The sequence below is a fragment of the Cryptomeria japonica genome, chromosome 3, assembly GCF_030272615.1.
Source record: "Cryptomeria japonica chromosome 3, Sugi_1.0, whole genome shotgun sequence".
Classification (NCBI taxonomy): Eukaryota; Viridiplantae; Streptophyta; class Pinopsida; order Cupressales; family Cupressaceae; genus Cryptomeria; species Cryptomeria japonica.
In genome coordinates this window covers 347,895,378-347,967,466 of record NC_081407.1, presented here as the reverse complement: position 1 = coordinate 347,967,466, position 72,089 = coordinate 347,895,378, and positions in this window count along the sequence as shown.

The following is a 72,089-nucleotide window of genomic DNA, read 5'->3' as shown; positions in this document are numbered from 1 at the left end:
AATATAATTCCACTTCAATAAGCATTGACACATATCATAAAGGAACTGATAAAAACATCCCATACATAGGATTACATTACTCTTCCAATACATAGCTTTTCAATATACATATAAAGATACAACTTAACCAATAACAAGGTTACAAAAGATCATGATACAATGACCACAAGGGTCCAAAGAATAATAATCTCCAACATGAGATTATGCATGAGCCACAAACCACAAAAGCACCTACGAAGCCAATCCTTGCATGAAGAGTATGAACAAGAACATTCGATGGGAAGTGGCACTACCACCTGACCATGTAATTCCCAAACTCGAATCACCCCACCATGCTAGGATATAGCTGAGGACCCCCAAGCAAGCAAATGCATGACATGGTCGACAAACAAAATGACTCCATGACAACACACAAAGACTCCACAATAATTTTGGTGACTCAACATCACAAATACACAAGTGACTCAATAACACAAACACAAGTGAACCTAAAGAGAGAGTGTCATCGCATAGCTTGATGGTTACCTCGGTAGGCCCTCATAGGTCCCAGCTCTCTATCCTGGTAACCTCTCCCGAACCTCCGGCTCCAACTAAGTCTCATGCGGACCCTTCCAGCCTTTCATGAAGACAAGGTGGTCAGTTTGCCAATTCCAGACCTTCTCACTACATTATGAGCCTCAATACAAGCACTCACCTATGCGTGAGGTACAATATCTTTATTAATGTTATGAACTACCCACCTAATCAATTAATTAAATTATCACTTATTATCTGACTTTCGTTGGGTCGTACTGCCTACCACTTTGGGTGCAACCCCCAAGTGAAAGCCACTCTCTCAAAGGTTACTAAACAAACATGGTCACTCCACGAGGACCCTATGGCGAAGCAGACAACCATAACACCACTTTCAGAAACAAGTGGTCAAACAAGGACATATTGACTCTTGTCTAACCATAAGAAAAAGGCACTACATGGTTAAGACAACAAAGCCAACATATATCACTTGGTCAAAGGTACCAAATACACCACCACAGGACGAATGAACCATAGACCAAAAATAACACAATATACACTTGCAAGGACAACTAATTTACTAAGTCCACACTCAGACAATCTTTGAGAAAATCAGCATCATACGCACTTGCAACATCATTGATTGAAAATGTAATGTTGGTTTTTGGATGCCAGTTTCTCGCTAGCTTTGTGCTGTCCTTTTGTCCTAGCTGCTGGTTTTTATGTTGGTTTTTTTGCAGCTTTTTTGTCTAGGTCTTGTCTTCTCTAGTTTCTTTCATGCTCATCCTTCATAATGTAAGCGGGTTTCGGGTCCCTTAAAACCTGATTTTCCTTGGTCAAAAATATCATTGATTGAAAATAAAACCTTCTCTTACCATTCACATCCATTCAATTTCCAAACAATATTCCATCCAGGATAAAATTCACATCATATACTCAACCGAATAACAACATGAATTCTCATAAGGCATTTAATTTATTTCCAGAATACATCCAAATTAACCAATTTGAATTCCTAATTTATGCCTTGATTTCCATAGATAAATTTATTAAACCACATAATAAAAATCACATAAAAAATCACCATTTTCATTTAACACTAAAACCACTTAAAATATATTTCATTTTATTAAATTTAACTTCATTGCATAAACCGGTTTGTATCGGTAAGGGTACAAGATCAAGCGGGGGTCAAGCCAACCTGCGGTAGGTAGTACTGCTACCGCTGGTAGCAGGCCTACCGATCGGTAGTGCTGCTACCACCGGTAGCATTGCTACCAATCGGTAGTGGTACTGTCGACCGGTAGTACCACTACCGGTGGTAGCAGTTGCTACTGATTGGTAGCACTGCTACCAACCGGTAGCGGTACTGTCGACCAATCGTACTGCTACCTGCTAGTAGCAGACACTACCAACCCACGTGGTGGGACTAGCCCGCCATGGGGTAAGGTAAGGTCAACGATAAGAAAATAAAATACATGCCATCTAAAACGTTAAAAATTCATACGCCCAAAATCGTTTAAACACAAGAAATGATTCATTCTCGGATCATTTCACAGGCACACACATACACAGTGCCAAATCCAAATTTCAAATGGATATTTACCAATAAGGCAAATAGTGAAATAAAACCCCACAAGAACTCGAAATCTTGGACAACTAGATACTAGAAAGCACACATCAAGCTAAATCTAGTTCATTCTTTCCAAATAAAAGAGGTATTTTCAGAAGTTGATTTCCATGAACACATAACAAACAACAAATAGAGAAATGAACCATTTCTTTCTTTTATGCAAATACATGATAAGAGCTTCACAAAATCAACAATATCAGGCATTCTTTCTTTCAATCCATACATTCCACAAGAATCTACAAGCAAATTTGCATTTTTAAACACACAGGAAGGAACTATAATATTCAAAAATCAAATTTCAAAACAAGAAGAGATCCTCCAACCTTGAAGCAATAGCAAGCAAAGAGATGAAGAATTTCCAGTCTTGCAAACTAGGTCGAATTTCCAGCTCCTCCAGGAAGTTTTCCAGAATTTCTCTCCAAAAATTCTCCTCTTCTCCTTCCTGTGAATTCTTAGGAATAGAATGAAAATTATGTTTTAACCTAAATTTTCTAGGTTAAAAGTTATTCCATCCAATCAAATTTAAATATTTTAAAAAGTAAAAAGCAATCATATTTTCTCTTTTTCCAAAACAATTCTTTTCCAACAATTAAAATGAAAAAAGTTAAATGGAAAGATTAAAAAAAGAAAAGCTTTTTATTTTATTTTCTATTTTCCAAAACAATTTCTTTCAACATAAGCATATATCATTTAAATGGATAGGCAATTATTTATTTCCTTCCACAAAATATATTAATGCAACTTTACACAATAAAATAAGCCATTTAACCATTTAATCTAGCAAATCATTAATTAATAAATCAATAATCATAGAGCATAATAATTAAATAATTACGCCAACATAAGATAGCATCATCCATTTAAATAAACGGAAGCACGCAAAACAAAGGATGACCAAATGACGACTCACAAATGACCAAACCAAAGCACTATGACTCGCATACCAGCCAGACGGGAAAAGACAACCGACTGACAAAACTCACACAAGTGTAACTGCGGGTCAAGGTAGGGTACAACAACTATCTCCTCCACTCCCATCAGATATATAAGGCATGCTCAGACCTGTGAAACCAGGTGGAGTGGATACCCCGTACCTACCCAGTACTAGTACCTGCAATGTCCTACACCAAAAGAATCCATACATGTATATAGACAAACATTCATATATATACAGACACGACACACACACCAATGAAGGAGACTCATGACGTTCCCTATCTCACCAGAGTGAGTGAAGGAAAATCATCCCCTCGCATCCCAATAAACTTGCAAACACGCAATATATAAATAACACATCACAATATAAGGTAAAAGTGTCAGTCCATGATAATGATCCATAAAATAACATTAAACATAAGCACTGAGATACTGCATAAAAGCATATGCCATACATCCAGATAAAGCATGAAATAACATCGCATAAAATTTGAATCAATATAAAATAATGTTCCACTGAACAGTCACTGAAGTAAATCAAAACATACAAAAAGAGGCTGATCGAGGAGGGGTACTACACTTATAATATCCTTTACAAACCAATCTACCTTTGTTCCTTATAACTTGACCATCCTCATTCAATTTATTCCTAAAAACCCATTTAGTTCCAATGACATTTTATTTTAGGTCGAGGAACCAAAGTCCATGTGTTATTTTTCTCAATCTGATCTAACTCCTTTTCCATAGCTTTTAACCAAAATTCATCTTTACATGCTTCAATTATTGATACCGGTTCAATTTGTGAAATTAAACTTACCTCATTAGTTTCTAGTCCTCTTCTTGTCATCACTCCATTTCTCTTATCCCCAATGATTTGAACTTCAAAATGATTCAATCTCACATACCTAGGAGTCTTCTAACTCTCTTCTCCTCTTCCCTTTTCTTCAGTTACTGTAGAATTCTTTGATGTTGTCAGAGTAACTGGTTCAACTCTCTGTTCTGGTAAAGGTGCTACCGGTTGAGATATAATCATTTCCACTGCCAGTTCCTTCTCATAAATTTTGATTTGACATTTGCTCAACTCATCTACTTTGACATTATCACTCTCCACTATATTCTGCAATCTCTTGTTATAACATCTATATGCTTTGCTTTCATTATAATAACCAAGAAATATGCCTTCATCACTTCTAGGATCAAATTTCTCAATAGTATCATCTCTCCTGATATAACATTTACTACCAAAAATTCTGAAATACTTAACTGTAGGTGTATTGTCAAACCATTATTCATAAGGTGTCTTACCGGTTTATCCTTTGATATGTACTTTGTTGAATGTGTAAATCATTGTACTAATTGCTTCTCTCTAGTAGATATGAGGTAGATTAGCTTCCATCATCATTGTTCCAACAACATCCAAGATAGTTATGTTTTTCCTTTCCACAACTCCATTCTGTTGAGGTGTCCGGGGAGCAGAAAATTGTCTTCTAATACCATGCTTGTCACAAAAGTTATTAAACTCACCGGATGTGAATTCTCCACCATGATCTGATCTCAAACATTTAATCTTCAATCTTATCTTAGTTTCCACTTTAGCCTTAAAGATTTTAAACTTTTCAAATGCTTCAGATTTTTCTCTCAAAAAAGTAACCCACATCATTCTAGAACAATCATCAATGATTAGCATGAAATATATATCACCATGAAAACTTTTAACTCTAGCAGGGCCACACAAATCAGTATGAATAAGATCAAGAACATCATTTGATTTATCTTGTATACTCCTAAAAGAGGTTCTCACCTATTTACCCATTTGATATTATTTACATACCAGATTATATGGCTTCATAATCTTAGGTATATCTCTAACAACCTTAGTTGAACTAATCTTCACAATGCAATCAAAATTCACATGACATGGCCTTTTATGCCATAACCAACTCTCATCAATCTGTGTAATCAAACATGTCTTCTCACCAGAGTTCAAATGAAATATGTTACCCTTTTTTTGCATACCGGTTGTAATCTCCAAGCCAGATCTGTTAATGATTTTGTATTTTTCATCCTTGAACTGTAATTGAAATCCCTTATCTACCAATTGTCCTACACTCAAAAGATTATGCTTCAAACCTTAAACATAATAAACATTGTCAGTATTATTCTTACCATCCAATGATATAGTTCCTTTTCCTTAATCATACATGCCTTGTCATCTCCAAATCTAACTAGTCCACCATCAATTTCTTGCAAATACAAAAACTTCCCTTTATCTCCAGTCATATGATGTGAACAACCACTGTCAATTACCCATTCATACTTATCCTCAATTTTAGCAGCAAGTGCCTTCTCCTCAGGTATATTCTCTTCCAGTGCCAAGTCATCTTCCTTGATAGCCAAGAATACCCATTCTTTCCCATTCCTAGATCCACTCCTTATGTCGGCTCATCATCTGGATCAGTAATGCCTTCCTCATCTGCTGTGTAGCATGATTTGTCTCTATTTTTCTTGAATCTATACTTGTTCTGATATCCAGGGTTAGGCTTAAATGTTCTCTTAACTCTTTCTTCAAATCTTGAATTCCTTTCAGGATATGTAGATGCAAAATGACCAATCTTATTACATGCAAAACATTTACTCGAAACCCTAAAGGATAAAACCCTAAAGAATTATAAGATTCCTAAGTTTAGCTTAAGCATAGAGTATAATAGACTAATAATTAAATAAATAATTATTAGCTAATAAAATATTACTCTAACACCCCCCCTTAAGATGAACTTAGAGAGTAGCTAAAAAACAACTAAGGACTAAAAAAACATGTAAAAAATGTAGGAAAGCAACAATGGATCCCGACAACTAGGCCTGATGAGCTACCCAAGTACAATAAAATCTCTATAAAGTGGAGAAAAAGGAAAAAACCCCGTGGGAACAAAACTCCTCTCCAAGAAGAGATGAAAGGTCAAGTGAAGGACTAAGAAGCTTCCAAACAAGAGTATTCCAGAAGATAGGAACAAAAAAGGAGCATGAAGAACACCACTGAAGCATGAAATAGCTGCAAACATTGTCTAAGAGTAACTACTAATCTGAAGAATCTCCACTGAAATAGAACATGACCAGGTAGAGAAGACTGTAATCTGCATGAGTGCCCTCAAATGACACTACCCGAATCAGATGGCAAACAAAGGCAAACAACTGAACTCGAAGATATAGATGGCATGAAAACACCAAAGCCTAAAGAGTTGATCAATTGAACCAAGGAAGCATTAGAACCAATCAGGCAAACCTCCCCATAATGTTGAAAAGGGAGAGGGAGAAGTACACTGAAAAGAACGACCAAAAAGAACTGCATGACGAAGAACCAAGAACATCGAAGGTGTGTGGAAAGTACATAGTGTCGTGGAAGGAACACTCACTTGACACACATCATGAGGCTAATGTCATGAAAGGAACACTCACGTGACAAAGGTAGATGGAAAACAAATGCCAACATCAACCCCCCATGACACTTTATAAGTAGTGCATGTACAATAAGGCACAAGATGTGCAAGATCCCAAGTATACAATGCATGGTGGCACTTTATCTCAGTGCGTTTGCATTAATAAAATGCTACAATGATTAGAAGAGACAAAAGACTGGAAATAGAAAGAACAACCAAAGATGAGACATCCTACTCAAAGAAAGAGATCCCAACACCTGAAACATCCAAGATATTCACCAGAGTGCTGAAAAACAAAAAATTGAATAAAATATACCCAGATAAGAATCTAGAAAAAAAACTCATATGAATGGAAGGAACACAAAACAAGTTTTGCAACGATATAAAGTTTTCAAAAAATGGAGATCTGATGGTCAAGTTATGTCTCTTGGAGTGCAAAAATGAACCTTTGGCTTTGACAGCAAAAAAATTCCATCAAAAAAGAAAAATCAAAAGTTCAAACCTCCAAATTTGGATAGAGCTCGGAAAGAGCTTTCTGATGATATAAGGTTTTGCAAAAAATGACTCTGCTTGCCCAAGTTATGGCAAAAAAAACAATAGCAGGGGAGGTGGGGCCAGTCGACCAGGCTGGACTGTGGGGCAGGCGGGGGGCAGTGGGGTTGGGCAAGCGGGGGCGGGGCAGAGCAGACGACGGGCAGCAACTCCTGGATGAAAGCGGTGGCAGGACCCGAGCGGTGGCGATAGCAACTCCCGACAGGCGGTGTAAAGACCATCAGGTGAGATCACCGGGCGGTGACTGCCAACGCAGCCCCAATGATTAACAGACTGCCGATGGTTAGTGTTGACCCCATCGGCCTGGGCAAGCTGTTAAACTGCACCTAATTTTTTTTTCTGGAACTGTGTGCCTGAGGCCATACAACCCGGACTTAAAATTGTTTTTGCCTCCAAAACACCTGACACCAAAATATGTTGAATTTTATATCAAAATTCATGGAAACAACCTCCTGGATCCAACCGTGAGGTCCTTTTGGCACCAAAATGTACCAAAATTCAGCTACCCCTAGAAATGAAAAAAATTAACTGCACAAACCCCCAAATACATAGATCTGAAGAAAAAGGGTCAAAATCTCTCATGAAGAGAATAAGGGCATGCAAATTTGAAGCTTTGATACCATATTGGAGTTGAGGAAAAATCAACTCTACAACTCCCAAAGATCACCTGCATGCAAACCTGTCACAGAAGGAGAGAAGCAAAAAAACTATGGAGGCTAGAATTCAGAGATCCATAAAAGAGGAGTCATATTGATTGTGCAACAAGAATGCAATTGAAAAATTACATTTTTTATGAAATTATAAAGAGAGAATCCTTATAAAAAGATACTCGAAACCCTAAAGAATTATAAGATTCCTAAGTTTAGCTTAAGCATAGAGTATAATAGACTAATAATTAAATAAATAATTATTAACTAATAAAAGATTATTCTAACATTTCTAAAAATTGGTAGATGTATAGTTGGATGATCCCACTATAGCATGACCCACTTTTTGATTTAAGTGAGACACTTAAAATTAACTTTTTCTAATATTTTTAATTTGTGCCAATTATATCGAGCAAACTGGCAATCATTTAAGGATTTTGCAAAGTAATTAGCTATGATTTTTTCTATGAAGATTCAAGTTATAGTTTTTTGAAGATTTTAATGAATTATTTCTATTATTTTTATTTTTCAATCAAGTTTATTTTTTTAGCATTTATTTTATTGGACTTAATTTTTTTTTCCATATTGCACAACTTTTATTACAAATAAATTGGATAATGTCTTGGAATATGATAATTGATTCTAATGTATAATACATGGATAATTTTTGGTAGTTTTTTATTAAATATGTTTTATATATTTCTAATAGTGTTTGTTGCTTTTCTTTATGTCTTGTATATAGGTCATTATTTTTCTTAATGGGCATTCATCTTGTAGACATCTAAAAATGGTCAACGCTTGCGGAATCGTACTTTAACATTTGCGCATTGCCTTATTTTAGGGTTTTTGCGTCACATTAACATTTCTCCTATGTCACGCACTTGGTCTTTATCATTTGCGAGCATCGAGTCTCTCTTCTGCATTCTTCATTTATCTCACTCTCGAATTTGGTCTTGTCGATAACAATCTTTAATCATGATTTTGGTCAATCTTATCTTGTCGCATCAATGTGCGTATTCATTTGTCATCATTTTGGACATCGTCAATCCTAATTAGGGTTTTGTCCTCTTATCAATCTTGTCATCATGTGATCGATTTGTCATCGATTGTTGTCGTTTTCAATCTTATTATCTTGCGATCAATTTGTAAGCGATTCTCATCTTTTGATCAATTTGTCATCAATCTTATTGTCTTGTGATCGATTTGTCATCGATCGTTGACATTTTCAATCTTGTCGTTTTGCAATCTATTTTGTCATCGATCTTTGTCCTTGTCAGTTTTGTCATTTTTGCGATCAATTTGTCATCAATCGTCGTCTTTCTCAATTGTGTCAATTTGGATCAATTAGTCATTGTTCCTCATCAATTGGTGCATTTATTAATCAAATCGTTTGTCAGCATTGGTCTTTTGTCAATTTAGAATCATGATCAAATCGAATCGATATCAATTATCCTTTGTCAAGACCTAATTGTCATCCTTGCATTTCTAATTCATCTTTTAGGGTTTCATGATTTTATTCATTTAACCCTGTTTGTCATTTCTCCCTCTAGGTTAAATAATTTATTTATTTATCCTAGGTCTTCATGTCACGATTAAATGTTTAATTTAATTGGCTAACTAATTATTCCTCTTTTTGTGAATTAATTAATAAATGATAAATTATTAATTGATTTACCTAATTTCTCCTAATTCCTAATTTCCTAATTTTTCATCAATTCCTAAATTCCCTCTTTGTGAATTAATTAATAAATGAAAAATTATTAATTAATTCACTAAATTACTATTTTCCTCATTTTCTAATTTCCTAATTCCTATTTTCCAATTTTCTAATTTTCCTAATTTCTAATTCAATTTCCTCCTATTTTTCTCCTAATTTCATGGGAATGACATTTCAATTTGTCATAATTTGTCATAATTGACAATCAATCAATTTTGACATAGAAATTTGCCATAATTTTGTCATGAATTATCAATCAATCAATCTTGCATAGAAAGTGCAAATTTGTCATAAATTGTCATAATTGACATTCTTGATTTGCAATTTCCATTTGAATCTAATTCATGCTAATCTTGTCATCTCTCCAATTTGTCTATAAATTGGATGATTTTCTTCAATCCCAACTAATCACTTTTTCGAATCACTTTGTTGAATCGATCACGCTTCGAGTATTCTTGCGCTACTATCTTGTCTACTTGCTTTCATCTCATGTGTTTGCACTTGTAGGTGAGATCCACAAACAAAGCTATTTGAAGAAGAAAGAAGGACAATGGAGTCACATGAAGGAGGCATTCAAGTCTGCATTTGGTTTGCTTAAGTTTTTAATCTTGAATGTCTTGTTTTCATGTCTTTATTGGATGTAATTAGGATTGATCATGGTGTTTGAGCTTTTGTGGTTGAGCTATGACTAATATTGATATTTGCTTTGATGATTTCCGATTTCCTAGCTACACATCTATTATAAAATTAAAAAGTATTGAATTAAAATAGTCTAACACTTGATATTTTTTCACCTAAACTTGGTTCAAATGGCCTAAGTAGTTTTCTAGAGGAGTGATAGGTAGTTTTCACAAAGTCATTTTTTAGGTTTTAAGTCTTAGGGGTTTTAAGTGATGATTTTTGAGGTTTAAATGATCTTTGGAAAGGTCCTAAGTGCCATAGAACAAAGAGGCAAAAAATAAATGTTTATTTATTGCCAAGTTTAATTCCAAAGAGAGGAAAATGTTTTTGATTAAGGTAAAAACAGGTTTTGAAGGGACCCAAAACCCTTTAACAATAAAGTAGAGAGTAGTCCAGACATAACAAGGCATTAAGACAAAAAGAGGGAAATGCTAGGTTTTTTTGTTTGTATGCTTTTCACCTACATAGCGTAAGCGTAAGAAATGTTAGGGTTTTTAGTTTGTTGTATTAAAGATGCTCCATTCTTGTTGTGAAACTAGCACTATGTTTCTATAGCTTGACCCATAATGCAAAGATTCAAAAATATTTTGGGCGCATAGCTGGATCAAACAAGAGGCTTGACATGATGCATGGAGGTTGATTTTTTTCAAGGAGTTATTTACTTCACCCATGTTGTGGTCCATACATATTTTTCTTCACATCTTGATATATATGCTCGATAACTCCCAAGATCCCTATATACCAACTTACATTTTCGTTTAATATCATGTGAACATGGAGATACCTATATATATGTTTATTTGATGAAGTATTTTAAAGAAGAGACATTTGTATTATGATGAATATGGAGTATGAACAAATATATAGAGATTGGGTGTGTGTTAACCATAATTCTTAGATGCATATCATGTGTAAAGAAACAAGAGTCTATAGAGCCAATAATGTATTACATATCAAGTGAGTTTATACACCTTCATGTCTTATAAAAATCTTGAATGTATGTCTATTTTTTAAGATCAAAACCCTAACAAGAATATTGCTATTGTGTCTCAATGTCAAGAATTTGTACAAAGTAAGCTATAATGAGATATATGTAGATGACAATTCATGTATTAGGTTCAAAGAACCTGTATAAGGGATAGGTCTTATAAGGACAATCATAGTCACACAAGAACATTCATTCCATTACATGATTTTTTTGGAAGTATTTGTAAATTTATCCAAAGATTATAAAAAATACTTCAAGATATAATGAATAATGTGAGAAATTAAATAATGAAAAAGTACCAAAATCTTGTTGAACCCTAATGAATAGCCTATATAATTAGATAATAGTAAAAATCTTCTGCTATGGATGTGATAATTTTGGAAAGCTTGATGCCAATGATATCCTAAATAAAGTTACAAAGATCAAACAAGCAAATGGCATTCTACAACCAAGATTGTAGTCATCAAAAGAAGTCTCCAAATCAGAAAAGACTACCCAAATTGTCAAAGTCCTATCAAAATCTAAGAATTCTTAAGCTGTATAATAATTTTGCATGTACTTCATCAGCTAAAGAGAAGTTATCTTGAGGAGCTATATTAGAGAGCTGCAATATATTAGGGCCCAAAAGAAAAAAATGAGGTACAATTTTTAATCCATATAATTTTGTGTTTATTGACTCTGCTGTGGTCTTTTTGTTTTAGTCACCCAATTGTAAACAAGTCTTGAGAATCTCAAATATCATGTACTGGTTTCTAATCATTGAAGTTGTGTGGCAATTCTTTATTGGTGTGGCTTCCACATTACTTGGGTGGTATATCAAACATGAAAGGCCACCATTTTCACAACTATCCATTTTGTGCAGAGAGAATATTCAAACTACCCAAATCCAGTTCAGATTCTTCTGTCGCCTTCACCATCAACATTTACGTTGTGAATATATGTAATACCTATTTTCTTTTGTGTCAGATAAAATGGCAGCAACTTTAGAATCACATCAACAAAGAATGTATTTATTGCATGCAAATAGGAAGAAGAAGCATGCAAATTATAGGAGGATGACACAACTCATAAATAGGAGGATGACACCCATACAATTTTTCGTTGTAATTTTTTTGTCGCTTTTTTGACAAAATTTATATATGTCAAAATTCTGACAAAATATCGTCGGACAGTGGCACTGTCATTGGAGCTGATTTTCGTTGGTAAATCGACAAAAAGTTCATAAAAAATAATCACAAAACATTGTACAATGTCTCTTTAGTCATTGATTGTTATTAACTAGTCATTTATTTAGTCATTGATTGTTGTTAACTGGTCATTTATTTAGTCATGGTAGTCATTTATTTAGTTTAAATAAATTCAAACTTAAACTATTGAAATTTAATATAAAAAATTAGATTGTAATTTTGTATTGATTGAAACAACGCAATTACAAGAATAAAGCTACCATCAGGTAGCTGAAATAAGAAAATATTAAAAAATTGCATATATATATATATATGTGTGTGTGTGTGTGTGTGTGTGTGTGTGTGTGTGTGTCTTTAGTCATTGATTGTTATTAACTAGTCATTTATTTAGTCATTGATTGTTGTTAACTGGTCATTTATTTAGTCATGGTAGTCATTTATTTAGTTTAAATAAATTCAAACTTAAACTATTGAAATTTAATATAAAAAATTAGACTGTAATTTTGTATTGATTGAAACAACGCAATTACAAGAATAAAGCTACCATCAGGTAGCTGAAATAAGAAAATATTAAAAAATTGCATATATATATATATATAATATTATTATATATATATATATAATATTATTATATATATATATAATATTATTATTATATATATATATATATATAATATTATTATTATATATATATATATAATATTATTATATATAATATACATTTTTATTTAATTAATTTTTATTTTTTTAAAATATAAAAAAAATTCGAGTTGCAACCTCCATGGAGGTCATAGATTCCATCACCATGGGGGTTGCGACCTCCATGGAGGCCACAGAACCCACGATGGAGGCTGCGACCTCCATGGAGGCCACAAGTCCTCATGGCAAGGTTGAAAGGGAGGGAAATTTCAAACCCCTTCTTGTAAAAAAAATATAAATCATACAAATTGAAAGGAAACAAAAACCCTATAATATTTTCATGGCCGCCACTATTTTCAAGTCCACACTTGTGAGATATCTGCAAAAACAAAGAAAAGATGCAAAAAATTAGATCTAGGGTTTCATTAAGAAAACAAGAGGGAAAGAAAAAAAATCTCAAAATAAAATTGGTGTGAACCCGAAACAAATAGAATGGAGAATTTGATCTCCCACAAATGCCTATGGCCACCACTCCTTCCCAACTTGGAAATTTGCAAACTTTATAAGAGAAAAATTACATTAAATCTAGGGTTTTAAAAATACTATAAGAGTTGATTGGGTGAAATCTTTGATCTCCATAGCTTATTTGATGAAGCCAAAACACTTTTGAAAAACCTACAATAATGATTTCCATGGATGAGGCTAGGGTTAGAAAGCTTTAGAAAATGTTCAAATGAGAGAATTGTTGGCCATTTGGAGGAATTGATTATGTGTTGCATTGATGTTTTGTCATTGATGTCAACACTATCTGTTTTGGTTGCTCTACCAGTATCCTTCTAGTCCCGGTAGGCTGTTTGCTTTCTGGTTGGTTTAGATCTAGCATGATCTGGTATGCTCTGGTATGTTTGGGTTATGGAATTCGCTTATTCATGTTCATATTCAGTCAGTTGGTTTTGATCTGGTGATCAGATGCTATCCTGTTTACTAGTAAGCTTGGTTTGTTGTTCCGATGAGGGTTTCATCGACAAAGCTTTGTTGAAGATCTTTGATGTTATGCATAAGTGGTGTTGGTGCAGCTTTCGGTGGAGTTTTGGGATGCTGATGGTGATCATGTTCGAGACTTGGTTGATTGGGATTATTGTTTTGGCGTGTATGGACCTATACCGAGTCCCGATATTTTCTAGGTTATGGACCGACTTAATGTAACATGTGGATTGGACCTCTCGATGTGTTTCTGGGATGTCTTATGGGTTGGATATTATTTGTTTGGTCTTTGGCTGACATGTTTTGTAATTATGTAATTGTTTTATTGTTTGGTGGCGGACCTGATTGTTTAAGGTTGAGGGTTTGTATATATATGATGTAAGATCTCATTGTAGATTATAGGCGAAGATGTGTATGTGCGAATAATGTAATAATCATTCAGGAAAAGGATTTGGTTGATCATTGGTGATCGAGTTGGGCTTATGTAAAAGGATTTAGTCCTCCGGTATTGAGCTTAACCGGAACTGTACTCAGGCATAGGAGATGCTATCTTTGCAATTCATTCCTTCTTCCGGATTGTAGTATGGATTTCTATGTAGTCAGTGAGACTCCTTTTGTGATGAGAAGTGTGCTCTAGATTGTTGGCCTTCCTGCAAGTGCAGGCCCCTCAATTGTAATTCACATACTTACTGTGGAAGTATTATCTGACTATGGGTAGGCTTCCCACCGTGGTTTTTCCCTTTACCGGGTTTTCCACGTATAAATCTTGGTGTCATGTGGATGGTATTTACTCTCTAATTGTTGTTTATGCTTAAGTGGTTTATCTGCTATTCAAGTATTTGGTTTATGCATTTTGGTATTAACCTTTTGGGTTCCAGTATTAAAGTTTTAATTGCTTATGGTTCTGGTAATCTGAGACAACTGATTCACCTCCCCACTCAATTGTCTTCCAGTTATTTGAACTGTCTAATAAGAATATGGTTACTTTCCATCATAATAGATGTTAGGGTTTTCCATTCAAGCCCTAAGATCCAATGGTAGAGATTAAAACAATCTAACGGATGAGATTGTTTGCACAACCCATTAGGATTGTGGCTGGAAGTTTTTTTATGGAAATTAAAATAATTAATTATGACTAGCATCATGGAGTGGGACCATGATGTTAGGTACCCATAACTTGGTATAACTTAAATATATATTATATTAAAGATATATATTTATATATACACACATATACATATGTATACACATATAAAAATATGTATTTATTTATATTAAATATATATATATATATATATATGTACATGTACATGTACATATACATATACATATACATATGTATACACATATAAAAATATGTATTTATTTATATTAAAAAATATAAATAAATAAATATACATACATATACATACATATACATATACATATACATACATACATACATACATACATATAACTGTTGTTCGAGCATAGATCTAATGTTTAGTTGTGTATTTTATCTAATGATCAAATTAGTCCTTTATAAATCGTCGAGCTCACTTTTATTTATTAAAAAAACATTCATACAAATTCTGACGAACTTTCGTCCGAAATTTTTCTTTGGAACTCTGATGAACGTCGAGCATGAATTTTAATTATCCAACGAAACATCTAATTATGCATCTTTCATCAAAAAATTTGTCAAATTTTCTAGTCAAATGGGTTAGTGTAAGATGTTTACTTTGAGCATTTTACTTTATATATTTGGCTATACTAGATTACCACATTTCATGCTTATATGATGTGTGTATATCGGTAGCATGTGGCATTGTGTGTTTCTTTCTTATATGGTGTATGATGATCATACCCCATTGGGAAGTTATATCGTGCTTTGAATATCTGTACATTTAGCAAGTACACCTAATGTGGGAATTGAGGATGAGGGTAGAGAGAATTTCATCACCTAAATGGATAGGTCCGAGTTATTCTCAATGGTAGCTATATTGGAGATGTCAGAGTAGGTTGTCCCTCCTTGCCCAAACCTTATTGTACCTGATTCAAGAGTGTGGTTATTTGACCAATTTTGAAACAGATCCAAGTTAGGAATAATTTTGGAATCCCTATATGGTATGATTACAAATATTTTTAAGTACAAAGTTGTGTCACACTTTAGACCAACTTATTAGCACACGTTAATTTAATAATTTCTAACTAAAAATCAAATTTGGTCAAACCTATAAGCTAGCTAGATTCATTTAAGCTAAATAAGATTTGTCTACCACTTTTCTAACCAAAATTGTTCACTAAATGCATATGTAGCTTTAGGTTGAGGCCAATTTACCTATAAAAAAATATATACTAAAATTTAAAAAAAAAATTATTTTTCTAATAAAATGCACTAAAAAATACACATTTATTGGTTTACATGATTTTAGAATTCAATACATATATGTCATTTTTTATTGATAGAAGTTAAAAAGTTGGATCAGTGTTGGCCATTTCCTTTTTAAAAGTGTCACATTGCTTTGTACTTTTGATTACCAGTAAATTTTTTACTTTAACGCTTTTCTAATTTCTCTATTTTTCTGTAAAAAATATTTTATGAATTTCTTATTACATGATTTATTCGTTATCTGAATTGTGAAATTTGAATGAGTTAAAATAATTATTTGAATTTTAAATTATGAAAGGGTACTTTGGGTTAAATGAAAATTTAAATATAAATTTTAATTAGAAAATAACGAAAAATGAAATGGGGTTGCATATGTGTTTTCATTGCATTTTATTTGTGAAAATTAAAAAAAAAGGAAAAATAAAATTAGAGATTAGAAAATAAAGTAAGAAATAAGAGAATATAGAAAAAGGTCAAAGAGGATAAAAGGAAATGGAAAAGGCATTTTTGACATTCATTTTTTTTTGGGAAATTTTTTTTTTTTTCCAAAACCCCCTTTCAACCAAATCTTGTTTTGTAAGTTGGGAGTACATTTTTTTATGGATTTGAAGCAATGGGATAGGAATGTGCATGGGATTGGATTTTTTCTCTTCCTTGGTGTATGTGAAGCATTTGGTGTTTGTTTGTTCAACAAAAACTAAGGTAAGTCCCATGATTCTTCTCCATTGTTCATTGTTTTTATTTCAAATGATTCATAGTATATTAGTGGAGTATCAAACGCTCACAATGCTCAATTTTGAAATCGGAGTAGAAATGAACTTTTTTTTTTGAGCATTTCTAAAATGTACCCTCATAATGCTAAAAAAAATTCAAAATGATTTGAAATCAAATTTTATTTCATATAGTGGTTGTTGTACATTTTTAAAACAAAAGGGAACTTGTGATATGTCTAACCAAGACCTGTGCAGTGAAATGTAGTCTATCACACAAGTAACAAAGAAGGCCAAATCATTATCTTTAATAACATTGAAGTTAGGGTAGGATGATAGAGGTCCATCCTCCAACCAACTATCCTCCTAGAATTGAATATTTAGACCATTTCCAATTTGCCACCTTAGTCCCATAGAAACCAACCCTCTACTTTTGATAATATTGTTCCAAATTCTAGAGCCACTTGGGAGACCGATAGTGGAGAAATTTCTAAAAAACTTTCCATAATTCAAATACTTGGCACTCGTAATTCTACACCAATCATTCTTATCTAATGAGAGAGCCCATCCTAATTTAGCCTGAAGGGCCCTATTGAGAAGATTAATTTTCCTTAAACCCAAACCTCCAAATTTCTTGGGGTGGCATACCATGTCCCAATTAACCAGGGCCATTGTTTTTCTTTTCCTCCATTCTTGCCCATAAAAAGTTTCTTTGGATTTTCTCCAAATTTTTAGCAAAGGAGATGGTGATCTTAAAGAGGGGGAGATTATAAATCGAGATTCCTTGAAGGGAGGCTACCAGGAGTTGCAATTTCCTAGCACTACTAAGAAGCTTACCCTTCCATCTCGCAAGCTTCCTTTGTAAACTTTCCAAAATAGAGTTCCAAACAGAAGGAACCACCTCCTTGACGATTAGAGGAAGGCCCAAATAGGTACTTGGGAGGGCCATGATTTGGCAACCCAAGATATGTCTGATTTTGTTTTGAAGCCCATCCCTTGTATGGAAAAAGTAAATACTCTCTTTGCATAGTTCATATGTTGCCCCAACACATTAGCATATTGATTTAGAAAAAGTTTCTATTTTCTAACCTCCACTATCGAGGCTACTCCAAACAAAATAGTATTATCAACAAAATGTTGTAGGACAGAAGGAGATAAGGAAGAGGTTGCCTTTACCCCTACAGAGTGCCCCTATCAACCATGTTTAGAAAATTTCTCCCTAATATTTCAACTAGCATTATAAAAAGGTATGGATACAAAGGATCCCCTCGCCTCAATCCCTTCATAGTAGAAAAAACACTTAGGAGTACCATTTATGAGCACAAAGTGATGGGACTCATTTTTCAATTAACCCCGAGAGTCTGATGCAGGAGCACCACTCTAGTTCTTGCGAGTTGAGCAGTTTTCAATGGAATTGCTTGAGATTGTGGCATTTCTTTGTGTTTGAGTGTTTAGTGTTGTGGTTTTGGGTTTATTCCCTTATGTTCATAGTCTGTTCCCAATGGACCGTGCATTATCTTATGCATTTTGGAATTTGTTCTTAGTGATTTGAGTCGACATGTTACCGTTGCATGTTTCATGAGCCGGTTGGTCTTTGTGCCGACTTGATTAAGTTGTTATTATTTGTGGATGGTATAAATGGAAGTTTGTGAATCATTTGAGAAGATAGAAGTTAGAAGATCGAAGACATAGTTTAGAGATCGAGCAAAGATGTAGATCCGACGAGATTCTGATCCGATGAGGCTAAACAGTTGAGGTTCGGATTAGGGTAGAACTGACAGACTGTTCCCGGAGGCCAATCTGATATATGGATTTTTCTCAAAAAAATTCCTCTACATAATTTTTTCTAATACATAATCTTTTTTGTCTTAGACCTATAAATAGAGTCCCAAGCCACTAGAGCAATCAAAATCTTTCTTCAATCCCAACCCAAGGAATTTTCTTTGGATTTATCAAATCCTATTAATAATATTTTTAGACTTTTTAATATACTCATGAATATTACAGATAGGTATGTTTTGAAGCACTATAGTGACAAAGCTAGTTTTTTATAACATGGCTAAAAAGTACTTTTTCCAATTGCCAATTTTATTTGTAACCTATCCACAAGCTAATTTTAAAAGGAATTTAAATTTATAACATATAAAATAGGTAGGAAAAAGTATTTGTAGGGAAGCACATGCACTTGAGATGAAAATATACAAGCAATATTTTACTATCTTGGAATTGGTGTATTCAAGAAAAAGATGAAAAATCTTAGAAAAATAATTTTCTTCTTAGAAGCCCATTTATAGTTAGAAACAATCTATTTTAAACCCCCTAGCTTCTCTCATAGAGGATTGACACCATTACAATAGTATAATTCAGGGAATGTGTAAGAGTTGATATAAAATACTCCATGCCATACAATATTGGCTAAAGATTATGGCTACCCAACATATAGGCACTCTGTGAGAGAACAAGAGATAAGGAATGAAAGAATAGTGTTATTTTATCAGGTATGTAAATGATATAGCATTGTTACATGACATGTGTGTGAGATTACAAAAGGGACCCCTTGAACTCACAAATACTTGAATGACCATTTCATGTTGTCTGAAAAAGAGGAAGCTTAGTCAGAAAGCGATCTTGAAAAGGAGAAGATTTCTCTACATCAATCGCAAACTCTTATTGAAACATCGAGTATTCTTACACCACTATCGTGATTATCTGTGTGGTTGTGGAAATGAATTTGACAATGAACCTGTGAGAACTGTTGGCAATATGCTGGATTTGGTTAAGTGTTGTCATTGATGTCAACATTGTATCCCGGTTGAAGACTATCTCGGTTGGATCTATCTCGATTAGTCTTGGTGATCTTCGTGGTTTTGGCTATGATTCTGACAATGCTTATGCATTCCTTGATTAAGTCAATTAGCTTGTCCTAGAATCCCAATTTCCTCAAGACCTGGAAAAATAAATCCCATGTAACTCTATCCTAGGTCTTAGATATGTCAAGCTTTAGGACCATCCCTGGATGACCACACTTATCCATTGAGTGTATAATCTCATGAGTAGAGATAGCAACATCAAGAATTTTCCTTCCTAGGACAAAGCCCTTATGAGTAGTGCTAATAAATTTGTTAAGAAAAGACTTAAGTCTATTAGCCAAAATTTTAGAGAATATCTTATACACAGTATTAGAGAGACTAATAGGTTTGAAATTTGAGAGGCACCTTGGCTCAAGAACTTTAGGAACATGAGAAATAAAAGAATTATTCATTTTTTTCAAAGACTTACCAATGCGGAAAAAATCTCTTGCAACCATCATTATGTCAAATCCCAAAAGATCCCAAAATTCTTTAAAAAAAAGTTGGGGGAAAGCCATTCGGTCTCGAGGCCTTGAAAGTACCCATAGAAAAGGTAGTAGCCTTAACATCCTTCTTAGTAATTGGGATCAATAACTAAGCATTGTCAACTGGGGTAAGGGACCCAAGCACAAAGTCTAACAATTGATCCTCTAAGTTAGGTATAATATCAAGACTTTCCTCCTTGTAGGTATTATAAAAGTATCTAGAAGCCATCTCCCTAGCTAGACATCATTAGTGACATTCTAGTTTGATTCATCCACTAGGAATTGAATAGAGTTCCTCTTCCTATATTTTAGAGTTGAGTTCCTCTTCCTATTCTATTTCCATTCCCATTCTCAGGGTTTCCTTCTCCTTATGTGAAATCTCTTACCTATCCCCATTACCAATTTGTGATTGAATTGTTGCCAATTTGGTGGCAATCTCCTTTTTCTTAACAAAAATGTCACCAAAAGTGAACTTATTCCAACTTTTGAGATTTTCCTTATGATGTTGAGTCTTTGGGCTACTCTATACATAGTTGTACCTTGCACGGGGGTACCTCACTAATTCTGAATGTAGGCCCCAAAGTTTGGGTGTGAGGTCCACATGATTTCAAAATGGAAAGGGATAGGCCCCTTAATAGTTATATCCACCGAGTCAAGAAGAAAAGGATTATGATCTGAAACCATTCTAGGAAGGGCTCAAGGGAAGAATTATAAAAAAGCTCCCAATTGGTAGAGACCAGTAATCTATCTAGGCACACCTGAATAAGATTGTCCCCTTTCCTATGACTTGACCAAGTAAAAGGTTGACCAATTAAGTCAATATCCAAAAGACTCACCTTATTAATGAACTATGGTAAGTCCATCATGCTGTCAAATTAATCAACAGACCCCCTAACTTATCTAAGGGGAAGAGAGGGGTGTTAATGTCTCTTGCAACAATCCAAAAAAAATTTGGTACCACAAAGATCTAAGCCATGACATCCTCCCAGACCACCAATCGACCCTAATGAGTGTTAGGAGCATAAATGTTCACCAAACACCAAGACACCTTGGGTGAGTTAAACCTTATAGAAAGGATTCTAGCGATACATCCCAAAAGCCTCCTCTTGACTTTATATGGATCCCACATTGTAGCAACCCCACTTGAGGCTCTAGTAGCCTCACTAATAAAGAATTAGGTTGACCATATATAATCAACAACTTTATAGATGAACACAACTATCATTTTGACTTCTTGGAGTAGTAAAATATCCACCTTCCTTTCAAGGATACAATTCCTTAAGGCATATTGCTTTTCATGGTTGTTTAAGCTCCTCATGTTCCAAGAGAGGAACCTCATTTTTTAAATTTAATAGCCAATTCCAAGGTTCGTTGCCTGCCATTAGCAATTTCCCTTGCACCAACATGATATCCCTTTGCCTTGTTATCTTTGGGAGGGTCTGCTAGCTTTGGTTTTACCACTGACATCAATATTATTATTCCTTGTTTTCTTTTGTTGATTTGTCCATTCATCCTCATTAGTTTGAAATGTCAAGGTCTCTCTAGATGACCTCTAGTCGCTTGACGATGCCCCTGGTGGACAACATGTCCTTGGGGCATCAGAGGAAGGAGAAGAAGGCAAATGAGAAATCCCATTTGAAGTGGTCAACACATTGGGGGAGATAGCAACCCCACTACTGCTTGTGGGGATCTCATCCTTCTCAAGTGGATTCCCACCAACCGAGGAGGACATGGCGATCCCCTACCGATGATTGATAGCCTTGGTTCGAGTCTCTATTATTTTTAAGATCCCATTAATGAATGGGTAATCCTTGTTTAAAGCCTCTTCCCCACCCTCACTTACAACCTTCTTCAAGGTCACCTATGTGTCATTAAATATAGATTCATCTACCTTTGAGGAACACCTCTTTTCTTGTAAAAAGTCATCAACAGGGATGCTCCCATAATCTTGTAAATCTACTTGGGGGGAACCCTAGAATCCTGCAAAACCGCATCCTCGGGGGAATACTTTTCTTTTAATTTTAAAGGCTTTTTGGGGGGATACTTATATTCAAAGATAAGATGTCCATACTTAGAACACTTCTAGAAAAACATTGTCGTATTTTTATACACTATCACTTGTGTCCAACTTCCAGTGAGGAGATTAAATTAGGAAGGAATTTGTTAATATCAACATTCACACAAAAGTGTGCAAAGACTAACTTAGTTTTAGCCATTGTCACTTTATTAGAAGAAAGAAAATGACAAAATGAGTTACCTATCCACCTAAAAAAATTGTTCATCCCAAAATTCCGATGAGAGGCCCGGGAGCCGCACGCAAACATGAGTTATCTTATGAAGGTCCGCGTTTCCATCTATAGATGGACAAATGATGCTTGTTGTAGGACCATGGTCTTGAAGATTAGAATAGGATTTGGTCTTCCTCCACTGTGAATTCAAAAAGGAAGAGACGACCTGGGCTATAACTAACTACAACACTCCCTGTAAGCTTCCAGTTAACAACAACCCAACTCCGAACCATATCAATGGATGTTTGGAGGGAGAATAACTTTCCCACAAGAGTGAGATTCATGGAAGACCCAATAGTTGTTCCATCCTCCATATGTAGGTAAGTAGGGGATATTTAAGGAGTTTTTTAGCAAAATTGCCACCCTATAGCACAAATTTCTACCCCTTGGGATGTGGACTTTCCTTTTGGATCTGCCTACTCTAGATTTCCATTTTTCAAAAGGGGATCATCATTGTCCTTCACAACTAGCACATGGGGTTGGGGTGCACTTGCTTCTACCTTTTCAGAAGTTGAAAAAGAAAGTTGGACATTAGTTAAAGACCCAACGAGTACCACAGTAGTAGTATGTGTAGTAGGACCCTCTAAACATGACACAAGATTGACCTTGGAATCAAGGAGCACTGGTAGGGTAGGCAGGGGGGTAGGACCCCCTCAAGAGCAGATACCATGAACTAAAATTCAATGAAAACCTAGGCAGGAAAGGAGCGATTGTAGAGCTTAGTTGCTCACCGTTAATTATTAAAAGTAAGTTATTAGCACTAGAATATAAGGTTTGTTATCATGTAAAATAAAATTAGAAAAATTTAAAAATATATGATAGAATAGATAAAAGATTTCATGTCAAAATGGTATATTTTTTTCCCCTATTTTAGATAGATTGTTAAGTCAAAATGTGATGTGAAATGGAAATAATTTATTCTCAATACACACACATTTTAATATTTATTTAAATTTTTTTAATCAGAATTGGAGAAAATAAAATCCATGCACTAAAATTTCAAGCTATAAATACACAAAAAATTGAAAAAAAAAAATGCTAAATAAGAGTGACGTTCTATGTAACTTCATTTTTAGCATTTTGTCAGCAAATATATTATAGTGTCAATTTCATTAAAAAAAAGTACACATTTTATTGGTTTACATGATTTTAAAATTCAATATATATATGCCTTTTTTATTTAGTTAAGTTAAAAAGTTGGATCAGTGTTGGTCTTTTCCTTTATAAAACTATGACACTACTTTGCACTTTTGACTACGAGTGAATGTTTGATTTCAATGAATTCCTAAAATATTTTATGAGTTTCTTATTACATGATTTATTTGTTATTTGAATTGTGAAATTGGAATGAGTTAAAAGATTGATTTCAATTTTATTATGAAAGGGTACTTTAGGTTAAATGGAATTAATGGAAATTTAAACATAAATTTTAATTAGAAAATAAAGAAAAATGAAATGGGGTTGCATATATGTTTCATTGTATTTTATTTGCAAAAATTAAATAGGGTTGCATATTTAATTCTTTTGAGCTTAGTTATGGAGGCAATTAGAAAAAAAAAAAAGGAAAACTAAAATTAGAGATTAGAAAATAAAATAAGAAATAAAGAAAATATGGAAAAAAAACGCAAAGAGGATAAAAGGAAATGGAAAATGTATTTTTGACATTCATTGTTTTTGGGAAGAAATTGGTTGACTCCAAAACCCTCTTCCAACCAAATCTTCTTTTGTGAGTTGGGAGTGCAATTTTGGATGGATTTGCATGGGATTCGAAGCAATGGGATAGGAATGTGCATGAGATTGGATTTCTTCTCTTACTTGGTGTGTGCGAAGCATTTGATGTTTGTTTGGCAACAAGTAAGGCAAGCCCTTTAATTCTTCTCCATTATTTATTGTTTTTATTTCAAATGATTCATAGTATATTAGTGGAGTATGAAACACTCACATTGCTCAATTTTTAAATCAGGGTAGAAATGAATTGTTTTTTTTTTATAAAATTTCTAAAATGTACCCTCATAATGTTGGCAACAACAATGAGGGAAAACTGAGAGGAGGTGAATCATTTTTCTATGGGATCTACAAACTCAACCATAAAAATAGATTTGATAAACTGCAACAATAACAAAGATAAGCAAGTAGATACCACAACACACAACACCAAGATTTTGACATGGAAAACCCAGTTAAGGAAAAAACCACGATTGGAACCTACCCACAATAAGATGATACTCTATAGTAGTATGTGAAAATATTACAATGGGGAATGCACCAGCATTCAAGCACATTGCCTAGAGCTCACTGCTCAAAAGATAATGACACAGAAGGTTACAACCCTCGGGGAAGTCTCACTGAATTACAACAAGATTTAGACTACAATCCGGAAGGAATGAACTGAAAGAATAGAATCTCCAAATGCCCGATGACAGTTCCAATTAACCACAATGTCTGCTTTGCAACATCAATCTTTGCTCAATCACAATTTCGAAGGATGGGTCACTTGTTCACACATACACCACTCTTTGATAATGCAGACACAACCATGATACCTAAATTACATGACAATATCACCTATTTATACAAATCGTCAACCTTGACAACAAGGTCGACTAAACCCAACTCACAATTACAAAATTACATCACACGATACAAAGATTGACCACCATACCAATACAATGATATACATGGCATAACATGGTCCTAAACCAAATATCCAAATGCTCAACTCCGTCAGAAATCATGCCAAGATCAACCGCAAGACGCTACACCACCAAGAAAACTGCATAACACGAAGAACTTCACCAGTTCAACAAAATCACCAAGAATGTGTGCACAATGATCAATGTGGATCACCAAAACAAAGAGGACACAATTAGGAAATGCCAGCAAGAATTTTAGAATCATCAATAACAGTTGTACCAACACCACTTAACAAATCTCCATTGATCAACATCTGAACCTCAAGTACACTCAAACAACAACAATTGTCACGAAGTAAAGATAACTTGCGAAGCACCAAATCATGAACCATCTGCAATGAAGATACACAAGACCATTCCAAACAATCTTCCAAATACTCATCTCCAAATACTCATCTCAAGATCTAATCACACTGGAATATATCAGAGGAAATACTGAACTCTGCAAAGCACTAATCAGATAAACAAACTTCAAAACCGGATCATCTGATATGATCAATTAGGCTTTCCATATCACTGAAACCAATATAGAAAAATATAATGATACTAGAGATACTCCATACACCAGACAATGATCCCAATAAACCACTCTGCAATCACCAGAGCAGGAATATATTGACATCAATGACAACAACATATCTTAGCAAAGAAAGAAAACACCTCCAACAAACTCCCCCTAAGATCAAGCAGATAAAATAATTTTTCACATGCTTCTCTCCTCCTTTGACAACAATGCCAAAGACAGAATACATATTATGCTTCTCTCCCCCAAAACACATCCTCTAAGAAAGACAATCTCCCCCTTAGGATAAACTCACAACTAATCACCTGAAACACATATTGACTACTCCGACTGAGTAGCAACATTAACTCACCAATCTAGATAGAAAGATAAGGCTCTGAGATCCACTAGATTGATGCAACTCAATGCATCTAGTTCTCATTAGGAGGGGTGGATACCCTTAACTTGTCTCTCAAATAGACAAATGTATCTGCAGGCAAAGGCTTAGTGAATATATCAGCAATTTGTTCATTTGTAGACACATATTCCAGCTTCACTTCCTCTTCACTAACTTTTTCTCTCAAGTAATGATATTTGATTAACACATGTTTAGTTTTTGAATCTTGCACCAGCTTATTTGACATATTAATAGCACTGAAATTATCATAATATATGGCAGTAAGCTCATCATAGATAACTCTTATATCTTTCAACATTTGCTTCATCCAAACTACCTGAGTGCAATTACTAGCAACAATAATGTACTTAGCTTCAGTAGTAAATATGGATACTGAATCTTGTTTCTTACTATCCCATGATACCAATTTATTACCTAAAAAGAATGCTCCACTAGTGGTTCTCTTTTGGTCATTAACATCACCAACCCAATTAGTATCAGTGTAAGCACATAGCATGAAATCATCATTCTTCGGATACCACAAACCATAATTCATAGTTCCCTAAATATTCTTTTTACAACAATGACATGACTCTCTTTTGGATTAGCTTGATATCTAGCAACCATGCACACAACATGCATAATGTCAGGCCTAGTCTGAGTAAGATATAGCAGTCCACCAACTATAGATCTGTATAAACTCTGATTAGCTTTCAGAGATTCATCATTTTTAGACAATTTGCAACTAGTCACCATAGGAGTTCCAACCAGTTTGGAGTCATCTAACCCAAACTTCTTCAACAATTCTTTCACATATTTAGTTTGAGATATAAAAATACCTTTTCCAGTCTATGAAATCTGCAAACCTAAGAAAAATTTCATTTCTCCTATCATAGACATCTCAAATTCTTTCTGCATATCACCGGAAAACTTTATGCTCAAGTTATCATCTCCTCCAAAGATAATATCATTAACAAAGACTTCAACAATTAAGATGTTATCATTCTCAATCTTAAAGTACAAATTACTATCAATAGTCCCTTTATTAAATCATAGTTTCAACAAATATTTATCCAATCTAGCATACCAGGCTCTAGGGGCTTGTTTCAATCCATAAAGAGCTTTCTTCAGTTAACATACCATGTCTCCATCATCTGATAACGAAAATCCATCAGGTTGCTCAATGCAGACTTCTTCCTCAAGATCACCATTCAAAAAAGTTGACTTGACATCCATCTGATACACCTTGAAACTTTTATAGGTAGCATATGCAAGCAACAGTCTAACAACTTCAAGTCTAGCTACCAGAGAAAAAGTCTCCTCATAATCAATTCCTTCTTTATGTGAATAACCTTTGCATACTAGTCTTGCTTTATTTCTGACAACTTCACCAACTTCATTCAATTTATTCTTGAATACCCATTTATTACCAATAACATTCTTATCTTTAGATCTAGGCACAAGCTCCCATGTATTATTCTTTTCAATCTGTTCTAATTATTATTCCATATCTCTCATCCAATTTTCATCTTTGCAAGCCTCAATAACATCTTTAGGTTCAAATTTAGAAATCAAACATACCTCTTCAGTAGCTAGCCTTCTTCTAGTCATCACACCTTTATTTTTATCTCCAATAATCTGATTTTCTGAATAATTCAATCTTACATAGCTCAAAGTCTTCTGATTATTCTGATTTTCAGGTTCATGCACCTCTCCATCAGCAACAATAGCATCTGGATTAACTGTCTCTACCAGATCAAAATGCTTCAACTCTTCAGGCTGAATAGGCGTTATAACAACATCCTGACCATCATCATATCCACATGCTTTGATCTCTTTTACAAGATTCTCATCAACCTTCACGTTTGCACTTTCTACTATCTTCCTCAATCTCTTATTGTAGCACTAGTAGGCTTTACTCTTTATTGAGTATCCCAAGAAAATTCCTTCATCACTTTTTGCATCAAACTTTCCTATATCCTCATCTCTCTTGCTATAATACTTGCTACCAAAAATTTTGAAATATCTCACAATAGGAACATGACCAAACCAAAGCTCATAAGGAGTCTTACCGGTATCACCTTTGATATGAAATCGGTTGAATGTGTAAACAAAAATACTAACAACTTCTCTCCAGTAGGTCTTTGCAACATTCCCTTCAATAAACATAGTTCTTGCAGCATCCAAAACAGTCTTGTTCTTCCTTTCAACAATTCCATTCTGCTGAGGGGTTCTCGGAGCAGATAATTGTCTTCTAATCCCATGCTTCTCATAGAATAAATCAAACTCTCTAGAACATAATTATCCTCCTCTATCTGATCTTAGACACTTTACCTTCAATCATGTCTTAGTCTTAACCTTCGCTTTGAATATCTTGAATTTGTCTAATGCTTAAGGATTTCTCCTTCAAAAAGACAACCCACATCATCCTGGAATAATCATCAATTAGAAACATGAAATATATGTCACCTTGCACACTTCTAACACTTGTAGGTCCACATAGGTCAGTATGCACAAGTTCTAGCAGTTCATTAGATGTATACTGTTTGCACTTGAAATAAATTATTGTTTGCTTACCCAATTGACATTCCTTGCATACCGGTTTAGTAGGCTTAACAATCTTAGGCAAATCTCTAACATCTTGTGTAGAACTGGTCTTAATCATTGAATCAAAATTAGCATGACACATTCTCCTATGTCATAACCAAATTTCATCAATTTGAGCAATCAAGCAACTTTTCTGACCAACATTCAAATGAAAGATATTACCTTCAGTCTTAGTTCTAGATGTAATCTCTATACCAGAGGCATTTAGGATTTTGCATTGACCTTTCTTGAATTGAAAATCATAACCTTTGTCAACCATTTGTCCAACACTCAAAAGATTATGCTTCAAACCTTCAACATACAAGACATCATTAGTATTATGCTTACCATCAAAGGAAATACAACCTCTACCACAGATCACACAGGTATTGTCATCTCCAAATCTCACTATTCTACCATCATACCTTTCCATACTCACAAATTTATTTCTATCACTGGTCATATGATGTGAACAATCACTGTCAATTACCCATTCATCTTTGTCTTCAAATTTAGCAGCTAAAGCTTTCTCCTCAATAGTGCATCTTGTGGAATCAACAGGTACCGGTCCATCTTCTTTGATAGCAATAAACATAACTTCATCTCCTTCAGGTTCTTCATCTGTAACTCCTTCATCAATAGCATAGTAGCAGTTCTTCTGATGCTTATACTTCCGGTTAGACTTGTAAGTCTTATCATACTTCTCATGCTTCTCATATCTATCATTTCTACCATGCTTATCAAATTTGTCATGCCTATCATACTTAGCCATTCTCTCTGGGCACCTAGGAGCAAAATGTCCTACCTTATCAGAAGAGAAACATTTCAAAGGAAATTTTCCATCATACTTATTGGCTCCCCTAGGAAATCTTCAGGTAATCAATGCTTCAAAATCTTCCAATTCTTTTTCTAGCTCTTCCATCTCTTTCCTTTCCCTTTCATATTTGGATATTTTGCATTCTTCAGGATCACATTTCTACTTTCCGGATACAGATGCTATGAATGTTGTTTCAGGCTTTCCATGTGATTCACCAAACTCACTCAGTTCAAATGCAACAATCTTTCCAACCAACATTTCTCTTGTCATAGTAGTCACACTCTGGATTTCATCAATAGCAGCTACCTTATGTTTGTAAGCAAGAGGCAAAGATCTCAGCACCTTATCAACAATTTTATCTTCTTCAAGGGTTCCACCGACAATCTGATACCTAGGACAAGATCATTCACCTTAGCCATGAAATTTTTTATGTTCTCATCTTCTCCCATCTTCAACATCTCATACTTCCCTTTCAAACTCTGCAACTTAGCAACTTTTACTTGTTTATCTCCTTCAGATAGGGTTTCAAGCTTCTCCCAAATCTCATGTACAGTCTGAAGTCCCATTACATTAGTCATTTCTGAATCAGTCAGGGTTCTCAGCAATGCTTCCTTTGCTCTAATGTTATTTTAGCTTCCTTGATCTCATCAGCAGTAACCGGTCCATTATGAGGAACATAATAGACATTCTTTGTAATTTTCCAATAATCTTCTCCAAGACATCTCAAGTGCACTTCCATTTGGTTCTTTCATATTAGCATAGTTACTAACATCAAATATCAAACTCTCCTTCTTAAAGATAACACTTCCACTTCCAGTTTCCATCTCGGATCTCCTCAAGTGGTTAAACTTCTTCTGAAGGATCTAGCTCTAATAACAATTGTTGGCAACAACAATGAGGGAAAACTAAGAGGGGGGTGAATTAGTTTTCTACCGGATCTACAAACTCAACCATAAAAATAGATCTGATAAACTGCAACAATAACAAAGATAAGTAAGTAGATACCACAACACACAACACCAAGATTTTGTCGTGGAAAACCCGACTAAGGGAAAAACCACAGAGGGAACCTACCCACAATAAGATGATACTCTACAGTAGTATGTAAATATATTACAATGGGGAATGCACCAGCATTTAGGCACACTACCTAGAGCTCACTGCTCAAAAGATAATGACCCAGATGGCTACAACCCTCAGGGAAGTCTCACTGACTTACAATAAGATTCAAACTACAATTTGGAAGGAATGAACTGAAAGAATAGCATCTCCAAATGTCTAATGATAGTTCCAGTTAAGCACAATGTCTACTCTGCAACATCAATCTTTGCTCAATCTCAATGCCAAAGGATGAATCACTTGTTTGCACATACACCACTCTCTGATAATGCAGACACAACCATGATACCTCAATTACATGACAATATCACCTATTTATACAAATCATCAACCTTGACAACAAGGTCGGCTAAACCCTCAACTCACAATTACAAAATTACATCACACGATAGAAAGATCGACCACTGGACCAATATAATGATATACATGACATAACATGGTCCTAAACCAAATATCCAAACGCTTGAATCCACTGGAAATCATGCCAAGATCAATCGCGACACGCTACACCACCAAGAAAATCGTGCATAACACGAAGAACATCACCGGTTCAGAAAAATAATGAAGAACATGCACATCGATCAATATGGATCACCAAAATAAGTAGGACACAGTTAGGAAACATCGTTATGAATGTTAGAATCATCAATAACAGTTGTACCAACACCACTTAACAAATCTATATTGATCAATATCTGAACCTCAAGAACATTTAAACAACAACAACTGTCCCAAAGAAAAGATTACATGCGGAGCACCAAATCATGAACCATCTGCAATGAAGATACACAAGACCATCCCAAACAATCTCCCAAATACTTAGCTCAAGATCTAATCACACTGGAATATATAGAGGAAATACTGAACTCTGCAAAGCACTCATCAAATAAACAAATTGCAAAACCAGATCATCTGATATGATCAATTAGGCTTTCTGAATCATTGAAACCAATACAAAGAATATAATGATACTAGAGATATTCCATACACCAGACCATGATCCCAATAAACCAATCTGCAATCAGTGGAGTAGGAATTTATTGACATCAATGACAACAACATATCCTAGCAGCAACAATGTCCAACACATAATCCCAAATAAATTCTAAATGCTCGGAAATCAGATTTGATTTCATATAGTGGGTGTTGTGCATTTTTAAAACAAAAGGGTACTTTTTTATTTTTTCTAATTTTTTGGAAGATTAAACATTTGAAATTTAAAGATCTCATCCATGTGGTATTTATTTTTCATTTTTCATTTTTTAGCTTGAAAAATAGATTAATAAATTTGAATTTTAATATGAATTTGGAGGAATTTAATAGGGAGATTTGAGGTCTCCTTCATGAAATCTTGTTTTAAATAATCTAAGATTATATTCAGAATTAGTGTCGAGCCAAATTGTTGCATTTTTTTTGGTGCCATATTCATTTTTTTGACAAATTTGGGGAACCTAAGATATGGTATATTTTAACTTTGAGTGATTTTGTTGTTTTCTTCATTGGTGAGTATGCCCATTGTGGGTGTTTTTTATTATTCCATTGGCGATAATGCCCAATGATGACTCTTTGTTTATTCCATTGGTGAATGTGCCCAATGGGAGTGCCTTTTTACAACATTGGTGTTTGTGCCCAATGAGTTTTGTACTTTTATCCATCTAGTTATGTTGATATTGTTGGCATATGATGAAGCGGTGACAATGTATGTTGTCATTGATGTCAATAGGTGAACCAGTATGAACTGGTATGAATATTGGAAGTGGTTATGGTCAACTGAGATGGAGTGGACCGGTGTCAAGGTTCACTAAGTGTGACTACCGGTTGGTAGTCTATGTTCAGCTCTAGTGTTTCCGGTTTGGCTTATGCGGTGCAACCGATGACATTATGTGATGCGTTAGTTAAGAGATAAGGATGAGATCGTGGTGCCATGTCAGTTATGTGCTTGTGAAGGATTTATTTGAGGATCTTACGCATGAAGATCGAATGCATTGAATGTCTACCTCGGGAATGCGCGATGTTCTGAGCGGTGTATGAAGAGCGTGTGATGGGTTACTGATTTCCAGATGCGGTGAAGATTGGACGATGCAGAATGACTTGAGATCTATTTTAGATCGCTTCATTCTATGCAATGGATCTAACGGTCAGGATTGGACCGCTTGTAATTGTAAACCTAAAATGTTTAGGGTTTAGGGTTTATGCTACCGACCTAATCATTGTCTATAAGGTCGACGATGTTTGTTATTGTTTGTGTTGGAAAATGATGTGTTTGTGTCCACATGTTGAGATACTTGTCAAACCAGAGTGTGGAATCTGCAAAGTGTGATTGCAGAGGAGAGGAGATGAAAATGATTTGCCTTAGCAAGTAGTGTTGTTATCAGATCAAAGCTTTACCTGTTGACTTCTAACTATTTCAACAAAAGGAAAATTTCTTGACCGGGTAGCTTTAACAGGCTTGTTGCAAATCCTCTAACCAGGTTACTCAAGTTCATTGAGTTCTTTAAATCCTCTAGCAAGGTAACCTTTAACAGGGTTTATAGCCATCCCTTAATCGGATGATCTCTAATAGGATCGGTTCCTAACATAACCTTATTGTAAAGTCTTTAACCGGACTAGGCTCCTAATAGAGTGGACTTCAAAAGAGTTCAAAACAAGCTTGTGGGTATTCATCCCCACCATGGTTTTTCCCATTTGGGTTTCCGCGTGAAAAATCTGTGTTATGGGTTGTGAGTTTTCATGTGATGATTGAGTAGTCTTTGATAAAAGTTATTTATGCATGCAGTGCTAAATGATTGTGGTATTGTTGATACAACTCATGCTTTATTATATCAGGAAGTAGTCATCAAGATTTAAGATTTGTCAAATATTGTTTGAAGTATCTATGTTTAACCGGTATACCCATGGTTAAGTTCAGTGGTGAAGACAACCGGTCAGCATTGTTTTAATATGACATAGTGTTGAGAAAGTTTTTGTCTGTACTGATTCACCCCCCTCTCAGTATCGATTAGGGTATTATTTGTTCATCATTATTCATCAATTGGTATCAGAGCAACTCAAGGTCCTCAGAGATATAAGCTTAACCGCTTGAGGAAAAAGATCTTACTTTAATGATGAAGAGGGAAGGTCCTAAGTTCAATAGGGATAACTTCAAAATATGGAAGGACATAATGAAGATTTATATCAAGAGTTTGGGTGCTCAACACTAGAGCTATGTTGAGAATACCTATGTAATCCCCACTGGCACTCTAACCGATTATCAGAAAAGAGAGATTCAAGAAAATGGGCAAGTCATGGAAGCCCTTATTATCAGCCTGTCTGATATTGAGTTCATTGATGTACAAGATAAGGACAATCCTAAGGATGTATGGGAGACAATGGAAACCATTTATGGAGGTGATGAGCATGTCAAGCAGGCTAAGGAAGAAATCGTTAGAGGAAAATTTGAAGACATGAGGATGGTTCAAGGTGAGACCATTCAGCAATATGGCATAAGGATCAAGACTATGGTTGGAGATATCAAGAGCACTGGTGGAACAATTGATGATGCCATCATTGTTAGTAAAGTTCTGAGATCATTGTTACCGGTCTATGCAATCAGGGTTGCCGCTATTAAGTAAGGTCTATCGAGTTAGCCTTTAGAGTGTCTGTTTCCTCCCCACCAACCAAGAAAGGAAAATAAGTCAGCACCAGTTATGAATCTAGGCCAAGCAAAGACATGGATGATGAGGAGATTCTGATGGAGTTTGAAGCTCTTCTTGCCAAGAGACTTCCAAAAGGCACCGGAAAATACAGAGGTAAGCTTCCTCTAAAATGTTTTTCCTACAATAAGATAAGACATATAGCTATTAATTGTCCTAACAATGACAATAAGGATAAACATGAAAGGTTTAGAAAGTATAAAGGAGGAGGTAGGAGAAATTGTCTTGTTGCAATAGATGAAGGTGTTACCGATGAAGAATCTGAGGATGAAGAGAATGAGGACATAGTGTTTGTAGCTGTAAAGGAAGAGGTGTCTGATCAGAAAGCCCTTGTCTCTCGCATTGACAACTCTAATGAGTGGAGCATTGATAGCGGGTGTTCTCACCACATGACCGGTGACCGGAGAAAGTTTCTGTCTCTGGAAGAACATGATGGAGGTGTTGTCAGGTTTGGAAACGATGCACCTTGCATGGTGAAAGGAAAAAGATCCACCTCACTGAATGAAAAAAGCAGTGTGGATGATGTCTACTGGGTGGAAGGCCTTAAGCACAACCTTTTGAGTTTTGCTCAGCTGAACGACAAAGGACTCATTCTGGAGTTCAAAGGTGGAGTCTGCAGAATAATTGGAACTAGTGGTGAACTTATTGCCACCAATAAGCAGACTAGAGGAAACCTGTTTCAGCTGAATGCCAAGATTAGTCAGTGCCTGATGGCAAAGTTTGATGACAGTTGGATATGGCATAGGAGACTTTGTCATATGAATTTTGATAATATTGTAAAGGCGAGTAAGATCAAGGCAGTAAGAGGATTGCCTTTGCTGAACAAACTGGAGAATTCTTTATGCAGAGAATGTCAACTTGGGAAGATGTCTTCCTCAACATTCAAAGGTAAGTCTTTTCTAGCAAAGAACTTACTTGATCTTGTGCACACCGATCTGTGTGGTCTGATGAAAACTAGAATTATTCAGGGAGATTGGTATTTCATTATTCTTACTGATGAGTGGTCAAGAATGATGTGGGTCACATTCTTGAAAGACAAGTTTGAGGCATTTGGAAAGTTCAAAGCCTTCAGAGCATTGGTGGAAAAGGAGAGCAGCAGAAGAATAAAATGCCTAAGAACTGATTGGGGAGGTGAATTCACTTTTGATGAATTCAACAAGTATTGTGAAGAGAACGTCATCAAGAGGCAGTTGTCTGCCCCAAGGACACCACAACAGAATGGTATAGCAGAAAGGAATAATAGGACTGTAGTTGAAGCGACCAGAACTATGCTAATCCAAGGAATGGTTGCTCACACTTTTTGGAGAGAAGCAGTGAGCACTGCAGTCTATACCATGAACCGGGTACTCATCAAGAAAGGTAAAGATAAAACCCCCCTATGAGTATTGGAACAAGAGAACTCCTAATGTGAGTTATTTCAAAGTGTTTGGTAGTAAATGCTATATCAGGAGAGGTGAGCATCTGAGTAAGTTTGATGCTAAATGTGATGAAGGAATATTTCTGGGATATTCCACTAAAAGCAAAGCTCTCAAATGCTACAACAATAGGACTCAGAAAACCGTTGAGAGTATCAATGTCAGAGTTGATGAATCCCCTGAGGATCCTGAGGAAACCTGCAGCAAGCAAGTGGAAGATGAACCAAGTGTAGCCTTCTGGGAACCAGTTAAGAAGGAAACAAGTTGCAAACACCAGAAATACCTCAGTGTTCCTATACTGGTAGAAGCTGCAGTGGGTGAAGAAGAAGATGAAGTTGAAGAAGAAGAGGAAAAGCAAGTAGAACCAACTAGGGTCATTCCTAGGTATGTGAAACTACATCATGATTTGAAGCAAATCAAAGGAGATAAAGATGCAGGGATACTCACAAGGAGAAAAGTGAAAGAAAAATCTTGCATGATTTCAGAATTTGAGCCTAAGACCACTAGAGAGGCACTTATCGATGAAGATTGGATAAAGGCAATGGAAGAGGAGCTAGACCAGATGGAAAAGAATGCAACATGGTCCTTGGTACCCAAACTGAAACACAATAATGTAATAGGTATCAAATGGGTCTTCAAGAATAAGATGAATGAAGAAGGCACAGTGGTAAGGAACAAGGCAAGACTTGTATGCAAGGGATATGCTCAAGAAGAGGGAGAGGACTATGGAGAAACCTTTGCCCCAGTGGCCAGACTGGAAGGTGTTCGAATGCTACTTGCATTTGCAGCATTCAGGGGATTTAAGGTATACCAGATGGATGTGAAGTCTGCATTCCTGAATGGAATTCTAGAAGAAGAAGTGTATATTGAGCAACCAGATGGATTTTCTTTGTCAGAAGATAGTAACATGGTGTGTAGATTACACAAGGCCCTGTATGGATTGAAACAAGCACCAAGGGCATAGTATGAATGGTTACACTCTCATCTTGTGAAGATAGGATTTCAGAGAACGAGTGAGGACAACAAAATCTACCTGAAATATGAAGGTGATCAGATTCTGATCTGTGAAGTATTTGTAGATGACATAATCTCTGGAGGAGATGATGACATGACCCATGCATTCGCAGATGAAATGAAGAAAGAGTTTGAGATGTCTCTGATTGAAGAGATAAAGTTCTTCATTGGTCTACAGACTCAACAGATGAAGGAGGGTATCTTCATTACCCAGTCCAAGTATATCAAAGAGGTATTGAAGACCTTTGGCATGGAGGAGAGCAAACCGGTTGGAACATCGATGGTGACCAGCTGCAAACTGACAAAGGAGGATGATACAATGTTGGTGGATGAGAAGGCATACCGGTTATGATCGGTAAACTGCACTATGTGGTGCACAATAGACCGGACATTGCTCATGCAGTGAGCATAGTAGCCCATTTTTAGAAGAGTCCAAGATAATCCCACTTGGTAGCGGTAAAGAGGATTCTTAGATACCTAAAAGAGATAGTTGAATATGGATTGTGCTATCCATATAATGGTGACTTTGGTCTCAAAGTGTTCACCGATGCAGATTGGGCAAGTAATGTGGACGACCGGAAGAGCACAATCGGTGGAGCGTTCTTCCTTGGTGAAAGACTAGTCTCATGGAAGAGCAAGAAGAAGAGTTGTATTTCCAGTCTACAACTGAAGTAGAGTATGTGGCAGCTTTTATGAATTGCACTCAGGAAATCTAGATGAAGCATAAACTGAATGGCCTCAAAGTGCCTATATCTAAACCGGTGAGTATTTTTTGTGATAATACTAGTGCAACCAATATTTCCAAAAATATGGTATTGCATGCTAGGACAAAGCACATTGAGCTCAAGTATAATTTCTTGAGAGAAAAGGTTTAGAATAAAGAGGTTGTATTAGAACATGTTTCCAGTAAGGAGCATTTAGTAGACATATTCACTAAGCCCTTACCGAAGACTACATTTACCTATTTGAGAGGTGAATTAGGGGTTTTGCTCCTTCATGAAGTAAACTAAATTTGTGTGCTCCACATCAGTTAAGTATTACCGTGTCAAATCTTACAGGGTTGATGTATTGAAGGATGCTACTCCACAGGGGGAGCAACATAGTGGATCTTGGAAGCTTGTGCCTCCACTTTGGCATTGTTGTCAAAGGGGGAGAAGATATCTGATGATGAAGATATATTGTTTGGGGAGAAGATATTGAGCATGTACACACTGACCAGTCCAGATGGTGGTGGAAGTGATCGTTTGACATTGAACCAATATATGTTATTGAGCAATGATACACTGAGTATTGCCATCAATTCTAAAGGGGGAGATTGTTGGCATATGATGAAGCAGTGACAATGTATGTTGTCACTGATGTAAATAGGTGAACCGGTATGAACTGGTATGAAGATTGGAAGCGGTTATGGTCAACCGGGATGGAGTGGACCGATGTCGGGGTTCACTAAGTGTGACTACTGGTTGGTAGTCTCTGTTCAGCTCTAGGGTTTCCGGTTTGGCTTATGCGGTGCAACCGATGATATTCTGTGATGAGTTAGTTAAGAGATAAGGATGAGATCATGGTACCATGTCAATTATGTGCTTGTGAAGGATTTCTTTAAGGATCTTGTGCGTGAAGATCAAATGCATTGAATGTCTACCTCGGGAATGCTCGATGTTCTGAGCGGTGTATGAAGAGTGCGTGATAGGTAGTTGATTTCTAGATGTGGTGAAGATTGGACGATGCAGAATGACTTGAGATCTATTTTAGATCGCTTCATTCTATGCAATGGATCTAATGGTCAGGATTGGATTGCTTGTAATTGTAAACCTAAACTGTTTAGGGTTTAGGGTTTATGCTACTGACCTCATTGTTGTCTATAAGGTCGATGATGTTTGTTATTGTTTGTATTGGCAAATGATGTGTTTTTGTCTGCATGTTGAGATACTTGCCAAACCAGAGTGTGATTGCAGAGGAGAGGAGCTGAAAAGGATCTGCCTTAGCAAGTAGTGTTGTTATCAGATCAAAGCTTTACCTATTGACTTCTAACCATTTCAACAGAAGGAAAATCCCTTGACCAGGTAGCTTTAACAAGCTTGTTGCAAATCCTCTAACCAAGTGATTCAATTTCATTGAGTTCTTTAAATCCTCTAGCGAGGTAACCTTTAACAGGGTTTATAGCCATCCCTTAACCGAGTGATCTCTAACAGGATCGGTTCCTAACAAAACCTTGTTGTAAAGTCTTTAACCGGACTAGGCTCCTAACATAGTGGACTTTAAAATAGTTCAAAATAAGCTTGTGGGTATTCATCCCCACCGTGGTTTTTCCCATTTAGGTTTCTATGTGAAAAAATCTATGTGTTATGGGTTGTGAGTTTTCATGTGATGATTGAGTAGTCTTTGATTAAAGTTAGTTATGCATGCAGTACTAAATGATTGTGGTATTGTTGATACAATTCATGCTTGATTATATCAGGAAGTAGTTATCAAGATTTAAGATCTGTCAAATATTGTCTGAAGTATTTGTGTTTAACCGGTATACCCATGGTTAAGTTCAGTGGTGAAGACAACTGGTCAGCATTGTTTTAATATGACATAGTGTTGAGAAAGTTTTTGTCTATACTGATTCACCCCCCCCCCTCTCAGTGCCGATTAGGGTATTATTTGTTCATCATTATTCATCAGATATACTTTTCTTTACATGTGTGATGCATGTATGTTTCGTGTATGTCAAGTGCATAAGCCCTCTCCCAATGTATTTGCTGTGAGTATGTGCTTGTGACCTATGTGACCATCTCCTAACACGATGGGAGTGGACCTTTTGGTTCCACAAGATTGGGTGGCATGGAAACCACCATTGGAGATCAAAGGATTGTGAATGGATATGAAGACAACTTCGAGTGGTTAAAGGTTAAATTCATGCTTTGTGATTCATTTGTACATGTAATGTAATTGATTAAAAAAAGGACATTTGAGTCCACAATTATAATTGTATATCTTTTAATCTCCTAATTAGGGATGGATTGTATTATGCCACCTAAGTGGTATCCTTATTTTATCATGTTTAGTAGGAGATGAGCATGCATATATCTAATGTATGATTTATATGCTTTCATGTTTTGTCTTAAAAATGAACTTAAAAATCTTTTTCTAGCTTTTAGAATGGTTTAGAAAATAGTTTCATGAATTATTGTAAGTGTTATGTGGTTAGTATATGATTAGGTGTCCCTTATTAGGGAATTGGCTCATCTTTGAGATTATTTTGAGTTCCCTTGTGTGGTCTTCAGGTGGGTGTAAAGTGTGGAATCCACCTTTACCTTGCTTATCTTGCTTAGGATAGTGTACATGAGCATCTGGGATGTCATAATACCCCTACTTGCCTTCTCATATGCATGTATTAGGTGTTGTGTGCTTGAGAGATAGAATTATCTATTTGGTCCTAAGGCATTTTGCTTCTTTTTGAGTTTTTCAATTGTTGTGCATAGTCTTAGGTAGTTCCAGAGTATTTGACATATCCTAGAGATCATACCCTAGCTTGTGTTATCTCACTAGTTATGATGCTAGTGTCAGGTCCTAGAGACAACTGAGAAGGGGGGGGGGGGGGAGAGTGAATCAGTTGTCAAATAAATTCAAACCAAATACCAATAAAAAAACTTAATGCTTAATACCGGTAAACTAGTTAAGTATGTTGGTAGACAGTTATAACAGTTAATTGCTATACCGGTAAGGATTAGTGCATGAAACATAAACACAAAGTCATTCACAACACATAACACCAATATTTGTACGTGGAAACCCTGTAAGGGGAAAAAACACGGTGGGAAACCTTACCCACAATCAGATGATACTACTACAGATAGTAAGTGTACATAAATGGGGTCTACACATGCAGAAAGGCCAACAGCCTAGAGCTCACTGCTCCAACACAAAATGGGAGTCACACTGACTACAGTTGGATGGTTAAATCCAATAAGAATGTACTGCACAAAATAGCATCTTCATATGCTGGATTCAGTACCGGTGTAATGCTGATATGCTTTCACCAAAACCTAGCTTCGCCTTCAACTGATGTCTTCGTGTATAACTCTGCTTAATCTCACATATACCTTCACACAATCCTTTTTCGCATTCCACACTTGATCTTATAAATAAGAGCTTACATTTATACCATAACCTAAGACCAATTTTAGTAGGTCGGCTCTACAAGATATTACAATAAAAACATTTTACAAACAATATAATATCCGATGCAATAACTGATTGAACATGTCGGATTAATACATTTACAACAATAATTAATCATCTTTATAGCGTGCCATGCTGATCTAGAAAAGATAAACCTATCGATGTAACCCTAGACCTATTTGTCGGTAACAACAAATATGCAATTATGAATATACCAATGAACAAAACTCTAGGACAAGATGTCCAAACGATGTCTTCGACATAACCATGTGTCTTCCATGCCATTCCAAGTGCCAGTGATCATTATATCTTGTCGGTGTGCCATATACCAGTAACTGTGCAATAGTTACTTGCTTGCCGGTGAATGTTGTTGGATCTCCAAAGTGCTAGTGTTTTAGTAGGTGTTGACATCAATGACAAAACCATACCAAAATACCAACAGCTAGCACCTAGAAAGGACTACAATGCTTGGTAAAGACACTAATGCTAAGATTGGACTCCAATGCTAGAGTGGGACTCCAACACTATATTGGGACTCTAGTGCTAGATTGGGACACTTGTGCTCTAGGCACTAGTGTCCTCTCGAGGCACTAGTGTCCTTTGGTGCTCCATTTTACATTGTTCATTATTTGAAAGGTTTTCTAGTTGTTTCTTAAGGAAACCTTGCATACAAAAGCTACCCCCTTGAACCCAAGAGTCTTTGTAGGTTTTTTTTTATTATCAATTATCATTCATCAATATTTAAGACACCTCCTTGCCTTGGAAAGCATTTTGTTACCTAGAAGTGACCCATCATCATTATAATTGGTGGAGAGCTTGTACAGGTCTTAGTTAAGAAAATTCTTGTTTAGGTTGGCCCTTGAGTTGATGTTTTCTAGGGCCTCTATTGATTAGATTGGAGATGAATGTACCCTCATACTCTTTATTTCATAAATTGATAGTCTCATTGTCTAGTCAAGTGTTAATAGCTCCTAGGCCTTTTATCATTTTTGTTGGTCTCTGAGTGAGTTTTTAGAGTTATAAAGTGGTTTTGGGTGTGGATTAGAGTTTGTTGATTTCCTCATCCATCCTTGTGTAGTTTTGTGAGAGAATGCAGTCGTGAGCTAGTATCTTATTGTTGTTTACATGTTGTCCCTTCTCTTATAGGTTCATTGTAGTGGATTTGTCTCATGATTGTTAAGTCTTTCGTTGGTGCCACCTTGCTTGTGCAACGATGAGGTAGTTCTTGTTGTCTCTATCATCCATGTCATTGTGCCTCATGCAATACTTGTATGCATGTTGTAGTGCAAGTGTGACATGCTATTATTGAATTTTCAATAATGTTGTTGTTTCAAAAAAAAAGTTGTTCCTTCCAATTTTTCCCTTATGCTTTAAACAAGGTATTAAAAAGAGAGATTGTATGGATCTACTTTGGAAGATAGAAAAGTAAGATATGATTGAATAATTTTCCTCTATCATATTATCGAATAAAAAAGTGACCATATCATTAATTACTTAAAGGCATACCAAGGTACAAAACTAGCCCATAATTAAATATCTCAAATATTTCTTTCAAACTTAATAAGTAACTTAATCCACTTCTATCCCACTAGTTTAATGCATACCAAGGTACAAAACTAGCCCATAGTTAAATATCTCAAATATTTCTTCCAAACTTAATAGGTAACTTAATCCACTTCTATCCCACTAGTTTAATGCATACCAAGACATTAGACCATCCAAATTGCATATCCATCATATCTTTAAGTCTTGTCATAAGTAAAGTTGCATAGTAGTCATTGTAGGAATCAAAGGTGATTGGGAATAAAAATACGGTCTTAATAAAGGACTTCTATTCTAATGATAATGTGAATGGTATTATGGAACCTTAATATCAATTGAGGTTTCAAAATATTATCACACATAATATAGGGACAAAATTCATAAATGATATTACAAAGAGTTCAAGATCTAGGCTATATAAGGCTGCATTTTTAAATTATACTTTCTTTTGATACTAAATATAATGCCAAGTATGAATACCTACAATGTTGGATAAAGAATCTTTCTCTCTATTTCTATTTATTAGACACCAATAAACTTGATTGAGTGAACAAGTTACCTACTCAACTAAACTCGATAATGAGTAAGAACATAAGATAACTTTTATCAAAGGATGGGTGTGGAATTAATAAAAATATGTATTTTTAATGTAGTTTTGATAATATGGCTAGATACTTGATTAGTAAAATAAAATTATTTACACTATATTTGAATAGTTTGTACTTCTTAATTAAAAACAACTAAATATAAGGTCTTTATTATTGTTATAGTTCTATCAAAGAAGTAAAACTCTTCTATATCCAAATCCATCCACATAACCATTCTAGATTGCAATACATAATTTCAAGGACAAGTGGTTTATATATACAACACTTAACTCAAGTGGATGAGACATCACTTGGATTTAATTGTTCTCACCTAATATGGATATGTGTCTCAAGAATATTAATCTTTACTCTAGTGAATGAATACGAAAGTTGGTCTAGATCCTTTAGCTTAATTTTAATTTGTATCATTATGCAAGGAAGTTAACTAATCTAGCTCAACAAAAATATCAAACTTATAGGTTGATTTAATCACCTTAAGTTGATAAGTACAAATCAATGTCAGGACATTATATTGCTTGTATTGATAGAGTTTACATAGTATTGTTAATAGGGATGTATACCTAAGACTCTTAGATAAGATGTGAATATTAACACCTTAGGAGTAATGGACTACAAGAGTGTAGAGATGGTAATGTGTACTATAAGATAATTTACTTGAAAATAATCAAACCACTATAATGTCAAATATATACTTGTTTGGAGTACCCATTAGCATGAATCCACTCTCATATTTTCAACTATAAATTAATTGATCAATTGTTTGATTTAAGTATTTCTCTTACACTAAGCTTGATGTATTAGCAAATAAAGTGACTATTTTAGCTTCACTTGAATATTGAAGTACAATATGACATGATAAACTCAATATGGTATTTTATTATGTTGTTTCATAGGTAGATTCAATATTTAATAGAAATACTATATTACTCTTCTATATCACTTTTAATAGATAGTAAGTTTTTATAGTGTTGTTTGAGTCATATTGAATTTTAATTTAATAATTACAATTATGAATAACTATTTTGTTTTATATTTGTGTATCTAATATTGTTACTTGATCTAGTTTATCAAGCTAGTTAGTAATGATAAGATTAGATCAATTGAGAGTAAAATAATTATTGGATTAATTAAGTTTAAGATGTATCTATTTTAAAGTAACTTCTTATGTATTGAATATTATACACTTAATATGAAAAACCAACATCCTTTTTAAATGAGGAAAACTAAAACTTAATAGTTTGAACGAACAATAAATCTTCCTAAAAGTAAACTTTTGTTCTAGGTAGACATGAAAATTAACACAATCAAAATTGAATGTCAAACACCTCCTTCGAGTGTGTTTGCAGAGTAGTTTACTTCTTTATAGGACTCTATCTTTGTTTCACCTTAGTGGGTGATAAGAACTATATATGAACATTAGACCTTAGAAATGGTTTTGTATCTATTTGTATAATTACATAAAATATAAAATCAAACATAACTACATATTTATACACACTTAGTTCTCTTTTATATTGATCTCATGGATATATGATATGTAGGTAGTCTAATGAAGTAAGGATGTTCTCATATCCCAAATATGAAGAGCACTGTGAGGTTTCGTGACTCTACTCTCAAAGTTAATGTAAACTCTTAGTCTTATTTATCATTAAGATAAAAGCATGAATGACACTAATATACTAAAAATAATTCTTGAGATGGATTACTTGTACATAGTGAGTAGGCTTAAATTGAGGGGGTATAGGACACTTGTTTATATATTTTATTGACTTTGAGAAATCCTTGAAACAATATTATTACTTTTTTTAGTGACTTAAGACAAATTCGGTCCTAATGTGTCTGTCTAAATAAAGCATATTTAATATTACGTACCCTATAAGCCCATATGGTTGACTGTGTTGTTTATCTTGTTTTGGACAAAGGGATGAACCAAATTGGCCATGTTAATAATTTATTCATCTTGTATGGACAAGAAATCCCAATGAACAAAAGAGATTAGATTGGCTAATGAATTTGAATGTCATTACAATTGAACAAGATAACTTGAATTGGCTATTGTTATTTCTTGAGTATTCAATTAACTCAAAAAGTGTATGCACATATAGTTTTAAAGTAAACTAAACAAAATAATAATAATATACCTAGCTTCATCCTTCTTTGTACATGGATAAAAGAGATGTTATACGATCGAGTGGGTCATTACACAACCTAGATTAACTAATCGTAGTTGAAATTGATGGATATAATAATTTACAACAACTATTTATAAAACTCAATAGAAAGGTATTATTTAACTTTGTGATTGAAGAGTGTCTCAATGATGATGACTCTAGAATCAAATTGGTATCCATTGAGAAAAAAATGATCTATTTATTAAAGAATGCCTAAAAAACATGTTGGATCAATGTTCTACTAAAGGTCAAGTTTGTAGTTTTTATAAGTTCGCAATTAAAAAATTAATTTTCCACAATCCATATTCGATCTTGTTACTACTTCTGAATTAGATCGTAATTGTTTGATGCAAATACACAAACACAATGTAATTCAAAAGCAATAACAAGAAATTCACGATTGCTAATATTTTTTGAGTTTAAATCAGTCGCACAATCTTCATTTACTCCACTTATTTTTGATACCCTAAAGTTTATAATATTTAAAAATATTTTTTAAAAAATTGCCATTAGGTGTGTCATAAAGAAATGAATTCCCTTTAAGTCAACCCTAAAAATATGTGCAATATTTTAAAGCCATGAGACAATGACCCTCGAGTGATATACTACCATTTCTTACTTGTTTTAAAGCACCGGATAATGGTGAATGTGAATACCAATATGACATGACCATCATCATTTCACGACTGAAAAGATGGATTCTGTCAGTCTTTTGGAGGTCTCGGGGTCGACGCCCCTTTCCTCTGCTACAAGGTCTCGGGTCCGACGCCCCTCCTCGAAACGCATAAACTTCAGCCATGAATTGTTAACATCCAATTGACGCTGTTCTCTACAGGACTACTGAAAGCTCACAAGGACTGCTGCCATTTTCTGCAATCAGGAGGAATGCACTACTCTGTATCAACTTGTACACATCCCTCCGTTTTTCAGCCCTAAACCCTAAAATCTCAGTCAAAGAAATATTGCACTTATATATGGATGGAAGAAAATTATCCATAGGTATTTAATTTGATCTGTTGTGACACTTAAATGTATGAAAAACAAAAAATCATTATGATATCTTTCTACATATTTTAGGGGAAGAGTACTAATAGCCGTTATAGTTCCAATAGCCACCATCTTATTGTCATAGTGAAAACATCATTAATAAATTTGTTTTTTACCAATAGCCAATCATTTTTTGTCATTTTTTGTTCATGATTGACCCGTTTGTGCACCACTATTGGAATATTTGTGCAAAACTATTGGGACATTTGTCCACAAGTAGTGGTGATTTTGAGTGAACGGTTACTAGAGCATCTTTAGTTAGATATCAGAAGACACTTTGAAATGTGTACTTTTTGACCTTTGTAAGTATAACTAATTCCACAACATGCATCGTTACTACCCAGAAGCCAAATCAATAGCTTTAAACAATTAAGTCACATACGAAGACAACTAAAAATAAATAAATCAAAATCCGATGTACCGTTTAAGATCTGTGGATGCGCGGAGTTAGCTATGACGGCTACTGGTGCTCTTCCCCTACTTGTATTCCTCAAAATATAGGTATTTTAGTTGGGTTGGAACAACCCATTTATTGTACGTTATGTCTAAATAAGAGTGGTTCATAAATTGTAGAACGCGTAAATGCTTTAGTACAAATTTAAAAGAAAACTATATTTAATTGAATGGGTCATAACAATTGATTTGCTAAATTAAAATTGGGTAGCGTTTAAGTCATTATTGAATAAAGATATATGAAAAACAAATCATCAGCAGACCTTGTCTATGCTAAGACTAAGAGTGATAGTCATAGAAAAAAAAGAGTGATTGATGGATACCAATGTCAAATTGTTATATAATAGTGGTTAGGTATATAGCTTTCGTACAAATTCACACCTAATATTTCACAAGTCCTCAAAATAATGTTTGGGCCACATAATTTAAATTATAATTTACATTGAACTAATTGTTCTTAATTGTAATCTGATAATGAAGAACAATTAGTTTTCTTATAAAATCACAACTAATTATTCAGGGCTCGTGTATGATAAGATATATATACAATATAGAATTAAAGAATTGAAAATGGTGTGTAAAAGTCCGTACCTAATAAAAATCATACAAATGGTTAATCATAGTTATTCATCCAAGTAACCATTACAACAACCACAAAATAAAATAGGAAAGTAAGTAGTGTAAATAATGCAATCCACATTTTTCTTGAGCAATCGATTTTTTCTCATGGAGAAAGAGCATGCCAAATCATTCAATCTCCTATATTTGCAATAGATAATAAAGTTTGTGAATCGTAAAACATGTGTCTCATACATGTATTCCAACAATTTAACTTATAAACATTTTGAAATTACTTAAAAATTTCCCTATAGTGTGTTCAATTTAATTTAATAGCTTTTAAAAATTATTACCTTGTTGATGTGTAGCAAGGAAGAAAAAACATAACATTAGAAGTTCTTTAACTTTTAATTTCACCTTATTTTTTATTAGACAATCTTTTTATTAAATTTTACAAATAAAAAATGGAAACCCTACTAATAAATTTTTGTTGGGCCACTAAAAAAATAGATTGTACATCCATTTTTCAAAAAAAAGAGGTGAAAACATTGGGAAATATAATTTTTTTTCTCTAACACAACTTCTGAATCAAAATTGTATGTTGACTTGAATATATATCCCTGCCTACATATGGCTCCGAACCAAGAGCATGGAGGATGGAAGTTCTAGATGGCAATTAGTTAGGGTTTTACTTCTTTAGTTGAACTCGTTTACATTCAATCATGCCCTATCTTCATTGATTAATTATTGCATGTTGTGTTTTTTATGTCGATGATGAGATAATACCCCTAAATTTGGAGTGGATTTACATTCACTTCAATAGATGAATAGGTGTTGGTCACTAAACAATGTTGATGAGTCACCTTCACAAACATAAAATGGTCTTCATTAGCATGCAAACCATTTAACATAAGACATTTGTGTGTAGTAGTTGAATATCATTCAATTTATTCATAAGTACTTATGCTTCACTCAATACCATTTTGTTTCATACATACAGGCTCTAGAGATAACTCCAACATATATCTTTTTGTGCAATTTTATAAACAAATTATGATCTTTATACATTTAGACTAATAGCAAAAAAACCAGAAAAATATCTATTTTCATTTTTGTACAAAAATGTAGTTATGGTTCATAAACATTAATTTTTGGCTATCTCGGTGTGATTTCCTTGCATTGAGTTGTAGAAAATTTTAAATAGGTTGCACCCATCTTCTAAATTTATATTTCAATCATTGCAAAGAATTATATATTTTGTAAGATACTTTGTGTGTGAATCTAGATCATTGTTTATTTGCTCAAAGAGCTCTTCACATTACTTAGCAATTAAGAGAGGTTGTACACATTTATTTTTACCCTTGTAAACAATGCAGTTCTTGTCACATTACCTTGTTTTAACATTTTGCATATGATATATATGAGAAAGCTAAATATATGATGTTGTTGAAAATAAATTACTTAAAATGAAAGAATATATCGATTTCTAAGCTAGCACACACACACACGCACGCACACACACACACACACACACACACACACACACACACACACACACACACACACACACACACACACACACACACACGCACGCACACACACATATAGCATATACAATATATGTGTGTGTGTGTGTGTGTGTGTATATGTGTGTGTATAAGACAAACACACACACACACATGCTCTTTGAGTTACTAACCAAGATTTAATATGTATTTTGTATTTGCTATATAATGTAGCGATAATAAGATTTTGTTAAATAACTAAGGATAATTTTCATATTTGTATTTTGAGTCATATTGATGCAGTCAAGGTAGGGAGATCCAATGAAGGACATCCCATCCTTGCAGCCTAACACAAACACCATGCAAGATATACCAGTAACCGGTAACACAACACCAGATAAAGAACAAAGAACAACCGGTAACAACACAAAATACATAACCGGTAAACAATATGAACAATTCTTATTATAGTCTGAAGAATTACATTTGCCACCTGCTGGATCACAGTCCATGGTACAAACAATGCTTACAATGCAAATATAAGATCCCCGGATCATCTACACATCAAATCGGCCTCCAGAAACAGTCTATCGGTTCAATCCTAATCCGGACCTTAACCCTTCTGACTTTAGTCCATCAGACCAAAATCTTGTTGGTTCTACATCTTCACTTGATCTCAAACTTTTGTCTTCAATCTTTTGTCTTTTGTCCTCTCGAATGATTCACAAACTTCTATTTAATATCATCTGCAAATAATAATAACTTGATCAAGTCGGTCCAAAGACCCGATTCATAATGAAACGTGCTAATAGTAACATGTCGGCTCAAATCACTAAGAACAACTTCCAATGCACAAAACATCACACGGTTCTCTGGGAACATTGGACAAGTCACAAGAAACATAACTCAATGATTCACAAGTCACAGGAATCAACCACAACCCGATTCCACTTCGCTCAATACTCTGCAAGACTAACCGGTAAGAACACATCAACCGGGCCAACATCAGAATTGATATCTCACAGGAACCAAATCCAAACACCATGAAACTCGAACATGATAAAGACAACAAACTCAAAGAAATAAATCTAAATCCACAACGCCAAACTCTCAAACATGAAGGAATGCCACGATCTCCAAGATTCTACTGCTAACTGCTCAAATCGATATGAACTGCATCGATGCTCTTGCATCACATATATAGCTACACCAAAAATGAAACATTTTCTAATTTTGTGTTTTCTATTTTTATTGCTTGTAGTTGCACATAAAAAACATAGTAGTCTCAAAAAATTGATTGCATTGAACACTATGCAAGGAAAATTAAACATTGTTTGTAATGCCCACCAAAATACCCTAGAGAAAATAACTAAACTAACCAACAAACGGAGATAATTTTTTTTAAAAACAACTACAAATGCAACATAATATACTATCATGACAAAAGATCATAGATTAACATCTACATGAATGCATAGAACATCATGAACATAACCATATCCATAGAAACATATAACCCAACTGGAAATAACAACATAACAACTATCTCTTATTGCATACATTCATCTATTCATTCATTCCCTAGGGAATCTCAACGTCACAACTTAAACGACTCTAACACATGAGCACATATCCATCTAACGTATCATATGCACATAATACAATCATTTCCTAGTCAATTATTTCCTTATTAACCACGAGAATCTCTAACATCATATGCATATTCTAACATGTCCCATTATCCTTAAGTTCATTTTAAAGTACCAAATCAAATATTCCTAATTCCCTTATCTTTCTTTATAATCTAATTAACCATCTTCTACAATAGGGCTAGATCATTACTTAAGAATCACATTACATCTCATCAAGATAACATATACATAACCATATGCAAAGTCTATACAACAAGTACTAGTTTGCTTTCCCAATAAGATTACTTATAACAAGATTATCTCATAACACCATTCTCTACAACAAGGATACACACACTTAACCATTTCAAGTCTTATTCCCATATAGGGTCCAATCTGTTTTCCACATAATGAACATTCTTACAACTTGAACCATACAATGAATACAACATCTTATTCCATTACAAGATCATAGTCTCTACATCATCATGTCCTAATTCCTAGGAATACAAGGTATAAGAGTACATAATCTCTTTGCATTTATAATATCATCATGATACAATATAATATCTCAAATACATAGAATCATAGAATCATAATGAAGAATCATAGAATCCATATCCATGTACGCTACCATCCAATCAAGAACATCCCAATTGAAGAAGGCATTGAACTACTCGACCACATGTGGAACCAAATAGGAACCACCCATCATGCTAGGAGATGACATGGGGTTCCAACTCACACTCAATACCTAGGCTGACACCTAACAACCAAGGGACTCAACATGACATTCACAAGATAACATCCAAGAACAATGAATCAAATCACATCACAAGGCTAATCCTAAATCAATAAACTCCTAGAGGCATAATCAACAAAAAAGGCATAAGGGTAATGGACACATGAAGGGAAGAGTGTCATCACATGCTATCCTCAATATAGGAGGGGCCAAGCCACACCCTGATAGACATGTGGAACCATCTCCACCTTGGAGCCAAACAAGGGAGATTGGTTTACCACTCCAACAGTCTTCCCAAGCTCATCCTGAGTCAACACTCAAGGGCTATGAGGTGGGGCACCAAAAACCAATTTCATTATCTTTATTAAGTGAATTCCTAATTACCCAAACACACTAATCAATTATTAAGGTTATCACTTGCAATTACAAAGGAAAACTCTTCATGTGGTTCCTTGGTTGGTCTACACCTTATTGGTCTATTTCTCATGACCTTGGTCCACACATACAAGAGTCCATTCCCCCCTAACCATGGACCAAGACCTTAGGGTAAAACATAATTCACAATGACATCACAATAACATCATGAAGGCTCAACAAGAAATGAAACAAACACCACAACAATACTGATATAAAGCTAAAGCACAATTGAACCATTAAGCCAACATATAAGCAAGAGCCTTCACCAAACAAAATATAACTATAAACAAGAGTATGGTATGCATTCTTCTTACTCAAATATAGCCAAATACATCCTCAATAGTGAGGCACAGTCCTTTCATTGGAGTTCACATAAAATATCCCTCAACAACAAGGCATTCTTCCTCTTGTTGGAGATAAGCAACACATATGTGCAATCCTTAACGGTAAGGAACAAACCATCTTACTAAAGCTCAAATTAAACATAATATGATCAAGGTAACATCAATAAACATATCTGAGAACTCAAATTAATCACAAGAAGCCTCTAGTAAAAGCCCAAAATTCGAAAAAACAACCACATTGAGCAAAACTGACAAAGCTGGCAACTTTGGGCAGATCAACGCATCAAAAGACCAGTCTGGTGCATTTGGGAAGCAAAATAGTGCATAGAGGACATTATCGAGTGTATCCATGGCATATTTTAGTGCATTTGCACCATTCTTTAGTGCATTCATTGCAGAGAACAAAATGAGTAAAAACGGGCAATACAAGTGACGAAACTTGCCCAACTCACACATAGGCTTACAAAATGAATAAATAACTCTCCCAGAAGGTGTGGGAGGATGAAATAGGGCTATGAAAACAAGGAATTGAAATCACCAAGACATACAAATGAAATTTAACAACAATTCCTAGCACCTCCTTCACACAAACTTGCACAGAAAGACACTGAAATTACACAATGACACAAGAAGGTGCAGAATAGCATAATAAGATACAAAAAATAATTACAAGGCAATTAAAAGCTTGACAAAACTACCAGGAATGGAGGAACACAAAATTCATAAAAGAAATAAAGAAATATGTTGTATAGACACTCCCACCAATACTCCATTTCCATATTTTTACACACACACATATACTTATACACATAAAATAATTTCCCCATACCTTCAATTATATACATATAAAAATGTTTATACCATTATTCTTTTCCCATATACAAATTTACTTCCCCCATTCCCACATACAAAATGTAAACACAGAGAAGACACTTTTTTTTCCAGAAATAAAATTGCAAAAAAGGTTAAGATCCTCCAACCTAGATCTAGAAGTGATGGTAATGACAATTGAAGAAGCGCAAACAATCCAATCCAACTCCAACAATTCAATTCCAAGCTCAATCAAGAATCCAAAATCTTCAATCAAAATTTGCAGAGATGCCAAACCCGGCAACACACGACAAAAACCAATAAATAGAAAAAGGGTATGTGCAAGATCATGAGGGGCCAAAAAGTGGCGATGTGAAAAAAATGACCTCCTCTACTCGCCTAAAAATACGAAAATATTTGTTGACTTTTTTCTTGGCTTGGATGTCAGTACATCTGGCCATGGCAAAAGCCCAACCAAATCAGATATCCGATAATATCGTATATCCAATATTAATAAAATATTATATTTTTTAATATAATATATTATATTATATAAGGGCCAAAGCATTCACCTGTGTCACACTTTGGGCCAACAAGGGGTACCCTGACCAGACTACCTGGGGGCCGCATGGCGTTGTGTGGCACGTGTTTGGCACCTTTGTGTCTGCAGGAGTCCAGTCAGACTCTAAACTGAAAATTTGCCCGATCCCCCTCATTTGCACCTTGAAGAGCTTTGGGAGTTCGACCAGACTACCTAAGGAGCCTATTCCCAGCCCCTAGTTTTCCAGGTAGGTTCATTTTTTTTTCTTTTTTGTTTTGTTTTGTATTTATAATTTAAAAAATTAATATATTTATTGTTATAATTTTTTTATGTTGTAGTTTATTGATTTTTTGAAAAAATTTAGAATGAAAATATTACAAAAATGTTTTAAAAAAATATGGACATATAACTATTAAATAAAATAAAATAAAAATCATTTTCTCATTACCCTTACATATAAACCATAAAAAATTATAATCAATACACTACATATAAAAAAATAAATCATCGTACTCATAGAAAGACATAGACACGTACACCTACACCTATTCCCACACCCACACCCAGACTCGCATGCAAATACATGCAAATATACATACACATGCATACATAGATGTGCATGTGTGTGTGTATGTGTGCATGTGTGCTTGTCCATGTGTATGTACATATATGTACGTTTATATGTATGAACAAGTATATTTATGTGTGTATGTGTGCATATGTGTGTGTATGTGTACATGTATGTACATATGCATGCATGTGTATGTGTATGTGTGTATGGATGTATGTGTGTATGTGTGTACACATGTATGTATGTGTATATATATGTATGTGTGTTTATGTGTGTATACACACACACACACACACACACATACACATAGACACATAAACATACATACACACATACACACACATACATACATACATACACATACGATCCATATATATATACATACATACACTAACATGCATATATATAGACATACATGTACACACATACATGTTCATACATGTGTATACACACATGCATACATACACATGCACATGCCTACATACATGCACACATACACACATACACACACACGCATACACACATACACATGCATACAATACACATACGTGCACATACACACGCATACACGTGCATGTACGGGTGTATATATGTGTGTACATGTATGCTTGCATGTGTGCACGTATGTTTGTACAATGTGTATGTATGCATTCATGTGTATGTGTATGTGTGTATGTGGGTGTATGTGTGTGTATGTGGGTGTATGTGTGTGTATGTATGTGTGTTTATATGTGCATGTGTGTATGTATGTATGTACCTATACAGTATGTGTGTGTGTGTGTATGTACCTATGCATGTGTATGTGTATGTGTATGTGTATGTGTTTGTGTATGTGTATGTGTATGTGTATGTGTATGTGTATGTACATGTATTTAATTTTAATGTTTCTTTAAATTGATTTGTATCAAATGTTTCAATTACTTCGAATTGTACTTTAAATTACAATTGTATCATTTTCAAATATGTTTGAATTAGTTTTAAAAAGTTTTCCAGAATTAGTTTGAATTATATAAAAATAGAACTTTAAATAATTAATTTTAATTTTATATATATTTTTGATGCTCTGCAAAAAGGATTAGAAAATCTGTTTGAAGGCAACACACACAAGAGCACAAAAAACAAACGTTAGTGTTAGCAACAAAAGATTATCCTAAACAGGCATACCAGGAGAGATATTAAGCATGAAATAGAAAGCATATAAACATAGAATAAAATAGCTAATCAAGATGTTCATAGTTGCTCCTCCCTTGTTCCTCTCCTCTCCAAGTCCCAAATGAGTGTAGCTCTCAGCTTTTAGCACTAGCCATGGATGCCATATGGAGATTCAAGATAGTTGAATATGATAAGCAAATGCTATGCAAGTGTAGATAGTGATGCTATGAGAAAGCTCTATGCTAATGCCAGTATAACAACAATACTCTAATGCTTCTCTTTTTGCTTGAGGAGAAGGGTTCTATTTATAGAAGAAATGGGGAAATGAAGGGTTAAGATTGAATGGTTTAATCAAGGGCCAAGTTTAAAAGTTGGGGATCCATGTGCACAATTGGCACCGATAAAATGGTGACAAGTGTCAACATAGGATTGGGTTGAGAGAAGAGGTTGGAGGCATTAAAGGCCTGAGAAGACCTCATGGTTATCTAGAGGCTAAGGGTCAAGTCCAAATTAAGATTACCCACTGGATTAAGAGTTAATCCAAGGATAAACCTTTGTGCAAATGTTTAAGAGATAATCATGGTCAAAGCATTAATGGCCTGATGAGACCTTTGGGTTGGGTAGAGGTTGAGTCAAAAAAAATGTTTTAACCATGTGGGAGGGTTTGAGGTAACCATTAATGGTTATTGGAGACTTTGGGGATTAAGTGGTTGAAGGTTGAAAGCCTTCAATGGTTATCAAAGACTTTGAGCCATTTAGTGGTTGAAGGTTGAAAGCCTTTAATGGTTATCAAAGACTTTGAGGGTTTGAGAAGTGACTTCCCTTTTGCTTAGGAATGTGACAAAGTTTAGAGAAGGGGTTAGGTTATTTAGAAGTGATTAGAAAATTCTAGAAGGGGTTTAGGCATGCAAGTGGATTTTATAGGAAAATGCAAGTGGGAGTAATTTTGGTATTTTCAATTAAAATAAAATCATTTATTTCAATTAAATGGTGTAATTTGCATTTGGATAAATATTCAAATAAATATTAATTTATTTAAATGAGAAAAATGAAGATAAAGCATTAAAATGCTTGAAGACTTTGAGGGAAACCATTAAAGGCTTTGAAGACTTTAAGGAAAACCATTAAAGTCTTAAGAAGACTATAGAAGGAAGCCATCAAGTTTGAAGACTTTAAAGCCATCAAGTTTGAATACTTTAAGGGAAACCATTAAAGGTTTCAAGTGGGTGAGGATAAATAAGATTTTAAATAAATAATTTATTTAAAATAGTTGTGCAACTTGCTTTTGTAGGAAAATACAAGTGGGTGGAGGATAAAGGTGATTTAAATAAATTATTTATTTAAAATAATTGTGCAACTTGCTTTTGTAGGAAAATACAAGTGGGTAGAGGATAAAGGTGATTTAAATAAATGTTAATTTATTTAAATGTGAGAGGTGGGATTTTGGGGGATTTAAATAAATATTAATTTATTTAAATGTGAGAGAAGATTTAATTAAACAAATATGATTTATTTATTTAATTAATGGTCTGAATTTGGTTAAGTGAATTAAATCAAATAAATTGAATAATTTATTTAATTAATAGGAGAAGAGGGTTAAGATGAATTAATTAAATATTAATTTAATTAATTATTGATTGATGGTTAAATAATCAAATAAATACTAAATATTCATTTGATTAAGTGGACAGATTTATGTGACTACATTTGCCCCTCTTTGAGACGGTGCGGTTTATCGCGTCGTTTCAAAGAAAGAAAAATTGGTGTGAAGAAATGCCCCATAAAATGTAAATTTAATGGGTGGTATGCCCCCTCGAGAGATGGGCCGAATTTTTTTTTTGAAAAATTGGGCGAGCTCTCAAAAAAGAATGAAAAGTGGAAGGGAGGTAGAATAGAAGAAATTAGAACTAATGATGGAAGAATGGGAGAAAATGAAGTGAATATGAAGAAACAACAAGCCAATGAGTACCCTGAAGTCATGCAAGAGATACATAGTAGATGTAGTGTGGGGTTTGGATTGATGCTATACAATTGATCAAAATTGGCTGGACAATCTAGTGCAATCGGTGTAATTGCCCCGCTCAAGTCAAAGCGTGACAGTTGATGTCAGTTGGTCGCTTGGAGATGATAAAGTCTGAGTAAGTGAATCAAAGTGACCTGATGTGACTTAGACAATTGATATAATTGCCCGATGAAGTCAAGGTATATGAAGCAAAACACTCGTTGAGACGTAGACAATTGATGTAATTGTCAGTTGGATTGTGTTTGATTGGTTGATCAATTGATAGTGTGTGCGTGTGATGGATGGTTGTGGGGAATCATGGCAACCCTGTTGAGACTAGGTCATTATGATAAATGCCTGTTGTAGTCCAAGTTTTCCATAATCGATTACCTGTTGAGACCCAAAGATACTTGATCAGAGTATCTGTTGATAGTCTAGGTGTGTGGGAGTCGATGTACCTGTGCAGAGAGAGTAACTTGCTTGGCTTTATTGGATGACTTAGCATAGGAAACACAATCCCTCCTATTTAGAGATGGATGGTGATGAACGTGGCTTGATTGGGTTGATTGGGACACGATGTAGGGTATGTGATGCTGATTGTTGAGATGGGGAGGGTGGGTAGGGGTTCAATGTTAAATAGAAGAAATGGAGGACCTATTACATTCCTATGGAAGAAGAGGAAAATAGAGTATCCATTGTCATTACTATGTATGAATGATATCCAGCTATTTATGAATGTATGGATGGATGGAATGCAACGAAATGCAATATATATAGATGAGATGGAATGACGATCCATGGTGCTTTATTTTTCATCATTGAGCTTTAAAATGTTGTAAGAAAATACAAGCAACTTGACATAAAGATTCAAGATGACCAGAGTATTTCTTACATGGATTTTGATATAGCAAGTTAATACAAGCAACTTGATATAATGGATCAAGTTGACCTGAGTATTGCTTGTAGAACAGGCAAGGATTATCTCCTTTCATGCATGACTTGGATCGTCCTCCTTGATCTTAGACTGATCATATCCTGAGACAAGTGCATACCGTAATAAGAGATAAAACCTTTATCCAGTTTGGATGAGGTAGGAGGAACCAAAGAAAAAGCATTGTACCTGCAAACAAACAGTATATACATAAAGAATAAAGAATAAGGATCCTTGGTAATGGTTCATGCTCATATGGTCGAGGTATACGCTGTAGTCAGCAAGCCATAGTGATCTATGACTGTATTTTTGCCTATGATCACATAGCTTAGTGAACTTCCCACGTAGACACCATTAGTACATGCCCCAGAACTTCATCGGAATAATGTGTCGAAGATACACAAACAATGCCGTAGGAACCTGATATAAATTACTAGACCATAAATCAACCAAGTATTTGATAGCTTAACATAATTTTCTTGTCAAAGAAAACGTCACTTTTGTCTTTGTTTTGGTAAGGAAGGATGCATCCTTGTTGAAGACAGTTTGATTGTTGATGTTGATTGTGTGGTTGATTGGTAAATGGTCATTGTGTGAGTAGTTTGTCAATGTTTATTTTGGTATCTGCATGGATGGGTATGTACAAGGTGTTGTCATGTTTTTGTGTGATTTTTCAATGGTTTTGTCAATGTTTTTGGATTTTGAATTGTTTTGAATGTTTTTGGTATTTTTGCGAGATATTTTTGAATGTTTTTGGATTTTTGACGATTGCTTTGAATGAAGAACTTAATGAATCATTAGACAATGTAGAATCCACTTCCATCAATAGGTTAAAGGCATTGCCCCCAATTTTAGACATGACTATGAAAAAGCGGGATGCAAGATGTATGGAGTACTATCATAATTGCAGAGGAATAACAAGCCATGGTTTTGGATGGATGGATGTATGTATGAAGTAGATGCGATCGCAACAAGTCTGAAAGACAATGGAGCCATAGCCTTTACGAGTGGCGCCTGTTTGCCAGGTTTTCACCACCGTACTTACCCAAGGTGCCACCGGAGTGGTTGTTCACCGTTTGGATGCATGATTTTTCTTTACTTTTTTTGAATGTTTTTGTATTTTCTTCAGGACATTTTTCTGAATGTTTTTGGTATTTTCTGGTATGTAGGGGAGCCTGATGCTCTGTACAGCTTAGGTATAAAACTATTTGAGGTGCATGTTGTTGATTGGATCTGCAAGCGGTTCTCCTTCTAATGTAGCCAATTGATATGCCCCGGACCCGAACACAGCAGTGACAACATATGGGCCTAGCCAGTTTGATTCAAACTTGCCCTGATGTTCTCGGTTTAGCTGGTTGCGAGGATTCTCTCGAAGAACAAGATCACCTACCTCAAATGTATGAGGTCTAACTCGGTGATTGTAGCTTCTGCTCATGTGCTGCTGATAGGCTTTGAGATGGTTGTATGCAGCTTGTCGCTTCTCATCTAGTAACTCCAAGTCCTGAAGACGGGATACTCTATATGCTTCGTCATCTATCAGATTATGCAAGGAAACTCGTAATGATGGTATCTCGACCTCAATAGGCAAGATAGCTTCTGCACCATAGACCAATGAATAAGGAGTTGCACCTGTAGGGGTTCGAATACTAGTTCGATATGCCCATAGCGCTGGATTTAGTTGAACATGCCAATCACGGTCGGCATCATTGACTGTCTTCTTTAGGATCCTCAATATGTTTTTATTGGATGCTTCGGCGTGACCATTGCCTTGTGGGTAATAGGGAGTGGAAAAGCGGTGTTGGATATGAAATTTCTCACAAAGTTCACGGACATCCTGATTTTTGAAAGGAAGACCGTTATCTGTGATGATGGACATGGGCACACCATACTGGCAGATGATGTAGTTGAGGATGAATGAGGCGATCTGCTTGCCGGTGACTTGGGTAAGTGGAACAGCTTCGATCCACTTTGTGAAATATTCGGTGGCAGTAATAATGAATTTATGGCCATTGGATGAAGATGGATGAATCTTACCCACAAGGTCAAGGCCCCATTGACAAAAAGGCCATGGTGTTGTGATTGGTTGTAGTTCCTGGGCTGGTGCATGTATTAGGTTGCCATGAACTTGACATTTCTTGCATTTTCTGACAAAGTAGTAGGAATCCTTTTCCATAGATGGCCAATAATATCCAGCTCGCATGAGTTTCTTGGCTAGTGATGGACCACTTGAGTGAGTCCCGCAAATTCCTTCATGTACCTCTTCCAAAGCCTTTGTTATCTCATCTTGTTCCAGACATCGAAGGAGAGTACCATCAAGACCGCATCGGTATAGGGTTTCGACAATAATGGTATATCGAGCAGTTTGGCGAATGAAGGTTTTTCGTTGGTTATTTGATTGGTTGGGAGGAAGGGTGTGATCGCGGAGATAGGTGTAGAACTCACCGTACCATGGGGATTCAGAACCGACAAGGTGACATATCATCTCAGATTCAGGGATATCATAAGCGGGGATCCAAAGCTGTTCTACCAAGAACTCGTAGCGTGTTGAATTTTGTGGAAGATCTAGGAGAGATGCGATGGTAGCCATAGCGTCAGCAGCTCGATTCTGATCTCTTGATATCTGCTCAAAAGTGATAGTAGTAAATGATGTCTTTATAGTGTCCACCATTTGCTTATATGGCATGAGTTTATTATCTTTGGTCTGATATTCATCAGTTGCTTGTCGAATGACTAGTTGGGAATCGCCATATACTTGCAGTTCTTGTAATTTCCATTGTACGGCTAGCCTGAGTCCTGTGATCAAGGCCTCATATTCTGCTATGTTGTTTGTGCATGGGAATGTGAGCCTGTAAGACTTCGGGATGCTATCACCTTGGGATAAACAGAATGCCTGCCCTCGAGCCATGTCTAGTGTATGAACCATCAAAGTATAGTTTCCATGGTTGTGCTGTTGTGATCATGAATATCTCTTCATCTGGAAAATTGGAAATAAGAGGATGATCGCCTGTGAGGGGTGCATTGGCCAATTGATCTGCAATTACTTGACCTTTGATAGCTTTATGGTCTAGATACTCGATGTCAAATTCACTTAGAATCATCACCCATTTGGCCAAGCGGCCTGTCAATGCTGCTTTGCTGAGTAAATACTTGAGTGGATCAATCTTTGCAATGAGTTGTACCTTGTGTGTTAACAGATAGTGCCTCAGTTTAGTGGCTGCTAAGATTACTGCTAGGCAAGCTCGCTCAATAGGGGTGTAATTGAGTTCATAGCCTACCAGTGTGCGAAAGATGTAGTAAACATCACACTCTTTTCCTTCTACATTATGTTGTGCCAGTAATACACCTAATGCTGTACTGGTTGCTGAGATATAGAGTAACAACGGTCTACTTGGATCTGGTGGGATCAGCAATGGTGGATTCATGAGATAGTTTTTAAGTGTCTGAAATGCTTGCTGGCATCGGGCATCCCACTGAAAGCAGATGTTCTTGTGTAGCAGGTGTGTAAATGGTTGACACTTATCAGCGAGTTGTGCAATGAATCTTTGGATGGATTGAAGCCGTCCTTGTAGGGTCCTTAGCTGACTGATATTCTTTGGAGGTGGCATGTCCATGATTGCCTTAACCTTTGCTGGATCGACCTCAATGCCTTTGCTTGAGACAATGTATCCTAGAAGTTTCCCGGAGGTTACTCCAAAGACGCATTTCTTTGGGTTGAGTCGAACATGATATTGTTCCAGTCTATCAAAGATTTTATCTAAGATGTGGAGATGTCCTTTTCTGGTGAGTGATTTTGCTAGTAAGTCATCCACATAATCTTCAATCATGGTATGCATCATGTCATGGAAGATGATGGTCATTTCTCTTAGATAGGTTGCTCCTGCATTCTTGAGGCCAAAAGGCATTACATTCCAGCAATATGTGCCCCATGGACATGTGAAGGCTATCTTATGTTGATCTTTTGGTGCGATCTTTATCTGATTGTATCCTGAAAATCCATCCATGAGTGAAAGCATGGCATGTCCCGCTATTAGATCCACTATGATGTCGATATTTGGAAGGGGGAAGTCATCCTTAGGACAGGCCTTATTCAGATCTCTGAAGTCAGTACAAATGTGGATGCCCCCTTTTGGTTTGCCGACAGGCACAATATTGGAGATCCATTCTGCATAATCAATTGGTCTAATGAAACCAACATCTAGGAGTTTCTTGAGTTCTATTTTGACTAGCACTGCAATCTGAGGATGCATCTTACGAAGCTTCTGCTTGACAGGTTTGGCTCCTTCTGCGATGATGAGGTGATGCATGACTAAATCAGGATCAAGCCCAGGCATGTCTGCATATGACCATGCAAAGTTGATTTGACGCTTCTGGAAGAACTCTATAAATTTAGGCTGTTCCTCTGGAGTGAGAAGAGATGCCAGATGTATGAGATGAGGATTTTCAGGAGTCCCCACATTGTATTCTTTGGTTTCCTCGATGAGAATCGTTGATCGTTCCTGTTGTGTACTATCAGGGAGAATGTCAAACCCTTCATCCTCAGGCACCTCAGAGAGGTTTTCACCATTGGATACGCTCTTTCTTTTTACTTTTGTCGGATCAAACAATGCCACAGTATGGTTTTCATTGGAAGATCCATGTTTTATTGTTATATTTTTGCAGCTGAAAGGTTTGGCATCCACCCCAAAGTATGCTGCGCTATTTAGTTCTATGGCGAATCCAGCTTTGTGATCCCCACTTGGTAGGTTATCCCTTAATTCCAAAAAGTCAATGATAGCCTCATCGTTTTAGAAGAAGTCAAGACATGGGGGATTTGGTCGGTTCCATTCGATGAGTTCAAGGTGGATAATGGGCATTACTTCATCGATTAGGTTAAGTGCATTAGATGTATCAGTGAGGGTTAAGACGTTATGGTGAAGGTCATTAATGGTACTCTCCCCGTCAGAATCAGGCGTAGGATGAGACGTAGGGTCTGTGGAAGATGGTTCCAGTTTAGGAACCCAAGTGGTCTTTATCTGTGCTTCTCCGTAAACAGGGATGTCTTTGCGTGGTGGAGGTGGTGATGTGTCTTCCTCGTCTGAAGTATTAAGCTGTACCAAATCAAATTCCCATTCATGTGAGTCAGTCTCTGAATCACTTTCCAGCATCCGATTGCTATACCATACTGGGATGTCTTTTGAGTTAAACACTGCAGGTGTGATTGGTTGATGTACCTTTGTAATGATCGGTGCTGCAGGGCGATTGAGGGGGATCAAGGAATCTGTTATAGGGAGTATTGGTAATATTGATTCCGTTGCTTCTGCTGGGACTGCTGGTGTTATAGATGCTGTTGCGGGTGCTGATACAATTACTGCTACTAATGGTGCGACTGATGAGATGATGAGTTCGTTTGATGGGATGAGTGGCATTGGTGATAGTTGTGTTGGGGTTTTGAGCCTCAGTGGGGCTGTTGGGATGGTGCTTGAGGGTGCTTTGATAATGAAAGGTGTCCTTTTTGCAGTAGGTTGACATAATGGTTTGCTAGGTTTTCCTTTGAACTTGAGTTTAGGAAAGATCTCTTTTTCAAAGCCGAGGCCTGTATTACCTTTGGGCTTGAATTCCGGCAGCAGGGGTTCATGTCGTCCTTGTTTGCAATATCCCAAAGCACTTTGACCATCATACCCCATTCTTTGCATAATGAGGAGACCTTTGCCATACTGTTCTATAGGAAGTGTAACTCGTGGTTTATCAGTGGTGATGGGATCTTTATAGATCCATTCCGCCAGGTCCTCATCTTGTGTTTCTTCCTCTTGACTCTTTCCAAGAACGAAAGGTGTCAAAGCACATGCTGGTATGTTTAGTGGTTGCTGGAGTACCTGTTGTGGTTTACCACGAGTTCTAGGAGAAGTGGGCATTTGTCCCACACAAAAGAGTTGACTCAAGTTGTATTCCCCGGGACCTTCCTCTGCTATCTTCATCTTAAGCTTTTCTTGCTTGGGTATAATGGTGTTTGAACTGGCAAGAGAGGCGGGACTTATATATGATGTGGAGGAAATGGCTTCTCTATTATTGGGAACGGTAATCTCTGGTTGATGACTAATATTATGGCAAAATGCAAAGGGATTTGCATCGCCCAGGATTGTGATCTCTACACCGTTATGTGGGAACTTGATACATTGATGGTAGGTAGATGGAACGGCTTGCATGGTATGTATCCAAGGTCTTCCTAACAATAGATTATATGGCAGAGGAAGGTCCAGAACCTGACAAATGATGTGCTTTACCATGGGCCCCACTCGGATTGGTAGTACCACAGCTCCTTTGGATGAACGCTCCGCATCGTCATAGGCTTTGATTGTGATCTTCTGACGAGGATCCACTGATTCGACCGCATATCCCAATGCTGTGACCAACTGCAGTGTACAAATATTTAGGCCGGCTCCATTATCGATCAAGACTCGCTTGATCCTGTGCTGGTTAATAAATCCTTCGATGTGGAGTGAGGCATTATAAGGTTGCTGGAAGGAAGAGTTGTCACTTTCGGAAAAAGTGAGACAAGGTGAGGACTTTAGATTTCCAACCATGGCTTGAAATTGGTCTGTATTCAGATTTGAAGGGACTGACGCCTCTTGGAGTGCTTGATCCAAGATAGTTTTATGAGATGGCGATAGACGCAAAAGCTCTAAAATGGATATAAGTGCAGGGGTTTTGTCTAATTGTTCCACAAGATTGTACTGCTTTGGGATGGAGGTGGTGCCTTGTGGAGCTGCCTTTATGGTAACTTTGACGCGACGCGTAACAACATTGCAATTTGAGTTGGGATTTTTGAAGGTTATAGTTGCAACTTGTTCATTGGCATCATCCAGATGATTTATAGTGTAATTATACGCAGCCTATGTATAATCAGTGGTATCAGTGCCTCGCCTAGAAGTGGAAGGACCCCTTTGATCTTGTGATGGAAGTGGATTTTTGAACATCAGATGATCATTATTTGTTGTTTTTGGGTCATGTCCTTCAATTTCAATTTCTCCTCGATCAATAAGATCCTGAATGAGATCTTTCAATCGGTGACAATTACTTGTCTTGTGTCCTCTCCCTTGATGGAATTCACAATGTTCAGTATCTCTCCACCATGCTGGTTTGACCTGAGGCTCATAGTTTGATAGCTTAGGCAGAGTGACCAAATTTTGAGAAATGAGTTGTCGCAATACTGTTTCAATGGGTTCCCCTAAGGGAGTGTATGTGCGTTTCTATTTTTGTTGACGAGGTCTAGGTTCATCATGAGATGTGATGCGACCTTGATTAGAAGGAACATTTGTGTTGTTTTGAGGTGGAGGATTTTGTCCTGCAAACCAAACCACAGGTTGTGCGTTTTGGATAGTCCTGGCATCCACAACCCCATCGTTGACAATATTCTTGTTTTTATTCCAGAAGTTTGGTTTATCGTTGTTGAAGCGTGGGCGAGGACCATCTTTTGGTTTGTTAAAGATTTTTATGAGTCCTTTCTTGATGAGTGCTCGTTCACATTTTAAACCCTTGGTGATCATATCATTAAAAGAGTCTGTGTCTTTGACATCCAGGTGAAATTCCATTTCTTCGTTTAAGTTGGAAATGAATATTTCCACTAGTTCTCGTTCAGGTAACTGAAGAGAACGTCTGCTAGACATTTGGCGCCATCGTTGCAAGAATACTAAGAATAGTTCACCTAGTTTTTGTTTAGTGTTGCACAGATCAGCCATGGTAATGTCACGTTCAATGTTATGAGAGTAATGAGCTAGAAACTTCTGGATGAGTTCCTCAAATGTTCTAATGCCACCTGGTAGTCGGGAAAACCATGATGTGGTTGTTCCTCCCAAGCTTTGGGGAAAAAGGCGCATTAGGTATGTGTCTTCATATGCTACTTCGAGACAAGCGAAATGAAATTCTCGGACATGATCGCGGGGATCCCCCTTTCCTCTATATTTTTCAAATTTGGGTGTTTTGAATCGTCGTGGAAATGGTGGCATGTAAAGATTCCTATCAAAAGGATAGGGACAGATGTCATTGAGTGAGAATTGGTTAGTCTTGACACCACTATGAAGCTATTGGGCGAGATTCTCGACTTGTTGCCGCAACATCTCCATTTCATTTGGAGGAGGAGGTGGTGGGTTACCTCGAGGAATGTTATATCTGATGGGATCTCTACCTCTTTCCTCTTCATGGCGACTTTGTCTTTCTGATGCTTGTCTTAATTGGGCAAGATCAAAGTCAGAGGGGAGTTTTGCTCCTTCTTGAGCGAGTCTTAAGAAGTGAGCATCCGCATTGCTCCTGAGTATTTCGTCAAAAAGTCTGTTAAAGAGAGGGTTATGCTGAGCCCTTTCTATTGTTGCAGGAGTGGGAGTACTTGGGTTTTCGTCATCTGCATTTCCTCCAAGTGCTTCTTGAAATTCATTGAGATTTTCCTCTTCTTCTTCTTCCCTTTCTATTTCTCGTTGCCTGGACTGTGATCGGGTTTGAGCCATTTTGCTTGCAAGCTGTTGTTGAAGTTGTGTGAAAATAATGATGAGTTTTTGATGAAATGAAAGGTTGATGGTTGGTGAATTGTGTTGCACGTGGATCTCTAGCACTTTTAAGGTGGATGTAACCAAAATTCCTTCTTTGAATTGCTTGTTTGTTCGATAAGTTTTGATGTGATAAGGTGTAGAGAAATCTGAGATGTGTTACAGATTTAACTACCTAGTAATGAGAGGATTCACTCATGAACTAGTTTTAACCTGTGTAGATGTGTCTCTTAGGATGAGCTTATCCTAGATGTAGAAACAATCTAAAAAGTGATGTGATGTGTTTGATTTCAAGCAATATCTAAAAGAGAACTTGGGACAAGAACCTCTTAATGTTTTGAGAGTTGGGACGGATTGATGATGAAGTGATGATGTATGAGTGAGATGATGGATGAAAATGTTTTCAACTTCAATAAAAACTTTGTGTTATAAATGGAACAAACTCTATCTCTTCCCTTTCGAGTGTTGGTGGTATTTCTCGAGCTGTGTTGTATGTGATATAGACGTTTGGGAAGAAGTTGGGATTAATCTTTCCTCCTTGGTTTTTGTGATAACTCAGAGCTCTATATTGCATAAAAGCTCTACGGTTCAATAATTCGGAATCAAATTCGTTTGTTTTGCCTTGAAGATAGAGACACATGTGACGCAAGAAAACTCTATGGGAGACAAAGATTTGTCTATTGATATAGAAGAATTTCCTTCGTTTGATCAAAGCCTTTGAGCTCAATGGTCTTCTTTTCAAGTTGATATTCTGATGACACTTCTTCTTTCGCAAGATGTGAAGAATGGTCATAAAATTTGACTCTTTGTTGTTTGTACCTTGTTTTTGATGTTTTTGGTTGTTTTGACAGATGTTTGGTTGGATGAATACTTTGTTTTTGGGAAGTGATTTTCTGATTTTTCTTTGATAAGAAAACAAAGCAAGCACACAAACACAAGAATGTTGCCTAAAAGGCACAAATGAGTATGGGTCTAGATCAACCCAATCCTTGGACTTTTATATAACCCTTCCTTTAGATGTATTTTAAGGTGTATTTCCAAAGCCTGAAGTTGGCTCAATTTGCACTTGGTCTTTAAAATGAACACATTTCAAACACTTTTTATCCCTAAGGTCAAATGGCCAGTTGTGATAAATTTAGCCCACATCTTGATATTTCTTCGACTTTGGTACTACATACCTTATGAATCCCGCCGTGGCAAGTAAGGATGTGATATACTAAGTCTTACACAAGCATAACAAATAGATGATCCCTATGATGGGGGAGTCACCACTTTTATCAAGCCACAAGTGACTTTTCAAAAAGCTATGTTTCTACTCAAGGAAATATGTATGGTGAGTATCTTGGGAGCAAAACCATCTATGCTCTTGCACTAAATTATATCGCAAATATCCTCAATCAATAGAACAGGTGGGCTACTACTTAAAGGCATTTAGTTATGTTCGATGTTTTTGGACATAAGTTCATTCTGCAGTGACTCACTTAAGAGCCTTGTAACTGGTGGCGGGGCCCATTTGTCCTTTCGGCCAGTTACACTGTAGGAACAGCTATACCCAAGGCTACAGCTTTCGCTCTCACCTGATTTCTATAGCGGCTCGAAGGATTTACCGCTCGAGGTCATTCCCAAGAGTATCGATCCCTTGGCAGGCCTCTCTTTAAAAAGATAAAATTTTGAGTGTTACTAACACTTTTCTCTTGCACCTAAGACCACGAAAGCCAAGGGAGAGGATAGTGTGTGTTAGAGGTAGGACCACTCGACTGACTTTTTGCACAAGTGTGCCAAGTACGAAAGACACTTGTTCTTTTTAATCCACCATTACAAATGTGATCTAACTATTTGGAGATGTTGCTCCAACAGCCATGGTGCTCTTTTTAACTTCAAAGGCAATGTGTTTTGTAACATAGAATTCGGAAATCCTGGTCAACTTAAAGAAAAACACGTTTGCTTGAAGTAAAATTTGTTTTTGCAAAAATCAAAACAAGTGGATTGTTCTTTTTATTTGCCCAAAAATTGAAGTGTGGCTTGTGATTTTTAAGTTTGATGTAAGAAAGAAAATTTGTTTTGTTGATTTTAAGCACCAAAACAAAATGTATCCCTAACTTGCAATGAAAGCAAAATTTTGAAGTTTGTTGCTTTTTTTACTTTGCAATAAAGAAAGATGAATTTTCTTTTTAAGCACCAAAAACAAGTTTGAGGTTCATTTTATGCACTCTAAAATAAAATGTGAGGTTTATTTTAACTTGTGCAAGAAGGAAAAATGGATTCTTTTTAACCAACTTTTGTTGAAAGAAAGTAAAAAAGAAACTTTTAAAGCATTTAAACTAACTCCTTCCCCTGCACAAAAAGATTAGAACCTGCATAAAAGACAATTAGTTAGAAAAATCTGCATGTTTTGGTGGGCTTTTACAAGCCTAATTTTTTTTTTTTTGGTTACAAGGTGATTTGTACAACGTTTTGTTACAATAGCGCTAGTCTACGTTTGAATAGAGACGCTATTTAACACAAACGCACTAAAAGAAAGGGAAAGACAGAGAAGGGAAAAGTGTCGAAACAAGTTGAATAGCACCAAAACAATGTCAAACGTGCCAAAACAATGTCAAAAGTGCAACCTGTGTGACATTTTCAACATTCAAACATGTTATTGGTTAAAAAAAAAGTTGATCTTTGTGGTGTTTGGATTCACGTCGGGTTCACCAAATGATGCTCTGCAAAAATGATTAGAAAATCTGTTTGAAGGCAACACACACAAGAGCACAAAAAACAAACGTTAGTGTTAGCAACAAAAGATTATCCTAAACAGGCATACCAAGAGAGATATTGAGCATGAAATAGAAAGCATATAAACATAGAATAAAATAGCTAATCAAGATGCTCATAGTTGCTCCTCCTTTGTTCCTCTCCTCTCCAAGTCCCAAATGAGTGTAGCTCTCAGCTTTTAGCACTAGCCATGGATGCCATATGGAGATTCAAGATAGTTGAATATGATAAGCAAATGCTATGCAAGTGTAGATAGTGATGCTATGAGAAAGCTCTATGCTAATGCCAGTATAACAACAATACTCTAATGCTTCTCTTTTTGCTTGAGGAGAAGGGTTCTATTTATAGAAGAAATGGGGAAATGAAGGGTTAAGATTGAATGGTTTAATCAAGGGCCAAGTTTGAAAGTTGGGGATCCATGTGCACAATTGGCACCGATAAAATGGTGACAAGTGTCAACATAGGATCGGGTTGAGAGAAGAGGTTGGAGGCATTAAAGGCCTGAGAAGACCTCATGGTTATCTAGAGGCTAAGGGTCAAGTCCAAATTAAGATTACCCACTGGATTAAGAGTTAATCCAAGGATAAACCTTTGTGCAAATGTAAGAGATAATCATGGTCAAAGCATTAATGGCCTGATGAGACCTTTGGGTTGGGTAGAGGTTGAGTCAAAAAAAATGTTTTAACCATGTGGGAGGGTTTGAGGTAACCATTAATGGTTATTGGAGACTTTGGGGATTAAGTGGTTGAAGGTTGAAAGCCTTCAATGGTTATCAAAGACTTTGAGCCATTTAGTGGTTGAAGGTTGAAAGCCTTTAATGGTTATCAAAGACTTTGAGGGTTTGAGAAGTGACTTCCCTTTTGCTTAGGAATGTGAAAAAGTTTAGAGAAGGGGTTAGGTTATTTAGAAGTGATTAGAAAATTCTAGAAGGGGTTTAGGCATGCAAGTGGATTTTGTAGGAAAATGCAAGTGGGAGTAATTTTGGTATTTTCAATTAAAATAAAATCATTTATTTCAATTAAATGGTGTAATTTGCATTTGGATAAATATTCAAATAAATATTAATTTATTTAAATGAGAAAAATGAAGATAAAGCATTAAAATGCTTGAAGACTTTGAGGGAAACCATTAAAGGCTTTGAAGACTTTAAGGAAAACCATTAAAGTCTTAAGAAGACTATAGAAGGAAGCCATCAAGTTTGAAGACTTTAAAGCCATCAAGTTTGAATACTTTAAGGGAAACCATTAAAGGTTTCAAGTGGGTGAAGATAAATAAGATTTTAAATAAATAATTTATTTAAAATAGTTGTGCAACTTGCTTTTGTAGGAAAATACAAGTGGGTGGAGGATAAAGGTGATTTAAATAAATTATTTATTTAAAATAATTGTGCAACTTGCTTTTGTAGGAAAATACAAGTGGGTAGAGGATAAAGGTGATTTAAATAAATGTTAATTTATTTAAATGTGAGAGGTGGGATTTTGGGGGATTTAAATAAATATTAATTTATTTAAATGTGAGAGAAGATTTAATTAAACAAATATGATTTATTTATTTAATTAATGGTCTAAATTTGGTTAAGTGAATTAAATCAAATAAATTGAATAATTTATTTAATTAATAGGAGAAGAGGGTTAAGATGAATTAATTAAATATTAATTTAATTAATTATTGATTGATGGTTAAATAATCAAATAAATACTAAATATTCATTTGATTAAGTGGACAGATTTATGTGACTACAATTTTTATTAAACATATAGGTATTTTCCACATGGATGATCATACATCATATGCTAGTGTTCATCCCGAGGGCACTGACTAGACATCTACATAGTCTGGTCCAATGCCCTCCACTGATAGTCAGTGTAGGGCTCGACTTTTTGCCTAGACCATTATTTCCCTACAACATGCGCTAGATCATCTTGATTCCACATTACTTGCCGCCACTGCGCAACCAAATAAGGAAAGGGCACATACTACTAAGGATCAGTTGGTTTGTATTATTTACACTATTTGGACATACAATCCTTATGATGATGTGTCTGTTGATTCTTTCTATAGATCCATTTCTCGTAGTGTGACTGGCACGATGAAATGGGACACTGTGAACATGGATGTATCTTCCACACCGGTCCATACCATATTATGTGATTATCAAGGTCTGAGATAGAAGAAGATTAGGGGCTATTTAGTTACCAAATGCACTTATCCAATTTTTGCCCCATTCATATATCCTAGATGGTTTCTAGCTCATCATGTGTGGCCACAGAAGGATGAGTTGCCACTTTATTTCTTTAAACAATTGTTTGCAGAGTTTCATATGGGCCTAGATGTTGATTATACTAGTATACTAGCGAATGTTGGATAGAGCAAAGGGAGGCTTAATGATAAATATAGACAACCTAATGCACCAACGCTCATTAATAAACGAGCATTAGTTGGTCCAAACCTTTTGGTTCTACCAAAACGTTTGGAGTTATCACAGGAAACTGATGCAACAACTAATGATGTCAGGTGAGATATCTACTCGAACATTGCAAATTTTACCACTCAGGTCAGCCAGAAGACATCTGACTATTTTGGGAGATATATCTTATGGTCGCAGACTACCATTCTGTGAGCTACATATGTGACATCTAGTAGTGGCATTGATTCTTACGCTCGTGTGGACATACCACCTCCACTTGATGTTGCACGGTTGACAGAGGTTGATCCTTTGGAGCGGATGAGTGCATTGTTGTCCAGTGACTTATTGGATTCATATATAGCTCTTTA